The following is a 72,089-nucleotide window of genomic DNA, read 5'->3' on the forward strand; positions in this document are numbered from 1 at the left end:
GGGTGTTACATACGTTACTTATTCTAAATCACATCGAACACACTACGCAATACTTTAAACGCTAACCGTTACCGCATGTTATACATGACTTCATGAATGCTTGTTTGTTATGTTTACACATGGAATGTTGTCTACCTGCCTTAGCAACGATAGTACTATTAGTTTGGACTCAGCACCTGTTCACTCAGGGGTTGTTAAGGACAATTAAATACATTGATCACAGTGGTGATCATGCATTACGAACTGCCTTGGGCAGTCAACCCACAGTCATTGGTATCGATAGGTTCATGTAGATAACTAACATGCCTCATTTTACACTGTGTACGTGCTGGTTGTGCGTAACGATTTCGAACTCTATTATATCTATTAAACTTGTATGCTCACCTTTACACTATGTGTATTGACTTATACTTTAACGTATGTGACAGGTGCTTAGGATGCTTATATACTTTGCTTGCTGTGAAATCGAGGCTAGGAAAGGTCTAGAAACAAATAAACAATTGTTTGTATTATGAAATCTGAGTTGTTGGAACAGGACAATTCGACTAGATTTTGTCTGTAATAACTATGTTATCTTTTATGACATGGTATGGGACGTGTTGCTTTAAATAATTGGTAATTATAGTTGTTATGGAAACTTCTGGACAATCTGTTTCGCTCAGTGCCACGTTCCAATGATTCCGCCATCGGTTGGGGTGTGACATATTAATATACAATAGTTTCTCAATTACAACAACACAATGATAACATAAATATAATAGATAATCTTATATTTTAATTTAACATATGTCAAAACTCAAAATAACAATGTAATCAAAATAAAGTTGTCAATTACAATGCTAAAAAAGTAATGAAAACCTCATACTCGTCTCTAGCATTCTAAACAAAGTACTCGATATGTAGCCTTTTCACAATATTGGGAATTGTAGCCTCAAGTTTTGCTGGCTATCAAAATCGATAGGTATAGTTCAACTTTTTTTCCTTTGATGGTCCTCTTCAATTTCTTTTTGCATTTCAACTTCAAGGCTTGCTTTGAATAATTATACAATACCAATTGAAGTCATGTATGGTTCTTCACCACCATTCGTTTTTTTCATATCTTTTTAGTAACAACTATGTCATAAAGTCAAAGGTAGCCATCGTGCTCCTTGTTCATTACAAGCATAAAAGGATCGATCAAAGTACTTCTATCTTCTGGAATTTTGTGGTTCTTCACTTGTTCCTTCAAACAAGAATTAGAAAATATTATAAAGAAATAGCAGCCAATAGACCAGTAATACATGTTACTTATTGAAAGTCAACACAAAAACAAGAATAAGCAATTGACCTTTAAAAAGTCATCACATGCAGGATTCTTCATACAAAATTCTTAAAACACAAAGAAAACCTAGAAAGAACTTACAATTTCCTTTGAGTGTCATCATATGTATCAAGATGTGCATGTCCTTTGGTCCCTTTATGTGTACGTTCAAATATTTTGGTTAAACTAGGTTTTTCCTTGTTTGAGGCGTCATTTCTCTGTTTTCATGAAACATTCTAGCAAGACGTTTTTGTGACAACTGGCACAAAACCGGTAATTTTCGTACAACTTAATTAATACTTGATGACTGCAATTATGTGCTTAAATGTCAACATTGTCTGATTACATACTATACAAGTGAATTCATGCACGTTTGATACTACAAGAATTACTTTATGCATTAATGAACAGCGTTGCGTCAGAAATACTAGTAAACTCACCGGTAAGACACATTATGTCAACAATTCTGCATAAAGCAGTTAGACAATAGAATTGGAGCCTAGGTGTAGGTCCAACGACAAGAATACATTAAAACCCAATAGTACATACAAGGGTTTATATATAGACTTTCCGGAAGCTAAAATACGCACTAAAAAGCACCCGAAATACACTTTAAAAGCTGAATTTTATATAATTCAGCAATATAGCAAGATATTACCACACAAAAACATGACTAAATGGTCCAGAATATTTCCCTAAGTGTCGGGAATTGAAAGGATTACAAAAGGATACTTAAAGGACACTAAATGGTGAAATTTAGCACTTTAACAAACCGGTATCTAACCGAACAACCGGACATTACCCGGAACATCAAAATATTACTAGAAGCATTGTTTTAATATTTCTGAGCTAGTTATGGTCCCCGAACACCATAACACCTCCTATAACATAATAACACAACAAGTCCTTAAAAATTACACATGAAAGCTAACTTGTTTATATAATTAGTAAATTGAAGTTACACTTTGCCCCCCATCTTGTTCATGGTTATAAAGGGGTGGCCCCCACCAAAATATTGCCAAGATATCATGTGATCTTGCTTAGATTCACTTGGATTTATTTTGATATTATTTGGATATTGTAAGATCACATAAGATATGGTAAGATCACATAAGATATGGAAGATCTTGAGTGCACTATAAATATAACCACTCACTTTATCTTCTTCACAACACAACCACCTCTTCCCTTGCCTCCCCACTCACGGCCTCCATCCACCATCATACTACCACCATTTTCATCCAACATCCTTCCATTCCAAGGTGCACACAAGGTGTTAGGAGCTAAGTTAAGAGGTGTGGAGCTTGCGGATCTTGAAGGACCTTCTTCATTTGCTATTATCCTTCATTTTTGTCATCTTCAAGTTCTAGTAATCTTCCCTAGCCTTGTTGCTAGTGGTGAGCCCTCATAGTCTCTTATTACTTCATATCTTGATGGTTAAAAGATGGTATATATTGTTAAACACAAAAACACTAAAGAATATGAACATGAATCTTCAACATAAGCTTAAAAATATAAGAATACATGTTGAATATGTTGATTTGTTTTTGTTAATTGATTATTAGTGTTAGTGATGCTAGACATCATATGGAAACTACTAGATTGTGATTAAACACATGATCTAGTAAGTTAAAGTGGTGATCTTGTGAAAGACCAAGATCATCATATTTTATGTCTCCATGAACTTGAATAATGAAAGTGATCTTCATATGTAAAAATGATTCAAACAAAATACAAATCTTGTAAATAAATGATTTCAAAAATAATTTTTCCAAGAAACCAAGTTTATTTATGAGATTTACAAAGTTGTGATTTCTAAATAAACTAGTCATATCTTTAGTGTTTAAAGAAGACTAGAAACATATTTTAACAAGAAAAATACAAGAGAAATATTTTTAGAAAAATCATCTTACAAGTTGTAAATGACTAAATCTTTAAGTAAAGTGATTTACAAACAAATAACTATGTTTTTAAGGGTAACTAAACCTACTAAATAACATGGTAAGTTACTATAAGTTTTTACAAAGCTCCAAGTTCATGATGTAGTGAAATTTACTTGATTTTGACACTCAATAAGCGTTGAATGAGTTGTTGATGCTTGATGATGATTTAAAAGAAAATAAACACATGTTTGAAAAACATGGCAAACCTCCATTTTTAGGGGAAACCATGTCAAAATTTTTATAAATTTTGACACTTAGAAAAATATAAGTTTTTGAGAAACTTATTCCCTAAAAATGTATCTAAAAACATTTACCAAGGTTTCCCAAATTTTTTTTATAAGAAATGATGATTTCTTCAAGATTAAAATTGATATTAAGTATGTATATATTTTGGAGAAAATATATATATATATTGATCACCAAATTTTGTGCTAGGTGTATGTAGTATATATTATACGTGATAGTGTATTAGGACTTGAAAATATACTAAGTACTCCCAAGGAGTAGAAATACAAAAAAAATACACATACAACGCACTTAGACAAATACAAGAGAATATATTTATGAAAATATATTACTTGATAGAATAAATAACTTGGACAAGTTATGAACATGAAATGAAGTTTTGGACAAAATACATAACTCGGGTGAAAAATACAAGATACTTATATTTATTTTTGAGAAAATAATATAAGTAAGATACATAGTTAAAATATAAATTATTTTTAACACAAGAACAAATATACAAAAGATAGTGACTTGTACTTGTGCGATACAAGTCTAGTGACTAACGTTAATAAAACACGTTTAGGTCACGACGCTAAATAAGCAAATCCGGTGAAGTTTACGACGCAGGAACGCAAAGTTGTGAGTTCATGCTCCCCCTTTTCTTTTAACTGTTTTCAGTTTTATAACTTCGGGGGTGAAATACATGTTACAAATATTACAATGTTTACAAATGGTATGATGGATACAAAAACAAGAAGCACTCTTGGTGATAACTAGTACCAAGTATGATGCGTTTAAGGAATGATGCGAGATATGATACGAGATATGATATGAGAAATCGTGTCACGAATATGGTACCATAAGCACCATTAATCAACAATATACCTACACCGCAAAACAAAAGGTTAGATCTAACGGGTTTTCGGGTAGCCACACTCTTGGTGAGAACGAGTACCGAGTAGTGCTTTTGTGTCTCAGTCGTGAATCGACAACTAGAAAAATGCCTATGGTTTGGTTGCTTCCTATGTCGTGTCATATGTTAATGGCCTTGCAACCCATTAACAGCCTAGATACATACAAAAATACTTGATTTATACGAGATACATACATAAATACTTGATTTATACGAGATACATACCATGTTTTTCATACAAAGTATACAAACGTTCAATACAAGAGTTGCATGAATTCACACCAACATTATGTTGATGTTTTTCCAAAACTCACATGTATTTCAGGTAACTAAAGTGGATGTGCGAATGGTCTTACTCTTGCTCGCGGATGTCGTCTATGTTTATCTTGGAATAAAGTTGTAGACTTTTCAGACAATATGTCGTTCTGTGTAAAACTATGATTTCAGTTATGTAATGTTTGACATTTGAAGTTATTTTTACGAGCATGTAGTATGTTTACCTTTCGTATGCAATGAGAACCTTTCATGATCACACCTCGTGCTTCTGCCTAAGAAAGGGGTGTGACAGATTGGTATCAGAGCTGCGATTGTAGTGAACCAGGATCCCTTCTCGAGTCTAGACTACAATCTCTAGGATCCTATCACGAAAACAATTTTTCAAAAAGTTTTCATTACATAAAACTTCCCGCGACATCCACTACCTGAAACTGTTTACAAGAGTCAAGAAAAGACACTACGAGACTTAGGGTGCACTGGAGTAGCACTTGTTTGTGATTAAGAATTACTTTCAATTATGTGTCATAATTGACATATACATAAACTATAAGTAGAATGTCACAGGTATACGTGACTTCGTCTGAAAACAATGGCCTATCTGAAGGAAGAGATACGAGGATGAAACAAACTGTGCGAACTGTTCAAGGAGTTACATAATTATAGATGCATACATAATTATGGAATTCAGTGCACAGAAACCACAACAAGTCTTGTCACGTATAGATTCCCTCAGTACAAGAAAAGGGCAAATGTGAACACCCTTCCTATTAAATACTCTTTTGGAGTAATAACTTAGGGTATAACAAAAAGAACCGCCAATGTGAATATATTATGACACAACAGTATTTATCTATTTATGCATGCTTGTTGCTGTATGAATTGATACGTATGGCGGATTGTTTGATGTCACTTATGTGGTATATGCCTGTGTATATATACTACTACTGTCTCGTATGACGATATCAAACAATTGTCTAACCCTGTTGTGTTGTGTTCTGTCAGAACATGGCACCCAGAAGAGCTGTGAACGTTCGTGATCAACCTCCTCCTCCCCCACTGCCAAGGACTGCTGAAGAGCTAAACGCCCTACTGGAAGAAAGGATCTCCGCAGCTATCGCCCAGTACGAGGCGAACCGTACTGAAGACAGTGGAGGACTAAGCAATGCAAGGCGCAATGGGAATGGAGATTCATCTGGAGGAAACGCAGCTCAGGGCTGCACTTTCAAGCAGTTTCTCGACTACAAACCGCTGAACTACGACGGCACTGGAGGTGCAGTGGCGTTTGTACGCTGGACGGAGAAGACTGAGGCTACTATCCGTATGAGCAAGTGTACCGTGGATCAGCAAGTCACTTTTGCTACTGGGTTGTTTGTTGATGAAGCTCTGACTTGGTGGAACTTGCAAGTCCAAACTCTGGATGACGATGCCGCGTATGGCATGTCTTGGGATGAGCTGAAGGAGAAAATGAGAGAGAAGTATTGCTCTCGTGCTGAACTCCAAAGGTTGGAGACTGAATTCTGGCATTTGACCATGGAAGGTGCTGACATTACTGGGTATACTCGAAGGTTCCACGATCTGTCGAGAGTGATCCCCTACATGGTGACTCCCGAATTTAAGCGCGTTGAATGCTACATTTGGGGATTGGCCTCAGAATTTCGCAGCATGGTAACCTCGGCCAAACCTCAAACGATCACTGAGGCTGTGACTCTGGCTGTCAGCCTTACTGAAGATGCTGTCCGAATGAAGAAGCTATCACTGAACCCAACAGAAAAGACCGAGACGCATGCTGAGTCGTCCGGTGATAAGAAAAGGAAACATGCAAACCTGAATCAAGCAACTCGTAACAACAAAGGTTCAAACAACAAGAAGCGTGACACTAACCCACCTAAGGAGGCAAGAACCTTTGCAGCGGCAAATGATACTGCAGCCAAAGGATATCAAGGCACCCTGCCTAAATGCCAAAAATGTAAGTATCATCATGAAGGAGCTTGTCGCATTCCAAGATGCGACAAATGTGGTAGGTTGGGTCATCAAACAGAAGACTGTTGGGGAAAAGGAAGGAACGGAAATGGAAATCGCAACGGTGCTGGTGATAGAAACAATGGTGGAAATGGAAATGGCAATGGTAACAGGAATGGCAATGGAGCTGGGCAGAACCAAGGATGCTTCAGTTGTGGAAGCAAGGATCATTTCATAAAAGATTGCCCAAAGGGGAACAACGCTCAGGCTCGAGCATTCGTGATTGGAGCAAGGAACGCACGCGGGGACCCTAACATGGTCACCGGTACGTTTCTCGTTAACAATCACTTTGCATCCATATTATTTGACACTGGTGCCGACTATAGTTTCATGTCTGTGGAATTTAAATGTAAGCTTGGAATAGAATCTAGTAGATTAGATATTCCTTATTCCATAGAACTAGCCAATGGTAAACTTGTTGAATCGAGCAAAGTCGTTAGAGGTTGCACATTAGAACTTGGTGAACGAAGATTTAGCATCGACCTCTTACCTATTCAATTGGGTAGCTTTGACGTGGTGGTCAGAATGGACTGGTTGTCCAAGAACAAAGCTGAAGTTATTTGTCATGAGAAAATCATTCGCATCCCTTTGGAGAATGATGAAACTCTCATCGTGCATGGAGAAAAACGAGACGCGCCTCTGCGAATCATCAGTTGTATGAAGGCACAGAAGTGCTTAAGGAAAGGATGTGTTGCTTTCCTAGCGCACGTTGTAGATAAGAAGGCTGAGGAGCCGAAACTCGAAGACATTCCTGTGGTGAAGGAATTCCCTGATGTTTTTCCCAAAGATCTGCCAGGACTACCTCCGCAACGACAAGTCGAATTCCGTATAGACTGGGTTCCAGGAGTCGCTCCTGTAGCCAAGGCTCCCTATCGGCTTGCACCATCCGAGATGCAAGAATTATCTACACAACTCCAGGAGTTGTTGGATAAAGGATTTATAAGGCCAAGCTTGTTCAATCTTGTGACATTTGACTCGTATCACTACTGTTCGTACTCCACTAAACGGCGTCACTATGTCATTGTTGCGTAAACTTGTTAAACTTTTTTAATTGACATCGAATCACTATGACTACATAGTTGTGAGTTGTCGTGTGTAAATTGTTAAACGTGTTAAATGCCTAGATTAGTTGAACGTCCGCTCTAGTCGCCTAATGTAACCACACTAGTAATGATATGCACCCTTGGCCCAAAACTTCTACTAATTGAGTTATGTTTCTTGGCCCAAAAAGAAGCCCAACATGGCCCAATAGCTTCCTGCCCATATTTACGCAAGGAATATGTTTCACATATTAACTATTTAGCAAACACTACACAAAAGAAAAACCCTAATCTCTCTCTCGCTCCTCCTTCGAATTCGGCGGCTGCACACCCACAATCTCCACATCTCGGTTGGTAAGCTTACTTGTGATTGGTTTAGATTTCAAATATGTTGACTTGTGAGTTTGGCTGCCATGTACGTTGCACTATATCATGTTACTTGTGATTGGATTAGATTTCCAATGTGTTGACTTGTGAGTTTGGCTGCCATGTGCGTGCATGATATCATGTTATGTTTCTTGATTTTTGTTATTAGTGCATGCTAGTATCATCATCGAATCTCCACATCTTGGTTAGCAAGTTTATGTGATTTTTGTTAAAAGTGGTTTCGATAGGCAACATGTTGGGTAAATCAATTGGGAAAAAAATCTTGATGGTTATTATAAATTGTAATAGAATTGACTGGTTCAGTTAATATGTACGTATGGGATAAGGGTAATCACAATGTGTGCGATTGGTGTATGTACGGATTGTACAGATGGACTAACCTATTTTAATATCATGCATGGATTGAATGTGTTGAAGGTGTATAGATAGAAAAATTGTTGATACGGACGAGTTGCAAAGATTAGTAATGCATGATCACGTTGTTGATTTGTTTGTTATGTTAATTCCTAACTGGTGATCTTGTTTATGTATAATGTTGTTTAGCGACTTCTACGTGTATGTCGATGTTGTGATCTTGTATAATTAATGTTGCATAAACTGAACTGTTATATGATACCTAGGGTGCATGTGCATGAAAGTATTTGATGGATCGATGAGATCAGTAACTGATTAATCTAGGTTGAGCCATTATAGGTATTTTGTTAATTGATTTGGATTATAATGGCTGCTCATATGTGGGTACTAGGGATCGAGTATATAAGGTAAAACATGGGTTCGGGTAGGGAGGTTGGTTAATCATGACATGTGAGTGGGGTGTTAATTGTTGAATGAGAAACTTGACATAATGGGCCGCATGTAACACTTGAACAAGCACGGGCTGGGCCATCAAGGTTTGGGCCGAATAGTCAGGTAAGCTCGCGTTAGTTAACAGATGGGTTGTAATGTGGACTGGGCCGGTACCTCGGGGAATCAGTAGAATGATGTGGTATGTTAACTTGTGTAATGAAACGGCTTAAACTTGTGAATTAATATGGTACATGAAGTCACCCCTTGTTCATATGTTTCAGATGAGGCGTTATTTGAATACTTGAAACGTGAGGTATAACTCTATATGTGTAGCACCTAGTATGAGAACGTACTTTAATGATGGAATTCGTGTTTGGTTAATTGATATACCATGCCTAGTGATGAATGTTAACACTTGTATTCGTGTGCACTAGCTGATGATTAAACATGAAATAATACGTGTTGTGCTTGTATGCAAACTGACTGTTATGTGCAACTATCATAGGGCTTGGTAAATCACTGTTGTTAAACGAGTAATTAATTCTACCGAGCAGACCAAAGGTGAGTTCATTACTTTTGAGCATGCGTCCCGGTGGTTTGGGACAGTCAGTGGGTATCCCGGGGAGGGATAAATCTTTTGGGTAAAACTGGGATGTTGGATAATATTCTCACTCTCTATCTCTTAAGTCCCATCTTTTGCTATCGTGGGTGGTAGCGGGGTATTAGTTGGTAGCGCTACTTAGGTTTGACACCCTCACCCCGTTCCTGAGAGAGGGCGGGTGTGAACTAATGACCCAGTCGGGCCCAGTGCTTTGATAGGAGCACTGGGGAACGGGAAAAACATACATCAGGAGCCGTCTTGTTCAGTATCGAGATATTATCAACATTACTTTCGGGTTTAAATTCAATGGATTAACTAAACACTTGGTAACCAACGTTTTTGTAAAACTACGAACTCCCCAGCGTTGTCTGATACACTTATTGCATGCTCGCATGTCGTTAGATATCTTGGATTTGGAACTTGCTGTCTGAGGTAGCTGGAGTGGTCATGTGTCGAGCTGATTGGATACTCACGATGTGGTTGTTGATACTACATACTTACTTTGAAACAATTAAACTTGATTTACTTATTGCTTCTGCTGAACTGGTTGGATTTTAATAAACCCGTTGTTGGTACTTTTCATTATTAATTGGCAAATTCATTTTTAAACTTGTTATGGGTTCAACATGATTAGTGGCTCGTTATTGGTTTGTCACACGCCTAGTAGGGTTTTTCCATGGGTGGTATTTTGGGGGTGTGACAGTTTGGTATCAGAGCCTGGTTATAGTGAACTTGGTTTTAAAACGTTTTTATAAAACCAGACTATAACCGAACAAGTTCTGAATACGACCATGACACTCAGCTCCAGACTGCAAGGTTCGTCTCTCGTTTACACATTATACTGCATAACTAGTGAACACTTTCATATGATATTGCATGTGATTGCACGTTTAGCCCGACAATATGAATTCATGTATTACTTGCATGTGTTTTGTGATTGATAGTGTGGTGTTACCCTAGAGATTCGTGACCCCTGTTTTGTGATATTCTTTGTTTAACATTTGAGTTTGAGGAACCATTTGACATGAGTTAGGATGAACTGAGATGAGCATGCAAATCACAATATTATTGTGGGTGCACACATAATAATAATGTGGGGTGCATGCGAGTCCCAGTAAGCCTTAACAAGTGGAAAAAGGGGTTCTGTTCTGTTATTTGATCATGAGAAACGTAACAAGTCCATAGGAGTCACAGCAGTGGTTGTCTCATACTTGAACACGATCTCTTCACTCCACTCTGAATCCTTCCGAATCTCGATGCTATTGAGTATTGCCTGAACACCCATCTGAACGCCTAGCGAACTGTGTAGAATGTTAGGTGCTTGTACGAACGTCCCTGAGTGGATGTTGCAGCGTCAATGATTGGTCTATACCTTTCTCACTTTTCTTCGTTTGCTTGAACTTAACGTATTGACGTCTTAAATCCCGAAGTGAGATCACTTCTGCAACGCTCCCGCGACATACCGTGTATTACTCAGCCAACTTGCAAGAACGAAGGACAAGAGGGTAAACGTAGTACCTTACCAACTTCAGCATTTGAACGACCCTAGTTACCAGCAACGAACAACAACGATTTGACTCCAATCGAATCCTTAACCCCAGCCAGCGACTCATGGGAGTCGACTCTTACGAACCAATCGGGACAAAATCGATGACGATTGATTGTAGAGCGTAATGTGTAACCGCCCGCACCATGAGTATTGCCTTAGGACGTGGCACGGAATGTGAAAAGATGGACCTTGTTGGTGAAAGGATGCAGGACACCGTTACAGGCAACAATATTAGAGGCAACAGTCACGGCAACATCAAGGTACTCGTGATCGTAGCTTACAGTATGGAAATGAAGGTGCCTACGGCATGGATCGGCCGTTGTTGAATCAAGACGACAACAACCAAGGGAACGACGACAGTACTGGAAATCCTCGTAACAATAACAACGACACTGGGAATGATGCTCGTGGAGGGGCATTTAGGATTGGCGTGGGCGACGCCAGGATTATAACAACATGGTGGCCAACATGTTCTTGGTAACGAATCACTTCGTCTCTATTCTGTTTAACCCTGATGCTTCTTGAACCCGAACCTGTTGTGGAATCGACTGACGGCAGGACATGGAAACCTCACATGCTTATTAGGATGCAAATGTGACCTTTTGAGACAAGTGTTCGACATCGACCTTTTTATGCTATTCCTGGTGGTTTTGGAGCAGTGGTTAGTGTAGAATGGTTATCCAGAGATCACGTAGATATATCTTACGAGAAGAAAAATTTTGCGTATTTTTTTCTTTCCTAGTGGAGAACCGTTATCTGTTCTAAAGCGTCAGAGTGGTGCAAGGGTTAGCGCCATTTCAGCTATGAAAGCCCAGAAGCGTCCACGAAAGGACTACCCCGCTTTGTTAGCACTCGTTACTAATGTAAAGGCCAAGGAAAAAAAGGATCGAGGGTCCACCAATTGTTTGAGATTTCTCCCTATGTGCTACCAGAAGAACTATCCGGTTTACCTTCACATCGTCAGGTGGAGTAGCAGACTGATAACATGTCAGAAGCAACCCTTATTACTAGTTCTCCTTATTTTCTCACAACCGGAAGGTTGTAGGAACTGCCTAATCAGCTTCAGGAACTGTCGGACAAGAGTCTTAGCGGACCTAGCTTTTCGCTTTGGGAGCCTCAATAATATCCGTGAAGATAAGCCTTTCCGTATGTATTATCGAGAACTTAACAGGGTGACGGTCAAGAACCGTTTGCCTCGACCGTGTATTGACAACCTGTCGACTAGTTGCAAGGGACGAGCTTTCATTCGAGGATTGATTTGCGAGCGAACCATTATCGGGAGGAAGTCCAAGGGGAGAATGTTCTTAAAGCGGCTTATCAGACGCAATACGGCCATACAACTTTGTATTCCATGACCTTTGGGGGTAATCATCACACCAGCAGTTGTATGGATCATGTGAACGAACCATGCTATTGGATGACGTATAGAATCCTTTCTAGGAGAAAGGAACATCATGGACGGCATTCGTATCTTATTTTAGAGCTCCTAAGGGAGGAGCCACTACGTGCGGAGTCATGTTAAAGGTAACTTCTGGATTCGAGAGGTACATTTTTTGCCATGAAATCAATGAAGAGGAATACATGTGGGTCTCGCTAAGATCCATTCTGTTAGAAACCGATTGGCACCAAAGATTCTTTCAGGGACATAACAATTTCTTGGTCTCGTCAGATACTATCGCAGCTTCATCGTGGGATTTTCGAAGATCGTGCAGCTTTAACCTCTTTAACACAGCAAGGAGCTGTGTTCGTGGAAGACAAAACGAGAGAACGTCTTTTCAGTTTTCGAAACCCAACACTTCAATGCACTGAGCATCGTCTTTACCCGAGGGTGTGGGTGATTCAGTGGTATATCATCTTGGTTCGAATCAGAGTCCCAGTTACACGTCGACGCAACATGAAAGAGTGATGACTTACGTAATGGAGTTACAAAGAGGAACTACACGCACCCAACCGGTGGTGGAAACCGTGGTCTTTGAATTTACTTGGAGGCATTACTTGGACGGCACTGAATGCGTTACTTGACCAATCACAAGGGCCTCCCATGTACCCTGGTTACGAAAGAGCTAAATCAGTTAATGGCATCATTGGATGGGACTTTTGGATGATTACGACTGTGAAACTTGAACGTGCACGAGCCCTGTGACACCCTATCGACTCTAACCTACCTGGTCAGACTCGCTTTGTTCAAACTATAGAACTGAAGAAAGGGAATTATCAATTTGAACTCATGCGGGGCATGGAAAAGCAACCTTTGGCAGGTCGGACGATATTTGCTACCTCATGGAACGAATATGGACCTCACTGTACAACAACCTAAGGGAACTCGTGCAGGCAAAGCACACGGGTCTCGATATCCTATTCATCTGAGTTTTGATAGGATGTATTAAAAAACCTGAAGACCATGTACGAGTGACCGGGCCTGAAGGCCCACATACCCACGCATGGGAACGAAGTTTGACATGTGGGAAAGTCAAGGTGGGATATTGACAACCAGAAACACATGTATGGAAATGAGAACAGACTGGCATAGATTTTGTCACTAGTCTACTTACAACTAGAAACGGAAACATTATCACCTGGGTGATCATTGATGGACTCAAGTTACCAGCACACTTCTTGCAATCAAGAAAACTGACGAGTCTTCACAGTTGTGAATGTTCCTCTGAGAGAGGCGGCTTTTAGGCATGAGGTGCCAACTCCTATTACTTCTGAATTTGATCTATGCATGATTTATGTCAGGCAATACACAACACCCTTGGCTCACGTCAAGACCAGAGCATTGCTTATCGGCGTTGGGCAACCGGTCTAAGTAAACGAACCATCCCGACACTCGAAGGCATGCTGAGAGCATGTGTGTGATTAACTTTAGTAAAACAGGAAGGACACTTATCTTTGGACGCGTGACTGTCAGGAAAGCTAATAAGCTTACGAAACACTGGGAGTTCGCTGTAGGCGAACGTGTCATAATCAAAAGTCTCACCCTGGGAGGGTGCGGTACGCTATAGAAAACATGGCAAACTTAGTTTACGATGCGTGGAGACATTCGGATCTCTGGAACGAATCGGTGTCATGGCTCACAAACTCGAGTTAACTGACGAATTGGATGACGTTTGCAGTGATATTTATGTCTCGAATTTAAAGAGGCGCTTTTCCGATGAAACACTTGCAATACCCTTACTAGCGCCTAAGGATAACGACAAGTTGCAGTTGTCGAGAAACCTATTGAAATCATGGATCAGGAAGTTAAGGTCCGTTAACCTAGTCAAATTCCAATCGTGAGAGCTTGTTGGAACTCAAAAGCGGATCAGAGCTCATGTGGGAATGCACTGATCGGAGTAAGCTCTAGTATCCTCAGTTGTTCAAACGGTTGTATCAACTTCTGATATCATTGGCGAATTTCGGGATGAAATTCTCTTTCAAGTTAGGGATGATGTGGTACCCGCGGAAAAATCCACATTCATCCTGAGTTAACGTCTTGTTGTTTTGGATTACTTGACAAATTTCGGGACGAAATTTCTTTCAAGTTGGGGATGATGTGACAATCCGTATTCCCAAGGTTAGCATTGTTGAATCTTGTGACATTTGACTCGTATCACTACTGTTCGTACTCCACTAAACGGCGCACTATGTCATTGTTGCGTAAACTTGTTAAACTTGTTTAATTGACATCGAATCACTATGACTACATAGTTGTGAGTTGTCGTGTGTAAATTGTTAAACGTGTTAAATGCCTAGATTAGTTGAACGTCCGCTCTAGTCGCCTAATGTAACCACACTAGTAATGATATGCACCCTTGGCCCAAAACTTCTATTAATTGAGTTATGTTTCTCGGCACAAAAAGAAGCCCAACATGGCCCGATAGCTTCCTGCCCATATTTACGCAAGGAATATGTTTCACATATTAACTATTTAGCAAACACTACACAAAAGAAAAACCCTAATCTCTCTCTCGCTCCTCCTTCGAATTCGGCGGCTGCACACCCACAATCTCCACATCTCGGTTGGTAAGCTTACTTGTGATTGGTTTAGATTTCAAATATGTTGACTTGTGAGTTTGGCTGCCATGTACGTTGCACTATATCATGTTACTTGTGATTGGATTAGATTTCCAATGTGTTGACTTGTGAGTTTGGCTGCCATGTGCGTGCATGATATCATGTTATGTTTCTTGATTTTTGTTATTAGTGCATGCTAGTATCATCATCGAATCTCCACATCTTGGTTAGCAAGTTTATGTGATTTTTGTTAAAAGTGGTTTCGATAGGCAACATGTTGGGTAAATCAATTGGGAAAAAAATCTTGATGGTTATTATAAATTGTAATAGAATTGACTGGTTCAGTTAATATGTACGTATGGGATAAGGGTAATCACAATGTGTGCGATTGGTGTATGTACGGATTGTACAGATGGACTAACCTATTTTAATATCATGCATGGATTGAATGTGTTGAAGGTGTATAGATAGAAAAATTGTTGATACGGACGAGTTGCAAAGATTAGTAATGCATGATCACGTTGTTGATTTGTTTGTTATGTTAATTCCTAACTGGTGATCTTGTTTATGTATAATGTTGTTTAGCGACTTCTACGTGTATGTCGATGTTGTGATCTTGTATAATTAATGTTGCATAAACTGAACTGTTATATGATACCTAGGGTGCATGTGCATGAAAGTATTTGATGGATCGATGAGATCAGTAACTGATTAATCTAGGTTGAGCCATTATAGGTATTTTGTTAATTGATTTGGATTATAATGGCTGCTCATATGTGGGTACTAGGGATCGAGTATATAAGGTAAAACATGGGTTCGGGTAGGGAGGTTGGTTAATCATGACATGTGAGTGGGGTGTTAATTGTTGAATGAGAAACTTGACATAATGGGCCGCATGTAACACTTGAACAAGCACGGGCTGGGCCATCAAGGTTTGGGCCGAATAGTCAGGTAAGCTCGCGTTAGTTAACAGATGGGTTGTAATGTGGACTGGGCCGGTACCTCGGGGAATCAGTAGAATGATGTGGTATGTTAACTTGTGTAATGAAACGGCTTAAACTTGTGAATTAATATGGTACATGAAGTCACCCCTTGTTCATATGTTTCAGATGAGGCGTTATTTGAATACTTGAAACGTGAGGTATAACTCTATATGTGTAGCACCTAGTATGAGAACGTACTTTAATGATGGAATTCGTGTTTGGTTAATTGATATACCATGCCTAGTGATGAATGTTAACACTTGTATTCGTGTGCACTAGCTGATGATTAAACATGAAATAATACGTGTTGTGCTTGTATGCAAACTGACTGTTATGTGCAACTATCATAGGGCTTGGTAAATCACTGTTGTTAAACGAGTAATTAATTCTACCGAGCAGACCAAAGGTGAGTTCATTACTTTTGAGCATGCGTCCCGGTGGTTTGGGACAGTCAGTGGGTATCCCGGGGAGGGATAAATCTTTTGGGTAAAACTGGGATGTTGGATAATATTCTCACTCTCTATCTCTTAAGTCCCATCTTTTGCTATCGTGGGTGGTAGCGGGGTATTAGTTGGTAGCGCTACTTAGGTTTGACACCCTCACCCCGTTCCTGAGAGAGGGCGGGTGTGAACTAATGACCCAGTCGGGCCCAGTGCTTTGATAGGAGCACTGGGGAACGGGAAAAACATACATCAGGAGCCGTCTTGTTCAGTATCGAGATATTATCAACATTACTTTCGGGTTTAAATTCAATGGATTAACTAAACACTTGGTAACCAACGTTTTTGTAAAACTACGAACTCCCCAGCGTTGTCTGATACACTTATTGCATGCTCGCATGTCGTTAGATATCTTGGATTTGGAACTTGCTGTCTGAGGTAGCTGGAGTGGTCATGTGTCGAGCTGATTGGATACTCACGATGTGGTTGTTGATACTACATACTTACTTTGAAACAATTAAACTTGATTTACTTATTGCTTCTGCTGAACTGGTTGGATTTTAATAAACCCGTTGTTGGTACTTTTCATTATTAATTGGCAAATTCATTTTTAAACTTGTTATGGGTTCAACATGATTAGTGGCTCGTTATTGGTTTGTCACACGCCTAGTAGGGTTTTTCCATGGGTGGTATTTTGGGGGTGTGACAGTTTGGTATCAGAGCCTGGTTATAGTGAACTTGGTTTTAAAACGTTTTTATAAAACCAGACTATAACCGAACAAGTTCTGAATACGACCATGACACTCAGCTCCAGACTGCAAGGTTCGTCTCTCGTTTACACATTATACTGCATAACTAGTGAACACTTTCATATGATATTGCATGTGATTGCACGTTTAGCCCGACAATATGAATTCATGTATTACTTGCATGTGTTTTGTGATTGATAGTGTGGTGTTACCCTAGAGATTCGTGACCCCTGTTTTGTGATATTCTTTGTTTAACATTTGAGTTTGAGGAACCATTTGACATGAGTTAGGATGAACTGAGATGAGCATGCAAATCACAATATTATTGTGGGTGCACACATAATAATAATGTGGGGTGCATGCGAGTCCCAGTAAGCCTTAACAAGTGGAAAAAGGGGTTCTGTTCTGTTATTTGATCATGAGAAACGTAACAAGTCCATAGGAGTCACAGCAGTGGTTGTCTCATACTTGAACACGATCTCTTCACTCCACTCTGAATCCTTCCGAATCTCGATGCTATTGAGTATTACCTGAACACCCATCTGAACGCCTAGCGAACTGTGTAGAATGTTAGGTGCTTGTACGAACGTCCCTGAGTGGATGTTGCAGCGTCAATGATTGGTCTATACCTTTCTCACTTTTCTTCGTTTGCTTGAACTTAACGTATTGACGTCTTAAATCCCGAAGTGAGATCACTTCTGCAACGCTCCCGCGACATACCGTGTATTACTCAGCCAACTTGCAAGAACGAAGGACAAGAGGGTAAACGTAGTACCTTACCAACTTCAGCATTTGAACGACCCTAGTTACCAGCAACGAACAACAACGATTTGACTCCAATCGAATCCTTAACCCCAGCCAGCGACTCATGGGAGTCGACTCTTACGAACCAATCGGGACAAAATCGATGACGATTGATTGTAGAGCGTAATGTGTAACCGCCCGCACCATGAGTATTGCCTTAGGACGTGGCACGGAATGTGAAAAGATGGACCTTGTTGGTGAAAGGATGCAGGACACCGTTACAGGCAACAATATTAGAGGCAACAGTCACGGCAACATCAAGGTACTCGTGATCGTAGCTTACAGTATGGAAATGAAGGTGCCTACGGCATGGATCGGCCGTTGTTGAATCAAGACGACAACAACCAAGGGAACGACGACAGTACTGGAAATCCTCGTAACAATAACAACGACACTGGGAATGATGCTCGTGGAGGGGCATTTAGGATTGGCGTGGGCGACGCCAGGATTATAACAACATGGTGGCCAACATGTTCTTGGTAACGAATCACTTCGTCTCTATTCTGTTTAACCCTGATGCTTCTTGAACCCGAACCTGTTGTGGAATCGACTGACGGCAGGACATGGAAACCTCACATGCTTATTAGGATGCAAATGTGACCTTTTGAGACAAGTGTTCGACATCGACCTTTTTATGCTATTCCTGGTGGTTTTGGAGCAGTGGTTAGTGTAGAATGGTTATCCAGAGATCACGTAGATATATCTTACGAGAAGAAAAATTTTGCGTATTTTTTTCTTTCCTAGTGGAGAACCGTTATCTGTTCTAAAGCGTCAGAGTGGTGCAAGGGTTAGCGCCATTTCAGCTATGAAAGCCCAGAAGCGTCCACGAAAGGACTACCCCGCTTTGTTAGCACTCGTTACTAATGTAAAGGCCAAGGAAAAAAAGGATCGAGGGTCCACCAATTGTTTGAGATTTCTCCCTATGTGCTACCAGAAGAACTATCCGGTTTACCTTCACATCGTCAGGTGGAGTAGCAGACTGATAACATGTCAGAAGCAACCCTTATTACTAGTTCTCCTTATTTTCTCACAACCGGAAGGTTGTAGGAACTGCCTAATCAGCTTCAGGAACTGTCGGACAAGAGTCTTAGCGGACCTAGCTTTTCGCTTTGGGAGCCTCAATAATATCCGTGAAGATAAGCCTTTCCGTATGTATTATCGAGAACTTAACAGGGTGACGGTCAAGAACCGTTTGCCTCGACCGTGTATTGACAACCTGTCGACTAGTTGCAAGGGACGAGCTTTCATTCGAGGATTGATTTGCGAGCGAACCATTATCGGGAGGAAGTCCAAGGGGAGAATGTTCTTAAAGCGGCTTATCAGACGCAATACGGCCATACAACTTTGTATTCCATGACCTTTGGGGGTAATCATCACACCAGCAGTTGTATGGATCATGTGAACGAACCATGCTATTGGATGACGTATAGAATCCTTTCTAGGAGAAAGGAACATCATGGACGGCATTCGTATCTTATTTTAGAGCTCCTAAGGGAGGAGCCACTACGTGCGGAGTCATGTTAAAGGTAACTTCTGGATTCGAGAGGTACATTTTTTGCCATGAAATCAATGAAGAGGAATACATGTGGGTCTCGCTAAGATCCATTCTGTTAGAAACCGATTGGCACCAAAGATTCTTTCAGGGACATAACAATTTCTTGGTCTCGTCAGATACTATCGCAGCTTCATCGTGGGATTTTCGAAGATCGTGCAGCTTTAACCTCTTTAACACAGCAAGGAGCTGTGTTCGTGGAAGACAAAACGAGAGAACGTCTTTTCAGTTTTCGAAACCCAACACTTCAATGCACTGAGCATCGTCTTTACCCGAGGGTGTGGGTGATTCAGTGGTATATCATCTTGGTTCGAATCAGAGTCCCAGTTACACGTCGACGCAACATGAAAGAGTGATGACTTACGTAATGGAGTTACAAAGAGGAACTACACGCACCCAACCGGTGGTGGAAACCGTGGTCTTTGAATTTACTTGGAGGCATTACTTGGACGGCACTGAATGCGTTACTTGACCAATCACAAGGGCCTCCCATGTACCCTGGTTACGAAAGAGCTAAATCAGTTAATGGCATCATTGGATGGGACTTTTGGATGATTACGACTGTGAAACTTGAACGTGCACGAGCCCTGTGACACCCTATCGACTCTAACCTACCTGGTCAGACTCGCTTTGTTCAAACTATAGAACTGAAGAAAGGGAATTATCAATTTGAACTCATGCGGGGCATGGAAAAGCAACCTTTGGCAGGTCGGACGATATTTGCTACCTCATGGAACGAATATGGACCTCACTGTACAACAACCTAAGGGAACTCGTGCAGGCAAAGCACACGGGTCTCGATATCCTATTCATCTGAGTTTTGATAGGATGTATTAAAAAACCTGAAGACCATGTACGAGTGACCGGGCCTGAAGGCCCACATACCCACGCATGGGAACGAAGTTTGACATGTGGGAAAGTCAAGGTGGGATATTGACAACCAGAAACACATGTATGGAAATGAGAACAGACTGGCATAGATTTTGTCACTAGTCTACTTACAACTAGAAACGGAAACATTATCACCTGGGTGATCATTGATGGACTCAAGTTACCAGCACACTTCTTGCAATCAAGAAAACTGACGAGTCTTCACAGTTGTGAATGTTCCTCTGAGAGAGGCGGCTTTTAGGCATGAGGTGCCAACTCCTATTACTTCTGAATTTGATCTATGCATGATTTATGTCAGGCAATACACAACACCCTTGGCTCACGTCAAGACCAGAGCATTGCTTATCGGCGTTGGGCAACCGGTCTAAGTAAACGAACCATCCCGACACTCGAAGGCATGCTGAGAGCATGTGTGTGATTAACTTTAGTAAAACAGGAAGGACACTTATCTTTGGACGCGTGACTGTCAGGAAAGCTAATAAGCTTACGAAACACTGGGAGTTCGCTGTAGGCGAACGTGTCATAATCAAAAGTCTCACTGGGAGGGTGCGGTACGCTATAGAAAACATGGCAAACTTAGTTTACGATGCGTGGAGACATTCGGATCTCTGGAACGAATCGGTGACATGGCTCACAAACTCGAGTTAACTGACGAATTGGATGACGTTTGCAGTGATATTTATGTCTCGAATTTAAAGAGGCGCTTTTCCGATGAAACACTTGCAATACCCTTACTAGCGCCTAAGGATAACGACAAGTTGCAGTTGTCGAGAAACCTATTGAAATCATGGATCAGGAAGTTAAGGTCCGTTAACCTAGTCAAATTCCAATCATGAGAGCTTGTTGGAACTCAAAAGCGGATCAGAGCTCATGTGGGAATGCACTGATCGGAGTAAGCTCTAGTATCCTCAGTTGTTCAAACGGTTGTATCAACTTCTGATATCATTGGCGAATTTCGGGATGAAATTCTCTTTCAAGTTAGGGATGATGTGGTACCCGCGGAAAAATCCACATTCATCCTGAGTTAACGTCTTGTTGTTTTGGATTACTTGACAAATTTCGGGACGAAATTTCTTTCAAGTTGGGGATGATGTGACAATCCGTATTCCCAAGGTTAGCATTGTTGAATCTTGTGACATTTGACTCGTATCACTACTGTTCGTACTCCACTAAACGGCGCACTATGTCATTGTTGCGTAAACTTGTTAAACTTGTTTAATTGACATCGAATCACTATGACTACATAGTTGTGAGTTGTCGTGTGTAAATTGTTAAACGTGTTAAATGCCTAGATTAGTTGAACGTCCGCTCTAGTCGCCTAATGTAACCACACTAGTAATGATATGCACCCTTGGCCCAAAACTTCTATTAATTGAGTTATGTTTCTCGGCACAAAAAGAAGCCCAACATGGCCCGATAGCTTCCTGCCCATATTTACGCAAGGAATATGTTTCACATATTAACTATTTAGCAAACACTACACAAAAGAAAAACCCTAATCTCTCTCTCGCTCCTCCTTCGAATTCGGCGGCTGCACACCCACAATCTCCACATCTCGGTTGGTAAGCTTACTTGTGATTGGTTTAGATTTCAAATATGTTGACTTGTGAGTTTGGCTGCCATGTACGTTGCACTATATCATGTTACTTGTGATTGGATTAGATTTCCAATGTGTTGACTTGTGAGTTTGGCTGCCATGTGCGTGCATGATATCATGTTATGTTTCTTGATTTTTGTTATTAGTGCATGCTAGTATCATCATCGAATCTCCACATCTTGGTTAGCAAGTTTATGTGATTTTTGTTAAAAGTGGTTTCGATAGGCAACATGTTGGGTAAATCAATTGGGAAAAAAATCTTGATGGTTATTATAAATTGTAATAGAATTGACTGGTTCAGTTAATATGTACGTATGGGATAAGGGTAATCACAATGTGTGCGATTGGTGTATGTACGGATTGTACAGATGGACTAACCTATTTTAATATCATGCATGGATTGAATGTGTTGAAGGTGTATAGATAGAAAAATTGTTGATACGGACGAGTTGCAAAGATTAGTAATGCATGATCACGTTGTTGATTTGTTTGTTATGTTAATTCCTAACTGGTGATCTTGTTTATGTATAATGTTGTTTAGCGACTTCTACGTGTATGTCGATGTTGTGATCTTGTATAATTAATGTTGCATAAACTGAACTGTTATATGATACCTAGGGTGCATGTGCATGAAAGTATTTGATGGATCGATGAGATCAGTAACTGATTAATCTAGGTTGAGCCATTATAGGTATTTTGTTAATTGATTTGGATTATAATGGCTGCTCATATGTGGGTACTAGGGATCGAGTATATAAGGTAAAACATGGGTTCGGGTAGGGAGGTTGGTTAATCATGACATGTGAGTGGGGTGTTAATTGTTGAATGAGAAACTTGACATAATGGGCCGCATGTAACACTTGAACAAGCACGGGCTGGGCCATCAAGGTTTGGGCCGAATAGTCAGGTAAGCTCGCGTTAGTTAACAGATGGGTTGTAATGTGGACTGGGCCGGTACCTCGGGGAATCAGTAGAATGATGTGGTATGTTAACTTGTGTAATGAAACGGCTTAAACTTGTGAATTAATATGGTACATGAAGTCACCCCTTGTTCATATGTTTCAGATGAGGCGTTATTTGAATACTTGAAACGTGAGGTATAACTCTATATGTGTAGCACCTAGTATGAGAACGTACTTTAATGATGGAATTCGTGTTTGGTTAATTGATATACCATGCCTAGTGATGAATGTTAACACTTGTATTCGTGTGCACTAGCTGATGATTAAACATGAAATAATACGTGTTGTGCTTGTATGCAAACTGACTGTTATGTGCAACTATCATAGGGCTTGGTAAATCACTGTTGTTAAACGAGTAATTAATTCTACCGAGCAGACCAAAGGTGAGTTCATTACTTTTGAGCATGCGTCCCGGTGGTTTGGGACAGTCAGTGGGTATCCCGGGGAGGGATAAATCTTTTGGGTAAAACTGGGATGTTGGATAATATTCTCACTCTCTATCTCTTAAGTCCCATCTTTTGCTATCGTGGGTGGTAGCGGGGTATTAGTTGGTAGCGCTACTTAGGTTTTGCACCCTCACCCTGTTCCTGAGAGAGGGCAGGTGTGAACTAATGACCCAGTCGGGCCCAGTGCTTTGATAGGAGCACTAGGGAACGGGCAAAACATACATCAGGAGCCATCTTGTTCAGTATCGAGATATTATCAACATTACTTTCGGGTTTAAATTCAATGGATTAACTAAACACTTGGTAACCAATGTTTTCGTAAAACTATGAACTCACCAGCGTTGTCTGATACACTTGTTGCATGCTCTCAGGTCGTTAGATATCTTGGATATGGAACTTGCTGTCTGAGGTAGCTGGAGTGGTCATGTGTCGAGCTGATTGGATACTCACGATATGGTTGTTGATATTACCTATGATGCGTGCTAGCGTGTATATATTTTAGATGTATATTTAAGCCCCTTTTTACACTTTTAGCCAAGTTTTAAATTTATAAAACACGATATTTACTAACACTAAACACACATATGGGCAAGTGCACCCATCGTGGACGTAGTATAGTGTTGGTAAGATACCGAGGTCGTCCAAGGACACAAGAGCTTTTAATAACGGTTTATCCTCAACGTCTAATCAAATCAAAAAGTGAAAAAATGTTTTAAACTAAGAAAAATAAAAAGAGTTAATTACATAGTTAGTCCCTGTGGTTTGCACAAAATAACATACTTAGGTACTAATAGTTTAAAATCACCTTCTAGGGTATTAACTTTACATTTTGTAACGTTTGGAGGTATTAACTTCTCGGGTATTAACATAGTTAGTCCCTGTGGTTTGCAAAAAATAACATATTTAGGTACTAATAGAATGTGATTTTAAGCCTAGAAATAACGTTAATACCTTCAAATGTTACAAAATGAAAAGTTAATACCCTAGAATGTGATTCTAAACTATTAGTACCTAAGTATGTTACTTTGTGCAAACCACAGGGACTAACTATGTAATTAACTCAAATAAAAACTAACTAAATGCTGAAAAATAAGATAAAATAAAAACAGATAGACAAGATGAATCACTTGGATCCGACTCGTGTGTTAGTATAACCTTTGATTATTTTCGCACTTTCGCACTTGTTTAAGAGATTATCTTAGTTATTGTAGTAGGCCCCTCTTTTGGCGTTACCCTCAACCCAGTAGTTTGAGTCAGCAAGGATACAATCCTAAAGGGTCGGATTATTGAAAGATAATGAATTAAGTTATTAATGCAAATTGTGGTAGGCCCCGCTTTTGGCGGTGACGTTACCCTCGGCTAAGTAGTCTGAGTCAGCAGGGATACAGTCCTAAATAGACGGGTTATTGTATTAATAGTAGTTAACTTATGAGGGGGTCAAAGAGTTTGGATCCCCGCCATCCAATACCTATGGGCATTGAGGGAGATCCTACTAAATTTGACCCAGGTCCCAAGCAGGACCTCTAAACGTTGAACAAGGGCAAGACCCTTACCAAACCGTTCCCTTAACCCCCGACCAGGTAGCCAACATACCTCCATATAGACCGTGGAGATATGAATGGTGAAAATCTTTTATTTTATATAGACAGTAAAATAATGCCAAGACACCACGGACAAACGATAAGGAAAGATCACCTTCAACATAAGTAACTAGTTATTAAAGTCATTAATACAAAACCAAATAAAAAGTGCAAAAGATTAAAAATAAAAAGTATTATACTAAACACTTGTCTTCACCAAGTGATTTAAGAGACTTAGGCAAACATGGCCTTGATTGTCAAGAACTCTTACGATCAATCTTGGATCCCGAGACGACTCACACACTCTACGATGGACAATGGATGATGGTGGTGGATGATGGTGTTATGGTGGTGGTGGATGGTGGATGGAGTGTGAGAGAGGTGGTGTGCCAAGGGATGAGATGGAATGAAACCAAGCACCCCTATTTATAGGCTGAACAGAAGGCTGGGCACGGCCCCGTGTCCGCTGGACACGCCCCCGTGCCCGTCTGACATTCTCTCTCTTCATTAATTGTAATTCACAATTACAATTAATGCGCCTGCTGTACTTTCACCACGCCCCCGTGCCCGCTGGACACGGCCCCGTGGTGGGCAATGGAAGCTTCTACTGGTTTGTCTTTTCTGCTGCTTCTTGGGCACGGCCCCGTGTTCGCTGGACACGGGGCGTGTTCAGTCTTCTGTTTTCTCTTCTTTGCTTTGGGAGGTGCCGTTGAGGGTCCGGGCAGTCTACTTTTATTCCTTTTCTTGTATTTATGCTAGAATTAGTTGTCTTTTTGCTTCTTTTGTGATTTTGAGCTCATTTCATCCTGAAAATACAAAAGAAAGACAAAAACACTCTTTTTCCAACATTAGTACTTAAAAAGGGTTAGTTTTATGCCTTAATTGATGTGATTTATATGTTGCATTTTACACACATCAAATACCCCCACACTTGAACTTTTGCTTGTCCTCAAGCAAAACTCTTTAAATGTGGCTTACACTCCCAAATGGAATAGGTAGAAGAGAAAGTTTTTAGCTTGTCCTAGAGTGTCGGGAATACAAGGTCTTTGTAAGTTTTATTTTTATTTATTTACAATCCTATTCGTTATGATTTATTTTGAACGTTTCATAAGATAAATTACTTATTCGGGCATAGCATGCCTTATTAAAATTCCATTTATATACAAGTTCACATACCTCACGGGAGATCACTCAACACTCGGCCGAAGGTGTAATTTTTAGTGAATCACTCGAGAGCGGCATGGAGCTTACGCCTTCCATAGGCTTGCCAAGCAATCAATCCTCCTCCTTTTTAACTTTTTACCTTTGTAAATATCAAGAGGACTTTTTGGGTGAAGGGTTAGGCTTGGGTTAAAGGTGGGTGGTTTGGGTTAGTTGTTAGTAAAAGGGCGAAAATCGTAAAAAGCGTCGGTTTTCGTGACATACCTTGTTTTTAGTGACTTTTTATTTTGAAGTATTTCTCCAAACAAGCTTTTATATAGCTTTTGTTTGTTTTTGACTTCATCAAAAAAAATTTTTTTTTTTCATCACATAAAAAGGCGAGTTTACGAAAAACCGAGCTTGTTACTAAAATAAAGGGTGAAAAAAGAAAAGGTTTTTTTTTTTTTTGGTGGGTAAAAAGGGTTTTGGGGTAATGAAATGAAAGGTTTAGGCTCAAAGGGGCTATCTAGGGGGATTTTGGGTAGGTGGTAAAAAAATTGAAAAATAATGGTTTAGAAAGAAAAATATGGTTAGTCCTAATGCCTCCATCACTTACTTACTTGGGTTTAAGTTGGTAAGGACCGGGAATGTATCGTCGTGGCAAGTTCTAGAGTTGTAAGAACCAAACGGCTATTCACACAAGAAACGAAAAATGAGCATTTAGTCTAAATATGTATATCTTTATGCTCAATAAAGGCTCAAAACTCACTTTTGTGGGAATGGGTTTTTAATGTGATCAAGTATATATAATCGAATTTTTACTAGACTTGTTATGCCGTTTCGTAATTTTCTTATGTTGGTTCTTTGTTATCACGACGCTATCGGTTGTAAATTTGTAAAAATATAACATTTTTAGAACTTGTTATTCCCAGCTTAAACTAAGACAAGTAAATGATAAAAAAAAATGAAAAAGTTTTTGAAAAAAATTTGGGGTGTTTAGCGGTTCCAATAGAGTTTTGTGTAAGGCTTGTATTTAGGATTTGCAAAATTCAAGGTTTTAGCATCCCCCCACACTTAAATTACACATTGTCCTCAATGTGTCCAAAAATAAGGTTTTTGGTTGATTAGAATGTGTAAAAGTAGGTTAAAAAGCAAAGATTTATGTTACTGGCATCCTAGACACGGCCCCGTGGTGACCGAGCACGGCCCCGTGGTCAGGTGCCAGTAACGAAAATTAAAGAATTAAAACAGAAGCCTGGACACGGGGGCGTGTCCGCTGAACATGGCCCGTGTCCAGTTACCTGAACTGGGTGTTTTTCTGCAGGTGGCTCAGCACGGGGTCGTGTTGGTTGGGCACGGCCCGTGTTGAGCCTTCTGTGATGGAGATTTGTGTCGGGTTGCTCTGTTCTTCGTGCATGGGTCCATTTTTCTCGTTCCCCTTTTCATCCATTACCACCATGAGTTTGTTTTATTCGCTAAACAACCATCAATCTTAAAACCATCATAACATTGCAAACATAGAGAGATATTACATAAATTTAGCCAAATAACTAGGCGATACATGAGGTTATTGTTTTGGTCAAAAATCACACAAGGATAATGTAACCAAACTTTATGTAAACGGGGTATGATGCTTGGTTAATTATAAAAGTAAAGGATCACTTTTGTGAGAAATATGCAAAGACACAATGATTTATACGAGGAGAAAGCCCTTGATCAATGTATGATCTCCGGTATAAAAAACCTCGGGTGATGGCAACTACCGATCACCAACTTCAATATAAGAAAAATATAGTTACAACTTCGGATGATAATGAGCTGAGTACAAGGATCACTATAGTTTCGAGTGTCTAAGCGTGTGAGAATTGTGTTGTGTGTTCTTCCGAATGAGGAAGAGTGGTATTTATACAAGTGTAGGTGACCTATTTTAGGTAAAAAGACTAATAATCAGCTCATTACCCCTTTAGAAATAATAGACAATCTAGCCTAAATTGCCGTCCTTAAATCAAGCTAAGTTTCCATATCCTTTGCAACATCTATCTCCGATTAAGCTAATGCCATAATTGTGAAGACGCGTCCCTTGGTTATGATGCTAAGAGCGGATCCTGCTAGTCATTCCTGCAAAACAACATTAAATTCAACGAAAGCAACTGTTAGCATGAGGATCCTATGATGGTCCGTGATCCTGATCCTGGAAGTCTGCTGAGGATCACTATCTGCCAAAGAAACAAGGATCACTGGTTAGGATCACGTGTAAGGATCATGTATAATAAAAATCCAGCCCTAACAATTGCCCCCAAAATATAAGGAGTTTATTGTAAATTAATGAGTTATATTTTGCTCTGATCTTATCTTCAACGGACTACTCGGATAACTAGCCGTTATCAGCGAACTAGCCGTTGTGATCATTACGTCATAGATGTGACAATCCCTGCAAATCATGATTATAAATAGGAGATAGGGTTGGGATCACTCTGCATTTAAATTCAGGATATACTCCCTTTATAATCTCCACCGAAGATTGACCAGGTATTCTCTTCTTCTCTCTTTCCTTTCTTCCTTCTCTTGCTCTGTTTTTTCTGCTTTTACTCTGTTTCTGTTCCACCACGAGTATGTTGCTTCGAAATCCTCCACATTAGGATTCCAAGAAGAGCAGTCCCCTAAAAAGCCAAGGGATCAACAAGGACTCTCCTACGGAGAGATGTTGCTTTACTAATGCTCATGTAGACAGGATTCGTCATTGCTTTCCGGCGAATGCTGTTTTCAAATCCTTCACTCCTACTGCTTTGAGCGACTTTGTTTCAGACGTCTGGGTGGCCTTTCCTGCTACTCCGTTCACCATAGGGTATTCGTATCCTTTTCCAGCCTTCACCCAATCCTTCTTTTCTTTAACCGGCATATCTTATATCCAAGCTATGCCGATGATCTGGAGGGTCCTGTATACCTTCGAGAGGATCATCGAGCAGAAGGGAATTGATTTGGGGATGGCAGAGTTGGCCGCACTTTATGATCTTACCACGTTCGGTTCTTGCCGATATCTGCTAAAACGGAAAGCTGGGGAGGATCACCCTGTCTTCAAGGTTACTAAGAATGACACAAACTGGAAGCGTCGCTTTTTCTTTGTTAGAAGGGATACCATCCTAGATGGGAAGGATCTGCCCAAGGAATGGGCCACTCATGGTAGGGTAGAGGATCCTGGAAGGATCACTATCAGACTTGTCTCATACGATGAGGATCACTAACGTCTTTTTTATTTTTTGTGCAGCTATATCCATTGCTTATCTTAAGTTAACCCCTGCTGCAAGAGAAAGAGTCTTAGCTTTTAAAAAGCTTAATCCTGAGGTCAGAAGTTTCCAAGTCACCGTCCAAGATTCACAGGAAGTATCCTCCGCATCTGCCACTATGTCAAGTAAGTATCCTTGTAAAAAGTAAGTTATATGTGAGATTGTTTGATTAATAAGGGAACTTATCTTGTTTCTGATTGTGTAGGCGCTGGAAAGTCTGCCAAATCTGCCAAGTCTGCCAAGTCTGCTTCCAAGTTTGGGATAAGTGATCTTGCCAATGTCAAGTCTTCGAGGAGGAAGACTTCTGCTGCCAGTCCCTCTACTTCAGCCCTTAAAGCACCCATTCGGGGTAAGGGAAAAAAGAGAAAGACTTCTGAAGATCTCCAGGGATTTCCTCTGCTTCGCCAACAGTTCCTCGACTATGTTAATGAGGTAAGGATCACTGCCCCTGTTGGTTATCCTTCTTAAGTATCCTGCTTGAATATCCTGCTTCCTTTTGGATCGCCTGATCCTGAATCTTCCTTATACCTCTTCTGCAGAAACTTGCTGAGATCGAGACTTATCTTGGCCATGTCGAGGATCAAGAAAGCCAAATTGCCGATCTTCAACAAATGGGCGTATTGAAGGATCTCAAGATAGCAGATCTTGAGAAGGAACTCCGGGCTACGAAGGATGAGGCTGCTCAAAGATTGATTGATATGGATATCGAGAAGCAGGAGATCATCCAGGATGCCAAGGTCTCTGCGGCAAGTGCCATGTACAAGATACAACTTCAGATGGCTGCGGAAGCTCAGGATCCTTCCTTCGATAAGAGCACATGGGGTGTTGAAGATTGGAAGGCAAGGCTGGCGGAACTGGAAGACGAGGATGAAGCTGAGGATATCCCAATGCTGGAGGGTGGTGATGCTAACAAGGATCAGGGCGGAGAAGCTGGTGGTGATGGAGCAGCAAAGGTGTAAGCTGCATGATTGGGCGATGATGGATATTTGTGACTAGGCCGGAGCCCAATTTTTTTTTTTAGTATGGTAGTGGTTTGTGGTAGTGGTATTTGGAACAATTATGGTCTGTAATTTGAACAATAGCTCTTAGGGTTAAGGATCCTGGATCCTTTGGACAATAGGTAGGATTGCAAAAGGTGGAGGGATCCTCTGTTTGGGGGATGAAGCCTTTGTGATCCTGCCGCCTTTAATTTCCTGTACCTGCTGAGACCGCAAAGACAATGGACACCCTTTGCCAACCCATGTGGACGGGCCACGTTTTGCTGGTAGAAATGTGGGTTGGCAATTTTGACAACTTTTGAAGGGTTAATCCTTTCGTTAATAAATAAAATCTTAAACTTTTGTCGCTTATCTTGTGTTATTATCCTTTTTATTTTCAATTGTTTTGACATATGTTTGTTTGAGTAAGAAAAGTTGAGCAAATTATGTTTAGGAAATTTAGGATATGATCCTGGATCAAATATCCTATAATCGAAAATTTTCAAGGTAGTTTATTTTAAGGATCATAGGTTCAGCTGTCAAGGTCTAAAGGTTATTCAAATGAATAATGAAATTAAAAATAGTTAAGGATCATACCTGAGGATCCAAGTTAGGATCCTAACCTTTAACCGAGATAACCATAAGTAAGATTTTAATGGATAATAAGGATTAGGGATCCTTAATTGTTTAACTTCGAAAACCTGAAAAAATGGAATATAACTTGGGACTAAGCCAATATAAAAGATAAGTAACTGGGGACAAGCCCAAAGGATAACTGGGGATGATCCCAAAGGATCACTGGGGACAAGCCCAAAGGATAACTGGGGACAAGCCCAAAGGATCACTGGGGACAAGCCCAAAGGATAACTGGGGACAAGCCCAAAGGATCGTATGTAAACTGGAGTATGGCCCTTACTGGCGACTATCCAAACTTAGTGACATGAAAATGTCAAAACCTTAGCTAATGTGAAAACGTTAGAAACCTTATGAACGGATGTATGGTACGTCTACCATTATACGTAGGATCCTGGGTATAGCCAGTACGATGAGGTTGTCAGCCCCGGAAGTGGGTACTGGTCCCAAAGACGTGAACTATATCAGGATCATCGTGCGCTGCTGGCGGAAACTGGGGATAATCCCAAGGATAACTGGGGTTAGACCCAAGGATCTGCGTTGCTTTTGAAGATCTTTGATGATATGCTGTGGATACCTGAACTATCATAACTCAAATGGTTCGTGAGAAGAGGATGAAGGATACAGGATCCTTATCCTTTGGTAAAAAGTAAGAAAATGTAATAGTTTTAAGATAAGGACATTACCAGAGTAAGGATCACTGACATCACCGGGATCCTTCGAGGATACTTCAATATAAGGATCACATGCTTGAAGGATCATGTTCACATAAAGTATCTCTTTAAGTGAACAGCATTCCAGGCTCTTGGTAACAAGTTTCCTTCCATAGTTAGCAATCTGTATGCCCCCTTTCCTGCTTCAGCTTCAATCAAGTAAGGGCCTTCCCACTTTGGTGCTAATTTCCCGTCAGCAGGATTAATAGTGTTTTGGAATGTTTTTCTCAACACCATATCTCCGACTTGGAACTTCCTTATCCTAACATTTTTGTTGTAAGCACCAGCCATTCTTTGTTGGTAGCTTGCCATCCTTATCCTAGCCAGATCCCTGATTTCCTCAATAGTATCCAAATCCTGAGCCAGGATTGCAGCATTTTCTTCAGGATCACGAGCACTTGTTCTAGCAGTCGGGATCACCATCTCTGTTGGGATCACTGCTTCTGCCCCAAATACTAAAGAAAAAGGTGTTTGACCAGTGGCATTCTTGGGAGTTGTTCTATCAGCCCATAGCACATAAGGTAACTCCTCTGCCCATTTTCCCTTTTTGGATCCTAGCTTCTTCTTCAGATTGTTGATGATGATTTTGTTGGATGATTCTGCTTGGCCATTGGCCTGTGGATGAACTGGTGTTGATGTTATCATCTTGATTCCCCAACTGTCACAAAAGTTAGTAGTTCTGCTTCCAATGAATTGGGAACCATTATCACATACAATTTCAGAGGGAATGCCAAATCTAGTTATAATGTTTCTTTTGATAAAGGATATAACTTCTTTTTCTCTGACTTGAGCAAAAGCTTCAGCCTCTATCCACTTAGAGAAGTAGTCAGTCATGGCAAGCATAAATACTTTTCCACCAGGTGCTTTAGGGAGCTTGCCAACTATATCCATTCCCCATCTCATGAATGGCCAAGAGGATGGTATGGGGTGTAGCAATTCAGCTGGTTGATGAAGGATATTGCTGTGTCTTTGACAAGGATCACATTTCCTAGCATACTCTACAGCATCCCTTTTCATGGTTGGCCAGTAGTATCCTGTTCTAAGGATCCTTGAGAATAATGCCCTGCCCCCAGTGTGGTTTCCACAATCTCCTTCATGGAAGTCTCTTAACACTTCTTCAATTTCAGGATCCTCAATACATCTTAAATATGGTCCTGCAAGGGATCGTTTATATAGCACATTATTTAAGATTGTAAATTGGGATACCTTAATCCTGAAAGCTCTAGGATTTTCTCCCATCGGAATCTCTCCGTGTTGCAAGTATTTCATGATTGGTGAGATCCATGATCCTGCATAAGATCGAGCTTCTTCACTAGGGATTACTGCAGTATCCTCTTCTATTTCCATGGCCACTTGATTTTCAATAGCAGGAGCCAGGATATGGATGATAGGGATACTTATGTCTTCTGGAATTTTTAAGGATGATCCTAAGTTGGCCAATGCATCAGCTTCTGTGTTATCCTCCCTTGGTACCTGTGTTAAGCTGAAAGAAACAAAAGAGAGTGCCAATTCTTTGACTATCTCTAAATATTTGGTTAGTTTTTCACCTTTAACAGCATAGGATCCATTAAAGTGATTGGTGATCAATAATAAGTCTACATATACTTTAAGATATTTTACCCCCATATCCTTAGCAATTTGTAAGCCAGCAATTAAGGCTTCATATTCAGCCTCATTGTTAGTTGCTTGGAACTCACAGGCTATGGAGTGGGGTATTATGTCCCCCTGTGGCGATTTTAGTAGTATTCCGAGCCCTGTGCCCTTGACATTTGAGGATCCATCAGTGTGTAGTATCCAAGGATCCTTGGTCTCATCCAGCTGTTGGACCTCCAATTCTGCTTCTTTTTGTAGATCACTACTGAAATCAGCCACAAAGTCAGCTAGTGCTTGGGATTTAATGGCTGTTCTTGGCTCATATCTTATATCATGGGCACTAAGTTTTACTGCCCACTTAGCCATTCTTCCTGACATCTCTGGTTTCCTGAGGACATTCTTAATTGGAAAGTTAGTTCTAACAACGATAATATGGGTTTCAAAATAATGCCTTAACTTTGTTGATGCCATGATTAATGCAAGAATAAGTTTTTCGAGGTGTGAGTACCTGGATTCGGCATCAAGTAAACTCTTACTTACGTAGTAGATAGGATATTGTGTACCTTCATGATCCTTAACAAGGATAGCACTTACAGCGGTTGAGGATACCGCCAAATATAAGGATAACACATCTCCTTTTTCAGGCTTTGTTAATGCTGGTGCTGAGGACATATATTCTTTAAGGGCTTGTAAAGCATTCTCATGTTTCTCAGTCCATTCAAACTTCTTGTTCTTCCTTAGGATATCGTAAAATTCTTTACATTTTTCTGAGGATTTTGATATGAACCTGTTCAGAGCTGCTATCCTGCCTGTTAGCCTTTGCACATCCTTAGCATTGGCAGGGGACTTGATGTTTATTAGTGCTTTAATTTGCTCCGGACTTGCCTCAATGACCCTCTGAGTTACCATATATCCTAGGAATTTACCTGCCTTAACGCCGAAGTGGCACTTCGAAGGATTAAGCTTCATGTTATAATTATCAAGGATATCAAATGCTTCCTCCAAATCCCTTAGGTGATCCTCAGCTTTCTTTGATTTGACTACCATATCATCTATGTATACTTCCATAGTTTGTCCAATTTGATCTTTGAACATCATATTCACCAGCCTTTGATACGTTGCACCTGCATTTCTTAATCCAAAAGGCATGGCAATATAACAATATAAACCTGTTGGGGTCATAAAGGCTGTATCCTCTTGGTCAGATGGTTCCATCTGAATTTGTTGGAATCCAGATGATGCATCCATAAAGGTTAACAGTTCATGCCCCGCTGTTGCATCCACCATGGAGTCAATGTGGGGTAATGGGAAAGGATCCTTGGGACATGCCTTATTTAAATCAGTGAAATCGACACATACCCTCCACTTTCCGTTTTTCTTTTGGACAACGACCACATTGGCTAACCATTTTGGATACTTTACCTCTCTGATCATACCTGCTCGAAGTAGTCTCTCTACTTCTTCTTGGATAATGGCATTCCTTTCCGGTGCAAACTTCCTCCTTTTTTGATGGATTGGTTTGATAGACCTGTCAATGCCAAGTTTGTGAGTAATAATATCCTTAGATATACCTGTCATATCTTCATGTTTCCAAGCAAAGGTAGATTTTCTTCTTTTGAGGAAGGATATTAAGTCTTCTTTCATCTTGCCGAGGATCCCTGATCCGATATAGATTTTCGATTCAGGATCACTAGGATCCAAGAGGATTTCGTCCACATCTTGTTCCCTTGCCTCCAAGACATTCCTCGGAGGATACTGTAATTGCTATTGCTCCCTTGGCTTCGAGGTTGGCTTCATGGATGAGGTATAACAATCCTTAGCCTCCTGCTGATCACTGTCGATCTTGATTATCCCCCATGGGCTAGGGAGTTTCACACATTGATGATAGGTGGATGGGACTGCTTTCATATCATGTATCCAGGGCCTGCCAAGGATAACATTGCAACAAGATAAACAGTCAATAACACAAAATTTTTGATAATTATGTAATCCTTCCACGTAGATTGGGAGTTTGATGTCCCCCAGAGTTTTCTTCGTTTCCCCACTGAATCCTACAAGCACGGAGGATCTTGGTGTGATGTCTGATTCTGGAATACCCATTTTCTTCATAACATCAAGCTGGATAATGTTCACTGAGCTTCCTCCCTCGATAAGGATCCTGCGGACAAAGTGGTTAGAGATAAAGAGAGTAATAACCAAACTATCATGATGAGGATCCTGAATGTTAATGCGATCATCCTCATCAAACGTTATCATCTTCCCCTCTGAGACACTTGATGTTCTAATAGGTCTTTCTCCATTATCCATTTTTGACTCCTTTGCATGCCTTTTGGCCGCCGAGAAGGATGTACCACAGATGTCTGATCCTCCGGAAATAAAGTTGATCACTTGTGCATTTGCCGGAGGTGCTGGAGCCTTTTCAGGGATCCTTTCAGGATCCTGAGTCCTTTGCTTTTTTCTTCCCAACAGTTCTTTTAGGTGCCCCTTGCTTAACAGATATCCAATCTCTTTTCTTAAAGCTATGCATTCTTCAGTTAGATTCCCGAAATCCTCATGGTATGCACACCATTTTGACTTGTCTTTAGTCCCGGATGGTTTATCATTCTTCCTGGGCCACCTAGCTTTTTCACCTAGATTCTGCATTGCAAGGATTAGTTCATGATTATCAACGGAAAAACAATATTCTGAGATTGGAGGATAATCCTCATCATCCTCTTCTTGGTCAACAGCATGCACATTCTGGTTGTCGTTTCTATGGTAGGATTTGAATTTGTTGTTCTTGAAGGAGGATCCTTGCTTCTCCTGTTTTGAGGATCCTACTTGTCTCTCCTGGATCCTCTTGTCATCCTCTAGCCGGATGAACCTGAGTGCCCGAGTTCTTACTTCATCTAAATTCCTGCATGGTGTCATAACAAGATCATCATAGAATAATGAATCCTTAAGCAGTCCCATTTTGAAGGCTTCAACAGCCGTAGCCATATCCAGGTTGGGAATGTCCAAGGATTCTTTACTAAATTTAGTTATGTAATCCCTTAATGATTCGTTATGACCTTGGGTTACCCTATATAAATCACTGGTTAATCTTTCAAATTTTCTACTACAAGAGAATTGGTTATTGAATAAATTAACTAAATTAGCAAATGAAGTAATAGAGTAAGGGGGAAGACTTAGCAGCCATTTAAGAGCTGATCCAGTAAGAGTAGATCCAAATCCTTTACATAGGCATGCTTCCTTTAACTTTTCTGGGATAGGATTGATCTCCATCCTCTCCCTGTATTGTGCTACGTGTTCCTCTGGATCCGTTGTACCATCATATAGCTTCATAGTAGGGATATGGAACCTTTTGGGTACCTCTGCATCACAAATTGGTGGTGCAAAGCGAGATACCTTATGGCTTCCATCTGCAATCTCTGGGATAGGCTTGACTACCCCTGGGACACTTGAGATCATATCTTTTAGCTTCTGCAACTCCCTGGCCATAGCATGATTGATACCTGTATCCTGCATGAATCCATGGTTAGTGGTAAGATAATTATTTAGAGTGTTACCTCCCATTGGGTTCAAGTTAGTGAATCCATATTGCTGGGATTCTGGAATAACGGATGGACCAGTGGAAGCAATGGTCTGCATTGGAATGAAGTCCCCTTGATGGACATCTAGACTTCCTGTTTGCAAACTTTTTAGGGATCCTGGCATCTGGGAGGATCCTGGTATCTGGTAGGATCCTGGTATCTGGTAGGATCCTGGTATCTGGGATGATCCTGGAACGAAGGAGGATCCTTGAACCTGGAATGATCCTGGAGCAAAGGAGGATCCTTGACCCTGGGATGATCCTGGAACAAAGTAGGATCCTTGAAACTGCTGTGCTCCCGGATAGGCTCCCGAATTCATGAAGGATCCCATATGCTGGGGATAGGATCCTGCCGGCTGAAAGTGTGAGCCTGATGCCTGAGTCATTGCTGTCGAACCGAGGTGCAATCCTCTTGATTCTCCCATAATTTGCACGTCTGGAATTCCCGATGGCTGAGAAGTGATCATTGGAGTATCAAAGCTCAAGGATTTGGGCATCAGTGGGGAATGATCCTCTGCCATTCTCTTTTGTCTTTTGAGATCTCCAATTTCCCTGAGGATCCTATCATTAGTTTCATCCTGCCGCTGCATACGATCCTTCATCTGCAAAATCAAAGTAAATACATCACTAGTACTGGGAATATAAGAATTCATAGCAGAAGAAGATGGAGGTTTAGAGTTAGTAGGAGTTTGTCTCTTCTCAACATTCTTCTGGGATCCTGCCGGTGGGGGAGGCAGAGTGTTCTGAGATGAGGTGACTGCAGACATCGTCGTGGACATGTTTTTCAATGATGAAGCCATGTAATTCTCTGAAATGATTTCAAACAACAGGTTTTCTTATGAATGAAGCACCAATTGCCCCACGGTGGGCGCCAAACTGTTTTGGTCAAAAATCACACAAGGATAATGTAACCAAACTTTATGTAAACGGGGTATGATGCTTGGTTAATTATAAAAGTAAAGGATCACTTTTGTGAGAAATATGCAAAGACACAATGATCTATACGAGGAAAAAGCCCTTGATCAATGTATGATCTCCGGCATAAAAAACCTCGGGTGATGGCAACTACCGATCACCAACTTCAATATAAGAAAAATATAGTTACAACTTCGGATGATAATGAGCTGAGTACAAGGATCACTATAGTTTCGAGTGTCTAAGCGTGTGAGAATTGTGTTGTGTGTTCTTCCGAATGAGGAAGAGTGGTATTTATACAAGTGTAGGTGACCTATTTTAGGTAAAAAGACTAATAATCAGCTCATTACCCCTTTAGAAATAATAGACAATCTAGCCTAAATTGCCGTCCTTAAATCAAGCTAAGTTTCCATATCCTTTGCAACGTCTATCTCCGATTAAGCTAATGCCATAATTGTGAAGACGCGTCCCTTGGTTATGATGCTAAGAGCGGATCCTGCTAGTCATTCCTGCAAAACAACATTAAATTCAACGAAAGCAACTGTTAGCATGAGGATCCTATGATGGTCCGTGATCCTGATCCTGGAAGTCTGCTGAGGATCACTATCTGCCAAAGAAACAAGGATCACTGGTTAGGATCACGTGTAAGGATCATGTATAATAAAAATCCAGCCCTAACAGTTATCATAAGGGTTCTACTTATTTAGGAAAATTTCGGGAATAGCTTCCTGATGTAGTAACACTCTCTAGCCGACGGCTCCTCGGTTTTTGTTCAAAGCCATTCTTCTATCTCCCTTGGGAGGTAGAAGGTAGCTTCATTCTCTTCGGTGTCTTGAGGCGGAACGCTCACCGGGATTCCTTGCACCACCCTTGGTTGAGGCATTTGGTGCATGGTGTGCCATTCGGCCGGAATGATGACCTCGGGTACTACATTCCACGCTCTTTGGGTTATCACGGGAACCAAAGGCGGGGAAGCGAGAAGGTTTAACCTCTGGTGCAGGAGGTTTACTTCTCGAAGACAGCCCTCCAATTCTACCGTCAGATGATTAATACGGTCCACTAATGCTTCTTCTACTCCCGTCATTTCGTCTATGGCTTCCCTCAAAGCGTAAACATAGTTTACTAGGGAATCTTCTGCCGTGGATGACCTTCTTCCATTTCGGTTATTTCGTGAAGATGATCCGCTATTCCTGCTGGCCATTTTCTGTGAAAGGAACCGAAGATAACTAAACTTTTGCAGAACAGTACCTTGAACACGGCCCCGTGCTAGTGGTCTGCAGGATTTTTGTCTAACGATTCTTGGGTTTTAAATTATTTTAACATTCTTTTACTGTGGTTTAAGCTTAGATAATTTAAAACAAAGTTATGGAACTAACTTTAAACAAGAATCCGTAGCCAAAAATCCTACAAACCTTACATAGAAGATTGGAATCATGGGGTTTCCAAGCTTCTATGGAGGAGATGTTTGAAAAATTTTGGAAGAAGGAGAAATGAACAAAAGTGGAAAAGACAAGATGGTCCTTAGGAACCTTCTTTTAGCACTTACCTAGGATGGTATATGTGAAGATCCCAGGAATCTCTGCTTAGTGAAGTGGTCAAAAATGAGCAGGAATCAGGCTGCATTTAAAGAAAACGACAACACACTGGACACGGCCCCGTGTCCGCTGGACACGGCCCCGTGTCCGCTGGACACGGCCCCGTGTGCAGAGAAAATCCTGACACATTTTGTCCGTATTCTGACAAAATCAGCAGAGAATCTTCTGAGTGAACACGGGGGCGTGTTGACCGGGCACGGCCCCGTGTTGGGAGGCTGTTTGTTGCTACTAAGGAGCTTATTTATATCGGGTGGTTCTTGATTTGTGGGAACAACCCCAAAGTGCCTAAGATACCTTAATTGTCCTATACTAAGGCGAGAACGCAAGAGGTTATCGGTGAGGGTAATTCCTATTTTCATTCTAGGTGGACAAGTCCAACCCTTTTCCGGGCTCTCGTTAAAGAAGGTGTATGCCGAATCGCTCAGGTCTATGTATGCATCGAACGAAGTCGATGGGGAGTCCTTCACGGCACAATCGACACAGGGACGACTATCGTCCAAGTCCTTTCTAGGTATGAAGGTATTTTCGGGAGCAACGAGGTTGTCGGAATGCGGTTCCAACATTTCCTCATGGTCATCATCTTGGGATGGATCTATAAAATCCTTCCTAAGTTCTTTTGACCAATTGAGAATTAGCTCTTCTAGTTGAAATAACTCGTCAAGGAGCATTTCTCCTAGAATATCTGGCTGGGCGCATTCGAGGGAGAGATAGTGCTTATTTTTACTTTCGCCCCTCTTAAGGTTACAAGGAATCGGTGGGTCTATATAGTGGGGCCTATAATTGAGAAAATAACATTTTAATTCCTCATGTTCGCCTCCACATAATCGACACCACATACCATAAGAGTGCCGAAAGTAAAAAGAATTACTATCACTCATGTTTGTGTCAGAAATTACCAACCGCCGGGATCTAACGGTTCTGTTTTCAGTAAGAGAATCTTGGGCACGGGGGCGTGTTGAGTGGACACGGCCCCGTGTTCAGCTTACTGTCTGACTTAAAACAGGATTGCCAGTTCCAATGATTGAGCACGGGGGCGTGTTCAGCAGGCACGGCCCCGTGTTGAGCTCTGCAGAAGCTGAAAATCTAAGAAAAATCCTAAAAATCAAAGAAAATAATAAAAATATGATTAGGCCGTTGATTCCTAACTTTCTTAAAATCCTTGTGTCCCCGGCAACGGCGCCAAAAACTTGATGCGTGCTAGCGTGTATATATTTTAGATGTATATTTAAGCCCCTTTTTACACTTTTAGCCAAGTTTTAAATTTATAAAACACGATATTTACTAACACTAAACACACATATGGGCAAGTGCACCCATCGTGGACGTAGTATAGTGTTGGTAAGATACCGAGGTCGTCCAAGGACACAAGAGCTTTTAATACCGGTTTATCCTCAACGTCTAATCAAATCAAAAAGTGAAAAAATGTTTTAAACTAAGAAAAATAAAAACTAACTAAATGCTGAAAAATAAGATAAAATAAAAACAGATAGACAAGATGAATCACTTGGATCCGACTCGTGTGTTAGTATAACCTTTGATTATTTTCGCACTTTTGCACTTGTTTAAGAGATTATCTTAGTTATTGTAGTAGGCCCCTCTTTTGAAGGCGACGTTACCCTCAACCCAGTAGTTTGAGTCAGCAAGGATACAATCCTAAAGGGTCGGATTATTGAAAGATAATGAATTAAGTTATTAATGCAAATTGTGGTAGGCCCCGCTTTTGGCGGTGACGTTACCCTCGGCTAAGTAGTCTGAGTCAGCAGGGATACAGTCCTAAATAGCCGGGTTATAGTATTAATAGTAGTTAACTTATGAGGGGGTCAAAGAGTTTGGATCCCCGCCATCCAATACCTATGGGCATTGAAGGAGATCCTACTAAATTTGACCCAGGTCCCAAGCAGGACCTCTAAACGCTGAACAAGGGCAAGACCCTTACCAAACCGTTCCCTTAACCCCCGACCAGGTAGCCAACATACCTCCATATAGACCGTGGAGATATGAATGGTGAAAATCTTTTATTTTATATAGACAGTAAAATAATGCCAAGACACCACGGACAAACGATAAGGAAAGATCACCTTCAACATAAGTAACTAGTTATTAAAGTCATTAATACAAAACCAAATAAAAAGTGCAAAAGATTAAAAATAAAAAGTATTATACTAAACACTTGTCTTCACCAAGTGATGTAAGAGACTTAGGCAAACATGGCCTTGATTGTCAAGAACTCTTACGATCAATCTTGGATCCCGAGACGACTCACACACTCTACGATGGACAATGGATGATGGTGGTGGATGATGGTGTTATGGTGGTGGTGGGTGGTGGATGGAGTGTGAGAGAGGTGGTGTGCCAAGGGATGAGATGGAATGAAACCAAGCACCCCTATTTATAGGCTGAACAGAAGGCTGGGCACGGCCCCGTGTCCGCTGGACATATTTATAGGCTGAACAGAAGGCTGGGCACGGCCCCGTGTCCGCTGGACACGCCCCCGTGCCCGTCTGACATTCTCTCTCTTCATTAATTGTAATTCGCAATTACAATTAATGCGCCTGCTGTACTTTCACCACGCCCCCGTGCCCGCTGGACACGGCCCCGTGGTGGGCAATGGAAGCTTCTACTGGTTTGTCTTTTCTGCTGCTTCTTGGGCACGGCCCCGTGTTCGCTGGACACGGGGCGTGTTCAGTCTTCTGTTTTCTCTTCTTTGCTTTGGGAGGTGCCGTTGAGGGTCCGGGCAGCCTACTTTTATTCCTTTTCTTGTATTTATGCTAGAATTAGTTGTCTTTTTGCTTCTTTTGTGATTTTGAGCTCATTTCATCCTGAAAATACAAAAGAAAGACAAAAACACTCTTTTTCCAACATTAGTACTTAAAAAGGGTTAGTTTTATGCCTTAATTGATGTGATTTATATGTTGCATTTTACACCCACGTCAACCTACTTACTTTGAAACAATTAAACTTGATTTACTTATTGCTTCCACCGAACTGGTTGGATTTTATTAAACCCGTTGTTGGTACTTTTCATTATTAATTGGAAAATTCATTTTTAAACTGGTTATGGGTTCAACATGATTAGTGGCTCGTTATTGGTTTGTCAAACGCCTAGTAGGGTTTTTCCATGGGTGGTATTTTGGGGGTGTGACAAGGCTTCTCGCCTTGGGGAGCTCCAGTATTGTTCGTGAAAAAGAAGGATGGAACACTGCAGATTTGTATCGATTATAGAGAACTGAACAAGCTCACAATCAAGAATCGGTACCCACTACCGAGGATTGATGACTTATTTGATCAGTTGCAAGGATCACGCTACTATTCCAAGATCGATCTTCGATCTGGATACCATCAATTAAGGATTCAAGAGGAAAGCCTACCAAAGACTGCATTCAGAACACGCTATGGGCATTACAAGTTCCTTGTGATGCCATTCGGACTGATGAACGCGCCAGCGGTATTTATGGATCTGATGAACCGCGTATGCAAACCATATCTCGATAAATTCGTGATTGTATTTATCAATGATATCCTGATTTACTCGCAACGAAAGAAGAGCACGAGCAACACCTCAGAACCGTTTTGGAACTACTGAAGAAAGAGAAACTTTATGCGAAATTCTCCAAGTGCGAATTTTGGATTCGCGAAGTACAGTTTCTTGGTCACGTTGTGAATGAGAAGGGCATTCATGTAGACCCATCCAAGATTGAAGCAATAAAGAATTAGGAAGCCCCCAAAACCCCAACTGAAGTTCGACAATTTTTGGGCTTAGCAGGCTATTATCGACGATTCATTGAGAATTTCTCCAAGATAGCTCAATCGCTGACTACCCTTACGCAGAAAGACAAGAAGTACGACTGGGGTGACAAGCAGGAAGAAGCCTTCCAACTGCTCAAAAATAAGTTATGCAATGCACCGATACTATCCTTACCCGAAGGCACTGAAGACTTCATGGTATACTACGACGCTTCTGTAACACTCTTGTTATTATTTTAAAGGTTTTCGTATAAATAACGAAAACAAACATGTAATTACGATTAAGTATCCTCAGAAAAATACGAGTAATTTAAAACTTTTACAACTTAAAAGTTTTCAACATAACATAAATAAGTTCGTCGTTTAAAAGTTACGACGTAATGCCGTGCGGAAGCTTTAATCTCATGTGTTCGGTTCTTCTTCTTCGAGCTTGATCTTCATCCAGGCACTCTTGGTGATCACCTATGATCAAAACCAACTTACAAGTTAGTTTTGATAGTTAAATAATAAGTTTAAACAAGTTCCATGGGTCAAACAACAAAAAAATAACATTTTTCCGGAATTAGGGGGCGTCGCGTGACGCCTAGCCCCCTTTTCAGCAGAATGCTGCTTAACAGTTGCTGTACATTCCCAGCATAACCCGATTTCACGAAAACGAGCATAACTCTCTCGTCTTTAATCCATTTTACCCGATTCTTTTTCCTACGCGTCCGTAATTTATTTCTCCATCTTATGGAGTTAAAATCCGACATCCGGATTAATATAATTTCAGACTTTTAAGTCTTCGGCTTACTACCCTTTTTACCATATATTGACCCATTCATGATTTTATCACACCAACATGTTTATTTGACTTTTAAACTCATGAAATTCATTATTTCAATATCTTCTATCATATTAATCTCAAATCACGGGTTTCTTACATAATAAAATTCCGTTTACGCTTAAATGCTTGTTTTGACCCGTTAAGGGTATTTATGTACTTTTAAGCTTAATTTTACGCTCGTCCCTTGTATGCAACATAAGTCCACCCATTTTTATTGAATAGTCTTCCACCACAATTATAATTGTGGTGGATTTAACGTACTTAAATACTTATTCCAAATTTTATCCCTCGGATATGTCATTTTACGGCAAGACTCACTTTAAGGCGTTTAACCCTAGAAAGTTTATTCCTACTACTTTTATGCGCACCCAAGGGTTGCATGGTCATAATATAAGTTTTTAAACAACCTCTAAGGGTCGTTTGCCCGGTTGACCCATCAATGGCTTTTTGGTCGATTTTAGTCCTTCAACTTGCGATGAAGGACTTTCACTAAATACTTGACCAATCATTGCACTTTTAATTATAAGACTTTATATGCGTACCTGGCCCGGGTCAACAAATAGACCCGACTTATACCTTGCTTTAATTAACCAATATTCTATGGCGTCGCGATTATCCAAATTGCTAATCGCTCCTGATAACACACGACTTAACAATCACATTAGTCGATATTGTCAAATGGTGTTATCATCACCATTTGACCCGTTTAGACTATAAGACCAAAGATAAAAGCATGATTATAAATTTCCAAATTCACTCAATTGCCCCATTTACCATAAACCATGGTTTTTATCATTTACACTTGTTCCGACTTGTGTCAATCGTGTCGGAACCCTTATTTTGGATATTACATCATTCGCATTTATAGTTTATAAAATATACACGTATCCTACAAAAGGGTGTAAGTTTTACTTACCTCGTATCCAGCTACACTTTTCTTTTCCTTCTTGATCTGTTTGACCCGCTTTCTCCCCAAGCTTCACCTAGCTTGTTAAGCGCCAACTATTATTCGTCATTCGCAAGGTGGTTAGTTTAATCATGACTTAATACGATTATTCCACCTTACGCATTTCTATATCTAATTATCATTCATCACATCGTAAGTCAGTTTGACTTTTAAAAGTCAAATGCCCATTAGTATACTAGATGCATATTCGAGTTCATCAACTAGTTTTTGCATTCTTTAATTACCCGGTAGGCGTTATCTTTAGGCCACTGTTTTAACCAAAGTTCTAACCACGTTTGTCACATTTCAATCACTTTAATTAGTTCAAGCGATTATCAAAAACTAATTTATTCATTCATTTCACAAGAACAAAGGGTTCTCATCTATAAGTGAGACCCTTTCATCATATCACTAGGATTCATCCCAACACCTTATATAATCAAGTTCTTCATATGAACTAATATACTACACGATTTCATACACCAATTTATATGAACGAAATTACCAATTTCATCATAACATACAAAAACCCACTTCAAGTCATGCTTGAGCTTTCACTCAAACTTATAATTTGTTCAAGTATCTTGCATCAACTATCACTTATGATGATTTCTAACACAAACATATCATCATCTTCATTATTAAGTCAAAACCCACTTAGCACATAATAGGGTAATTATTAAATCCCTAGTTTTGACAACTTTTCATCAAGTTTTCTAATAGGGTTTGTTTCTAAACCAAGATATAATCACAATAACACTCATAGATTCAACATTCATTCCAGAATTTCGATTATGATTGTTCATCATAATCTCAAAGTATCACCAAATCATTCAAGTCATATCATCATATGTATGATTTTCACTTAGGGTTTAGTTCCTAAGCATGTGTACATCACTAACTTAGCCATAGCTCCTCTAATCCTTACATAATTCACGAATTATGATGCTAACTCAAATTTTGCAACTTCACGAATCATCAAATTTTTACATACCTTATGATCCCCACGACTAGGTGATCACGAATTTGTAATCATGCAGACGATTCGGGCTTGATTTGAGCTTCAATTTGGAGGATTTGTTGAACCAGGGTTTTTAACCCCTTTCTTTCTTCTCCTGGCGATTACACGCACACACACCAAGTGTGTTGTGTTTTTTTTGTCTTAATAAAACAAGTTTCCCACTTGTCCATATTAGTCCCTCATGTTTTATTTTGATCAAATGAAGCTATATCTCCCATTAGTTACTTAATCACATGTTACTAACTCGGTTAATTACTCCTAGTTACTTTAACAGGTTCGGGAAGTTATAACCCGTTATGTTTTAAGTCCCGTTAATTTGGCCTTTTTATATATATACTTTGTTTTCTCAAAGTATTTATTCCCCCTTTTAATTAATATTAAGTTTATTTATTTGAGTCCTAATATTTACCGGGTTAATTTTTACCACTAACGGCATTTTACTCGTCTTTACTATTAACGTGGTTTGATTACCAAACCCGTTTTTGGGATGTTACAAGTCTACCCCCTTAAAGAGGTTTCGTCCCCGAAACCTTATTTACGTAGTTCATTGGTTTAATCAAACGCACCTAGTTTCGTTTTCAAGGCTCCCGTTTCCTTTGGCCAAAAGCTTTCATGTATACTGACGTGTACGTCTTTCATGTGTAAGGCCTCACGGGCCGTTACTTACAGCTTATAACCCTTTTATCTTTATTGACTGAGTTGTCACTTGACCATTAAGTCTCGTTAGTCTTTTAACAGGTCTATCCCGCGCTTGTGTTATATTAACATGCGCTTGTATTTGTTATGATGCTTTCTTAACTTTGAATAGTTTTACCGGCTAGACTAATTAGTCGCCGTCACTTCGTACCTTATACCCCTTCGCTTGGGTGTATCCATTTTGCCTTCTCGAGGCTTACAAACTTTTATTATTCTCATTTCATCGTTCGCACTATAACTTGGTTATATTTCGTATTACTTTTCCTTGACCATACCCCTTTTTATTTATTCGACCCGTTTAGTTTTGCATCATACTTTCTTACTACTTGCAATTTATGGCTTCTAGACATACCTACCCATTCCCTGGGTTTGTGGATTCGGCCCTATCATTACCATTCCATGGTTTTACGCCCTCATGATCCATAATCATCAAGTGACGTTCAAGTCACTTCTGTATTACCAAGACAACCTTTGTTTGACCCATTTGGTTGTCTAATGGTATCCACCATTTAAACGACAACCAAACATGCCTTAACGAATCTTCTGGCCCGTATTGATTATCTAGTGAACTTCGTCGCTTCTACAACACACTACATTTTCTCATAACACTATTTCGAGTTACTAATCTACATTCAATATCTAAGCATAATGTAACGGAACCAAAGTTACGTACTTGCATAATTCATCAGCATTGGTTTTAATCCATAATTACCCATTCCCGGGCTTGTTTGTTTTTAGTGTATCACTTCCATTTTATGTCTTACGCTTTTATATCTCAAGTTTAATGAGCGACTTTCATGTCACGTCATGTTTAAGTTTATATAACCTTTCATTATCGAGAATCTTCTTTTCAAACATTTCGTTTTTTACACCTATCAGTGTTAAGACCGAAATCCTTTAATATTAATCCTTTTCTAATTTCTCTCATAATACCCGTATTTATTAAAACGTTGTTTCTTACTAAAACTGAATTTTAGTTTAACGTTTTCCTCTTTAACTTACGTCAATTACTCATATTAAGGAAATTGACAACTAATAATTTATTCTTTTCCGTTCTCGTTTTACGTGGGGGTTCGTAACAAGTTCCCTCACCTTACACTATGGACCCATAGGTTCCTTCACTTAACCTCGTAGGCTATTTCCTTAAGCTTTCACCTCTTTAAGGCGAGTCCCTTATGATCCCTATGCTTCAATTCATGTCCCGTGGGTCATTTTGGCCCCGTAGACCTTAACACTAATTAATATCCCGTAGGTTATGATGATCCCGTAAATCATCTTTTATTCGAGTCTTTATTCAAATGTGTATGTGTTTATATACACGTATGGCATTAAGGCACCCCTTTTTATGTTTAGAATTATTCACCTTTACTTTTGGATTTCGTTTGACCTTGACCGTAGTCTAAGGCTACATTGTTTTCTTTCAAATTATCTTTCCGACTTCTTGACTTCTAACGTCAATTACTCGTCGGTTTACCCTACACTTACCGTTACTCGGTTCTTACCTATACTTCTTTACGTCCCATTACCCGGGTTCTTTTATTTTAATGTGTTTAATGCCTATAACCCCTTTACATAGGTTTATTAATATTTCGCACTTTTATTTATTCGATCCGCGCTTACTTACTTTAGCAAGTGTCATCCTTTATTAAATATGTTTGACTTGTTTGTGTGAGAATTCATCACTTATGAATGTCAAACTTCGTTCTTTATTCGACCCGTTCGACATTAAAATAGTTGAACATAGTTATCAAAATTTCTATTTGCATATTCTCATCGTCTTTTAGTCATAACTCATATTCCGAGTCTTTTGACTTTCTATTTCGCGTTCCCGTCTCTTGGTTTACGCATTCGTCCACAATCCTACCCATACATCGGGTATCTTTACCGAAATCATTATCAAGTAACCATTCTCATATGGTTTTAGACGTCATTTTAATTTACTTGGTCGTCTTAGCGAAATCCGTCGCTTTTGTTCGACCATGTCTTTTATTCTTTAAGTGACCACCATTGGCGGCCTTATTAATTATGAGTGACGATTATCATCGTTATCCTAGCTTTACTACGACTAAAGTTAACAACCTTGATTATCTTTTTCGTGTGGGCAACACCTTTGTTTTTATGACCCGACGGATCATCTATACTTTAGTTTTACTTGCCCATTTTGTTCACCATGGCCCTTTCGTCCAAGATGACTTATTTTCGTGAATTTTTCTTTTGATCATTCATTTGTATCATCATTTACATTAATCTTTGTCCCTTCTCTCGGGCTCATTATCCTAATGTAATACGCTTCCGTCACCCGGCTGTGCGTTTACATTATTATCAACTATTTTGTTCATTTGTTTCATTTGGGTACTTTTTAATTTGTCCCATTCACCCCATCCCTACTACATAGAATGTAAGTATGTCCATCATAAAAAGTTCATGACATCATGTGTTCACTACTTACTTGGCCAGAGTAAGCGATCAACACAAGACACACATGACCTTTTCATAATTTCCGCACTACACCCCATGTTAGTGACGCCTCTAATCTTTCTATATTCTTGACTTTCACTGGCAACCATTTATTCAGTTACTATTTAACAGTTATTTGATTTACATGTTTCATTCATGAACATATACAATGTTTTTCCTTTTTATCAAACTAATATATAATCACATTTGTTAATGTGATTGCTACTTTTCTCAATAGCATTAAATTGAGAGTTTACCACTTGGATAATTATCCCAATCCAAGTTTCCATATGAACAAATCTTGTTATTCATTTGTTATTCATCATCGTGAATAACACATTTTCTATTAAATTTCTCTTGGAAATCAGGTTTTCTAAGTTCTATCATATATGTATGCAACCGTCATTACTTACATGTTTGTTGCATATTACTACTTGTGCAATTAAATTTAAAAGTGTGCACCTGATAATGCTTGCCCTAACGGGCTTTCTTGCCATTACTTATTTGCGATCGTTACGCGATTTAGGTCCTTGATGAGTATGCTCATCTTGTCATATCTCGGACCGTTCCATCATCAAATCCATAATTCGTTCAACTCTCGCCGTCTTCAAACGCGAGTGTCCTTCAATTAAAACATTCACAAAAGTTAGTAATGTCAACTTCAATAATTGCCCGTATTATAATACAAGGCTTTTTCTACTATACGCGTCAACGCGCGTATTTTCGTTGACTATATCTATTCTATATCGTTTTTATTGGTGTAACGTGTATTACACGATAACCATATGTGTTGTTCTCAACACTTTAATCATACTAAACCATTTATATACATGTACTTACCGGATTTGCGATCAAGTCTCGAACTGAACACTTTATTCTTTTAACCTTGAGCTCTGATACCAACTTGTAACACTCTTGTTATTATTTTAAAGGTTTTCGTATAAATAACGAAAACAAACATGTAATTACGATTAAGTATCCTCAGAAAAATACGAGTAATTTAAAACTTTTACAACTTAAAAGTTTTCAACATAACATAAATAAGTTCGTCGTTTAAAAGTTACGACGTAATGCCGTGCGGAAGCTTTAATCTCATGTGTTCGGTTCTTCTTCTTCGAGCTTGATCTTCATCCGGGCACTCTTGGCGATCACCTATGATCAAAACCAACTTACAAGTTAGTTTTGATAGTTAAATAATAAGTTTAAACAAGTTCCATGGGTCAAACAACAAAAAAATAACATTTTTCCGGAATTAGGGGGCGTCGCGTGATGCCAAGGGGCGTCGCGTGACGCCTAGCCCCCTTTTCAGCAGAATGCTGCTTAACAGTTGCTGCACATTCCCAGCATAACGCGATTTCACGAAAACAAGCATAACTCTCTCGTTTTTAATCCGTTTTACCCGATTCTTTTTCCTACGCATCTGTAATTTATTTCTCCATCTTATGGAGTTAAAATCCGACATCCGGATTAACATAATTTCAGACTTTTAAGTCTTCGGCTTACTACCCTGTTTACCATATATTGACCCGTTCATGATTTTATCACACCTGTTTATTTGACTTTTAAACTCATGAAATTCATTATTTCAATATCTTCTATCATATTAATCTCAAATCACGGGTTTCTTACATAATAAAATCTCGTTTACGCATAAATGCTTGTTTTGACCCGTTAAGGGTATTTATGTACTTTTAAGCTTAATTTACGCTCGTCCCTTGTATGCAACATAAGTCCACCCATTTATATTGAATAGTCTTCCACCACAATTATAATTGTGGTGGATTTAACGTACTTAAATACTTATTCCAAATTTTATCCCTCGGATATGTCATTTTACGGCAAGACGCACTTTAAGGCGTTTAACCCTAGAAAGTTTATTCCTGCTACTTTTATGCGCACCCAAGGGTTGCATGGTCATAATATAAGTTTTTAAACAACCTCTAAGGGTCGTTTGCCCGGTTGACCCATCAATGGCTTTTTGGTCGATTTTAGTCCTTCAACTTGCGATGAAGGACTTTCACTAAATACTTGACCAATCATTGCACTTTTAACTATAAGACTTTATATGCGTACCTGGCCCGGGTCAACAAATAGACCCGACTTATACCTTGCTTTAATTAACCAATATTCTATGGCATCGCGATTATCCAAATTGCTAATCGCTCCTGATAACACACGACTTAACAATCACATTAGTCGATATTGTCAAATGGTGTTATCATCACCATTTGACCCGTTTGGACTATAAGACCAAAGATAAAAGCATGATTTTAAATTTCCAAATTCACTCAATTGCCCCATTTACCATAAACCATGGTTTTTATCATTTACACTTGTTCCGACTTGTGTCAATCGTGTCGGAACCCTTATTTTGGATATTACATCATTCGCATTTATAGTTTATAGAATATACATGTGTCCTACAAAAGGGTGTAAGTTTTACTTACCTTGTATCCAGCTACACTTTTTGTAACACCTCGAAAATTTGTGTCCAATAAATAAACGACACGTGTCAAATACGACAAAAGCATTATAAACCCGGATTTAGTTAAAGATGTATGGCAGGATTTTTAAACACATCAACATGTTAGTTTATACCTCTGAACGACTTCATTATAAATCCCAAGACCCTAACATGATTAATAAACATCTGTTATACCTTTAATCCGGTGATTACAAATAATTATGGAGGTCCAAGTTTACTAGTATGGATCCTATGAAATAATGCTCAATAAATCTTTTGTGTATACTTTTCCATCATAATGCAAACCAATTATACATTGAGATAGGTAGACACAACTGATCAAGCATGGGTAAAAAGGTCTCATACTGACATTTTCCAGGCTCAAAATCATGCATTTACAAGTTGTCCGTTCAAAGCATGAAAGGTTATTTTTTTTTTTTGCTTCTGGCAAGAGCTTATGGACCGTAAAGGTCCTGCCTTACGGTCCGTAACATGCGAAAGGTTAAAACTTTTCCTCTGTCAAAGGCTTACGGACCGTAAAGGTCCTCCCTTACGGTCCGTAAGGAGCGCCCAGCGACAGCAACTTGGCTGTTGGCTGTTATAACAGTTTAACCGACCTTGTAAGATATTTTCAGCAACATGGGCGACCCCTAACCTCTCCTAGACACTAGGAAACACTTGTTGATGATCTGGGATCCATTGTAGGCTTAGTTGTCATGATCTGATGCATCTAAGAACACTATATAAGGCCATTGTGTGCAACCCTTGTAAACACACCTTCAATCTGCATTCCTGATCATCTCTGGAGCTCAAGATTCTTCTCTAAGCATCTCTGGTCGTTCATTAGACTAAGTGTGCTTAACCTTTCTTAGTTAAGTTTTTGCTTAGTTTTAGCTTAAAAGTCAAACCGTCGTAATTAACGGTTGACTTAACGATTAATCACTAATGGTCCAGTGATTAGTCGAAACAAAGGTAGTTATATGTTGGTAATTATGTGGGCATTAAACCCTAAAAAGGGCACCCTCTGATTCCCACTCTAACTAGTTCAAATGTCGGGTCAAAGTTGATTAGAAAAAGTCAACAGAATGCTAATTTTCAATTTTAACGCATAATTAACAATGTAGATGGCATGTAACCTGTTTTATCACTCATGTAACTTGATAACAAGTTTAAGAACTGGTCTAAGCTTGTTTGATCCGACAATTTACTGTTTTGACCCGGTTCGGGACCGAAAGTCGCAAAACTTTGACTTCAGTTCTGACCCGATTTAGTATGATTTAGGTATGCCTTAGGACTCCCTTAGGACCAGGGTACATAATGGTATGACCCTCTGTGACTGGTTCGTTGTTTGCCCGAGTCTTTTGCACCTTTCCGTTAAATGCTTAAATGTTGACCATAATGCCCTTTTGACCTTAAAACGAGAATTTTGTTCATGTGAAAGGACAATAACCTTAGTTACTGATTTCTAAACATGTCCCTAAAATTTCATGTCAATTAGCGCAATTAAGAAAACTTTTGTAATTAAACGGCGCACTTAGCATAAAGCCTATCTAAACCCAAATTTCGACACCAAACCTTTTACACACAGATGTAATATAATATTTTGGGATTTTTAAAGATTTTTAATTATTTTTAACCTGCTCATAACCTACGGTTATGACCTGGATTCGGTAAATACCGAATATACCCTTTTCGGACATAAAATGAGTTCTATATAGTATTTTGACACGAATCCAGTTGATACTGATTTTAAATAATAAATAAAGTATTTTGAACTATATAACCTGATCAGAAAACTCAGATTTCCTATATAACCCGGAAATCGCTTAAAACGACTTTATACGCGTATTAAACGCATAGTTTGGGTTTAAAACCATTTTTATCATAAAGACTTATTACCTACTGATGTAACTTGTTAAAATGAGTGGTTTTACTGATTACTTCAGACCCGAACCTCAGAAGTATAAATAATCTCTTTTATAATCTTTAAAATGACCAAAATACCCCTACGGGGCGTATTATGGGATTAAACTCGTTATGGGCATAATGGAAGGTATCCTACTGATATCACAACATATTTAGAGCATATTGACTTAGGAAACCTGTATAAGACTCCTACGGTTACCCGTTACGCTAATTACGCGTTCGGTTCGGTTTATGTAACTAATTTACATAAATTAGCCGAAACGGGTCAAACCTTATCGTTTTTATCTCAAAATCTATAAGGTGTTTAGTTTACCCATATTATGCAAGTATTTAAACTTGTCGGGACTAAAACACATTCTATTCCGGTCTTCGCTTAATCGTGCGTTCGAACCGTATCTTTCGTTAAAACTAACCGGTCTAAGCTTAGGCTTAATTAAAGACCCGTTAGGATTCTAATAGGTTATTCTAAACCTTCGTTCCAGAATAGGAGACTTGGTAAAAGCTACTTGCAATTTCTGTTTGTGAATTATACTTTGCAAAGGTAAATACTTTTAACTTATTTCCCTATACGGGCTTGGGGTACGGTATATAAAATACCGCTTGGTCCAGCATTGAATCTTTAATCGAATAGAGGTTAAATCATTGATATGCTTTGTTTTAAAATGTTTTGTTTGCTTAAAGCCTTTGGGGGGTTAATGACCATGTCCCGGATATCCCTGGCATCATCTTACGAGATGGCCACGACCTGAGCGCGGGGTGTAGGCGTACACCCGTCAGTGCATAAATGAATACATAAATAATGTGGTGTCTCTATTGATCTTTAACCCGAACTGCGGATCGGGCTACTGAACGCATAAGAAACATGTAATTCGTTTACAAGTATTATATTAAAATAATGATCCCAAGTTATAAAAGTTTGTGCCACGTGCATTCAAATCAATTTTATTAAACCTTTTTCAAAAGTGTCGGTTGAATGTATTTACCAGTGTAAACTGACGTATTTTCCCAAAAAGGTTAAGTGCAGGTACTTAGCGAACTAGGCTGGCTTTCTCCTAGCATCCTCAATAAGTCCCGCAAGCTTGGATGTTAAACTGTTGAACAATATTTCCTATTTTATTTTGGATCCCCTGTGGATTAATTTCGACTGTTGTGATACTTGATATTACAATTTATTAAAGTTGAAATATATCTATCTTTTGCTTCCGCTGTGCATTTAAATATTGTGTTGTTTGACTGTAATGTTACCAACTACGTCACGATACTCCCCCACAGGGCCCACCGGTGAGACGTGTGAAAATTCGGGTGTGACAAGTTGGTATCAGAGCCAACGTTGAGTGAATTAAACACTAGCCTTTTGTGTTTAATCTCAATGACACAATTGCACATACTCGAGTCTAGACAAGAACTTAGGACGAATTCGAATTGTTGTTCTAGTTTGTCCTTTATTGCCTGTTATTTTATTTTCATTTGTTTAAGCAGGAAATATGCCACCGGCAATCAGAAGAGGAGGAAGAGGCAAAGGGCCAATAACTACCCACAACGATCACGAGGCCGGGCCTTCACACATGCGAGCTCCTGCCAACACAATGAGTGTCGATCCTCAGAGAAACAGAAGGAACCTTTTCGAGCCCGCTAGACGGTCTATCTCTCATAGTTCAACACCTTCTTACCGTCACTCTTTTGGGCCAAACTCGGAAAACGAGCCCGATAACCCTCAACCATCATTCATACCTCTCCAGCGTTCCGTTTCGCACCGTTCCTTTGGCGACCCTACTCCTGTCTTTCATGGCCGATTCAATCCGGCGAACTTTATCCAAGAACCAGTAGGTTTTAACCCATTAGGACCAGAGGACCATTTCTCCGAAGACAATGCGATGGACATGAACGAGGACACGGATCCCGTCGAGCCTGCAAGAGGTACCCCAAACCATCCCATCGAGATCTCTGATGGATCATCCTTCCATGGAACACCCTATCAGGGTCCAGACAGTTACCAAGCAAGGTTCAACCAATGTGAGTGGTACTTTACACCCTCTCACCATTTATCGCCTCATGAGCAACAACAACAGCAGTAGCAGGATCCCCCGAGGATTCGCGTTTCGTGGCAGTCACGCCACCGCCTAAACCGCCACCAGTTCATCAAGCACCTCTGGATCCTCCAAGACGTAGGAGAACAGGCGCGCGGATATCCGCGCGAAGAGGGGATTTTCACTTCAGCACCCCTCGACACTCCAATGGCAGTCATTGTCCGCCACTGCATGAAGACCCACAAATGGGTGGACCTTCTAACCCAGCTGCAGAGGTGAATTCTGCACCAGTTGCACCACCTTCGCCACCATTTGGTTATGATAACCCGATACCTACATACGCCGGTTCCACGACGTACAACACGTTTGAGCAGCCAGCTCACACTCACTACAACTATATTGGTGTCGACCCATACGTAGAAGCGGCGGCAAACTACCACGCCCTTCACCCTGAAGTACCTTATGAAACACCTTGGGGAATGGGATACTCAACTCATGGGTATCCAATACCTGCTAGACCTCCGGCTCAGCACTTATCGCAGCAGCCACGCTTTTCCCCACCGGAACAGGAAGAAATCCTTCTAAACAGGGTGGAGCGAGATTTTGAGCAAGAACGTAAGAACAACCGTGGATTCCTCAAAGGCCTAGCAAACCTGCTAAAAGGAAAGAAGAAGCGAGATCATTAGTCTCTGTATGTACTATTGTATTTCCTATTTCAATCAAGTCCCTACGTGGACATTTATTTGTGTATTCAGTCCCTGCATGGACTTGTCTTTCAGTCCCTGCGTGGACTTGCTTTTTCAGTCCCTGCGAGGACATCTATCCTAGTATTTAGTCCCTGCGAGGACTTGCTTTCCGTTTAACCTCTGCGTAGGTGATTCGTCTATTAAAAGTCCCGTTTAGGGCAGTGTCTAATCCTTTTTACGTTTAATGGAATGTTAAGTTTATGAAATTCATTTTTTGTCATTATGTACATTATATATGAAATAGATAAATCAAAATCATTCCTTTTAAAATAATCTGCCTATCATATAAAGAATCTTAACGGTATAACCTAGCCTTCGTGTCACTATAAGACCCGGCCAAGATGGTAAGACCTGATTAAAGGATTCAAATTCCTGTTAACCTTTGTAAACATGTTAACACTCTTGGCAGACGTGATTCGTTAAAATCACACGCGTCATTCTTATACAAGGATCCTTCAAGGGATTCCAAACCTAAATTAATGATCTATAAATCATGGGTTTAAATCATCAATTAAGATGATCACTTATCAAGCATCCATTAGTAATGTAGTGCCTACAGGCCATACTCATTGTCACATAAGACAAAAGATAGTAGTAGTCTATGACTCCCTGTCAGAAGAGGTAAGAGAACTATGTTCAAACCTCCATGCCATGATTCTCTGAAATCATGGCTTATAAATTAAAACGTCCCTGTGACTAGACTTTTGTGCCACTAACAATATTGTTCATAATTAGGATAAGTTATATTAAAATCCTAAATAAATGTGAGTAACAAATTAACCAAATATGGCCTATGTTTACCATGGTTAATAAATTGCCAAAAAGGGCAATTCCATAATAAACTCCCAAATAAATTTTTGTCATTTTCTTATGTAGCAGTTCAAGATAAAATGGCTGACTCGGATGAAATAAATAGTCATCCAAAGGAGAATGAGAATGAAGTTCGTATTAATATAGCGGGTGCGGAACTCCAAGCATTAATTGACAATGTTGTTACGAAAGCCTTGGATAGGCAGTATAGCGAGTCGAGCGGGACTCGGAGTAGGACCCGATCCGCACCGCATTCAAAGCCCAAGACTCATTCCGAGGCACATAGCAAGCCTCCCTCCAAGAAGGAAGAACCAAAGAAAAATGATGACGATCGTCACTCTTCAAACCTTCATAGTGTCCCGTCTCAAAAAGTTGTGCTGAATCAAGGACCCCGTGATAAGGGTTGCTCCTACAAGTACTTCGTTTCATGCAAGCCCTGGGATTTTACGGGGGAGAAAGGATCAATAGACTGCATGACATGGTTGGATGAGATGGACACGGTGGTTGATATCAGCGGTGCGCTGAAAAGGATATAGTGAAGTTTGTATCACAATCGTTCAAAGGTGAGGCCTTGGCCTGGTGGAGATCATTGATTCAGGCTACTGGGAAGGTTCCACTGTACAGTATGTCATAGGAACAATTTGTTGCCCTCATTCGGGAGAACCACTGCCCTCAGCATGAGGTGGAAAAGATTGAGTCGGATTTTCTGTCGTTAGTGATGAAGAATCTGGATTGCCAAGCTTACCTTACGAACTTTAATACAATGTCAAGATTGGTTCCTTATCTGGTGACCCCGGAACCAAAAAGAATAACTCGTTTCATAGGGGGCTTAGCTCCGGAAATAAAGGCAAGTGTAAAAGTCTCTCGGCCAGCTACATTCAGGTCAGTAGTTGATATATCCTTATCCCTCGCACTGGATGCGGTCAGGCAGAGATCGCTGAGGAACAAGGATGCCGAGAAGAGGAAGCATGATGATGATGACAACTCTCGTCGATCAAACAAGAAGCACCAAGGAAACAATGACCACAGGAAGGGATCTGGTTCAAGGAAAGATGGGCATCAGTCTGGAGATAAGCCCAAGTGTAAGACTTGTCAGAAATACCATTTTGGGAAATGCAGACTTGACACAAAATCCCAATCTCAGACAAGGCCTTGTGGGATTTGTAAATCCACGGAACATAAAACCCTCGAGTGCAAGAAACTGAAAGACGCGACATGCTATAGTTGCAACGAGAAGGGGCACATTAAGACAAACTGCCCAAAGTATGCAAAGAAGGCTGATGAAGGGAAAAAGACCAATGCTAGAGTCTTCAGAATGGATGCAAAGGAAGCTATGCAGGATGACAATGTGATCACAGGTACCTTCCTTATAAATGATGTCTATGCCCGAGTGCTATTTGATTCAGGAGCTGATAAATCTTTTGTAGACAATAAGTTTTGCAAATTGCTGAATATACCTGTCAAAACTTTAAGTGTGAAATATGAGGTGGAACTAGCTGATGGCACCTTAGAAACCACCTCAACCATATTAGAGGGATGTATTATATTCATTAAGGACCACTCTTTTCCGTTGTCCCTACTTCCTTTGAAGTTAGCCGGTTTCGACATAGTTTTGGGTATGGACTGATTATCTCATAACCAGGCCCAGATTGTTTGTAATAAGAAACAAGTGGTGATCAAGACTCCATTTGGTGAATCACCTACTATTCAGGGAGATACCCAGTATGGATTGCCTGAGCAAGTGACTATGCTCAAGGCCTCTAGGTGTTTGAAAAAAGGTTGTGTCATTTACATGGCACAAGTGACTATTGATGAGCCGAAACCCAAGATCGAAGATATCCCCGTCATTTCTGAATATCCGGAAGTTTTTCCTGAAGAACTACCTGGTTTACCCCCAGATAGGCAAGTGGAGTTCAGGATTGACATTATCCCTGGGGCAGCACCTGTTGCTAGAGCACCCTACAGATTGGCACCAACAGAGATGAAGGAATTGAGAACACAATTGGACGAATTGCTAGCCAAAGGTTTCATTAGACCTAGTTCGTCTCCTTGGGGAGCACCAATCTTATTTGTCAAGAAGAAGGATGGATCGATGCGTCTGTGTATCGATTACCGTGAGCTTAACAAGGTCACTATCAAGAATAGGTATCCATTACCCAGGATCGACGATCTGTTCGATCAACTTCAAGGGGCCAGCTACTTCTCTAAGATCGATCTGAGGTCAGGTTATCACCAACTGAAGGTTAGAGATGAAGACGTACACAAGACTGCATTTAGGACTCGTTATGGTCATTACGAGTTCCTAGTGATGCCTTTTGGGCTCACTAATGCACCAGCGGCATTCATGGATCTCATGAACCGTGTCTGCAAACCATACTTGGATAAATTTGTCATTGTCTTCATTGATGACATCCTCATCTACTCAAAGAACCAAGCTGATCATGAGAAGCATCTCCGATGCATTCTTTCACTACTTCAACAGGAAAAGCTTTACGCCAAGTTTTCGAAGTGTGAATTCTGGCTTCGAGAAGTCCAATTCCTTGGACATATGGTTAGTGAGCTTGGTATTCAAGTGGATCTCGCTAAGGTGAAAGCTGTCATGAATTGGCAAGAACCGAAGATGCCCACAGAGATTCGCAGCTTCTTGGGATTAGCAGGTTATTACAGGCGCTTTATTGAAAATTTTTCAAGGATTGCTGCACCCCTAACTTCTTTGACTAGAAAGAATATTAAGTTTAACTGGGTCCCTAAGCAGCAAGAAGCTTTTGATATCCTTAAGCAGAAACTAAGCAATGCGCCTGTGTTGACATTGCCTGATGGAATAGAAGAGTTTGTGGTATATTGCGATGCATCACACACCGGGATAGGATGTGTGCTTATGCAGAAAGGCAAGGTTATTGCCTATGCTTCACGTCAGTTAAAGGTGCATGAAAAGAATTACACCACCCATGACTTGGAGTTGGGTGTCGTTGTATTCGCACTGAAGCTATGGAGGCACTATTTGTATGGCATCAAGTGTGTGATCTATTCTGATCACAAGAGCCTCCAGCATCTGTTCAACCAAAAGGATTTGAACATGAGGCAGCGGCGATGGATGGAGACTTTGAATGATTATGATTGTGAGATAAGATACCATCCTGGCAAGGCGAATATAGTCGCTGATGCCTTGAGTCGAAAGGAAAGGGTAAAGCCTATTAGAATCAATGCCAAGAGCATTGAGATAAAGAATAGTTTAAATGAAAGGTTGTTAGCTGCACAAAAGGAAGCTGTGCTGGAAGCTAACTATCCTAACGAAAAGCTAGGAGTAACTGAAGAACAGTTATCCTACGGAAAGGACGGAATTCTGAGGTTAAATGGACGAATATGGGTTCCAGTTTATGGGGGACTGCGAGATGTTATCCTCCAGGAAGCCCACAGTTCCAAATACTCCGTTCATCCTGGAGCTGACAAGATGTACCAGGATTTGAAAGCAAACTTCTGGTGGATAGGCTTGAAGAAGTCTATAGCCACCTTTGTCGCTAAATGTTTGACTTGTGCGCAAGTCAAAGCTGAACATCAAAAGCCGTCAGGTTTGCTACAATAACCTGAACTTCCCGAGTGGAAGTGGGAAATGGTGACGATGGATTTCATCACTAAGCTCCCAAAGACAAGGAAAGGAAACGATACGATATCGGTAATAGTTGATAGACTGACTAAGTCAGCACATTTCCTGCCCATTAAGGAGACTTATAGCTCCGACATGCTAGCCCAATTGTACGTAGATAAGATTGTATCTCTACATGGCGTGCCTGTGTCTATTATCTCTGATAGAGATACCAGATACACGTCACACTTTTGGAAAAGTTTCCAACAATCTTTGGGCACGCGCTTAAATTTCAGTACGGCTTACCACCCTCAGACAGACGGACAGAGTGAGCGTACAATCCAAACTTTGGAAGACATGCTTCGTGCATGTGTGATCGATTTAGGTGGTAATTGGGATAACCACCTGCCATTAATCGAGTTCTCGTACAATAATAGCTACCATACCAGCATTAAGGCTGCGCCTTTCGAAGCCTTGTATGGTAGAAAGTGCAGAACACCCGTTTGTTGGGCGGAATTGGAGATGTCTAGTTGACAGGACCAGAAATAATATTTGAAACGACGGACAAGATTGTCCAGATTCGTGACCCTCTGAAAGCTGCCCGTGATAGGCAAAAAAGCTACGCAGACTTGAAGCGTAAACCTTTTAACTTCGAGGTAGGTGACAAGGTACTGCTTAAAGTATCACCCTGGAAGGGAGTGATGCGATTTGGAAAGAAAGGCAAGTTAAGCCCGAGATACATTGGACCCTTCGAGATCATCGAACGTGTCGGATCAGTTGCCTATAAGTTAAACTTACCGGAAGAGCTCAGTAGTATTCATAATGTTTTCCACATCTGCAATCTGAAGAAGTGTTTCGCTGATGAATCACTAGTTATACCGCATACAGATGTGCACATAGAAGAGAGCATGAAGTTTTTTGAAAAACCTGTGTTGATCGAGGATCGACAGGTTAAGAAGCTTCGAAGGAAGCATGTACCGATTGTAAAGGTTAAATGGGATGCCCGTAGAGGTCCCGAGTACACGTGGGAGGTAGAGTCCACAATGAAAGAAAAGTACCCTCATTTGTTTCAGTAAATCTCGAGGTCGAGATTTCTTTTAAGGGGGTGAGGATGTAACACCTCGAAAATTTGTGTCCAATAAATAAACGACACGTGTCACATACGACAAAAGCATTATAAACCCGGATTTAGTTAAAGATGTATGGCAAGATTTTTAAACACGTCGACATGTTAATTTATACCTCTGAACGACTTCATTATAAATCCTAAGACCCTAACATGATTAATAAACATCTATTATACCTTTAATCCGGTGATTACAAATAATAATGGAGGTCCAAGTTTACTAGTATGGATCCTATGAAATAATGCTCAATAAATCTTTTGTGTATACTTTTCCATCATAATGCAAACCAATTATACATTGAGATAGGTAGACACAACTGACCAAGCATGGGTAAAAAGGTCTCATACTGACATTTTCCAGGCTCAAAATCATGCATTTACAAGTTGTCCGTTCAAAGCATGAAAGGTTATTTTTTTTTTGCTTCTGGCAAGAGCTTACGGACCGTAAAGGTCCTGCCTTACGGTCCGTAACATGCGAAAGGTTAAAACTTTTCCTCTGTCAAAGGCTTACGGACCGTAAAGGTCCTGCCTTACGGTCCGTAAGGAGCGTCCAGCGACAGCAACTTGGCTGTTGGCTGTTATAACAGTTTAACCGACCTTGTAAGATATTTTCAGCAACATGGGCGACCCCTAACCTTTCCTAGACACTAGGAAACACTTGTTGATGATCTGGGATCCATTGTAGGCTTAGTTGTCATGATCTTATGCATCTAAGAACACTATATAAGGCCATTGTGTGCAACCCTTGTAAACACACCTTCAATCTGCATTCTTGATCATCTCTGGAGCTCAAGAGTCTTCTCTAAGCATCTCTGGTCGTTCATTAGACTTCGGTAAGTGTGCTTAACCTTTCTTAGTTAAGTTTTTGCTTAGTTTTAGCTTAAAAGTCAAACCGTCGTAATTAACGGTTGACTTAACGATTAATCACTAATGGTCCAGTGATTAGTCGAAACAAAGGTAGGTATATGTTGGTAATTATGTGGGCATTAAACCCTAAAAAGGGCACCCTCTGATTCCCACTCTAACTAGTTCAAATGTCGGGTCAAAGTTGATTAGAAAAAGTCAACAGAATGCTAATTTTCAATTTTAACGCATAATTAACAATGTAGATGGCATGTAACCTGTTTATCACTCATATGACTTGATAACAAGTTTAAGAACTGGTCTAAGCTTGTTTGATCCGACAATTTACTGTTTTGACCCGGTTCGGGACCGAAAGTCGCAAAACTTTGACTTTTGCTTTGACTTCAGTTCTGACCCGATTTAGTATGATTTAGGTATGCCTTAGGACTCCCTTAGGACCAGGCTACATAATGGTATGACCCTCTGTGACTGGTTCGTTGTTTGTCCGAGTCTTTTGCACCTTTCCGTTAAATGCTTAAATGTTGACCATAATGCCCTTTTGACCTTAAAACGAGAATTTTGGACATGTGAAAGGACAATAACCTTAGTTACTGATTTCTAAACATGTCCCTAAAATTTCATGTCAATTAGAGGTCTAGAATAGGAGTTATGCTAAATAGCGCAATTAAGAAAACTTTTGTAATTAAACGGCGCACTTAGCATAAAGCTATCTAAACCCAAATTTCGACACCAAACCTTTTACACACTGACGTAATATAATATTTTGGGATTTTTAAAGATTTTTAATTATTTTTAACCTGCTCATAACCTACGGTTATGACCTGGATTCGGTAAATACCGAATATACCCTTTTCGGACATAAAATGAGTTCTATATAGTATTTTGACACGAATCCAGTTGCTACTGATTTTAAATAATAAATAAAGTATTTTGAACTATATAACCTGATCAGAAAACTCAGATTTCCTATATAACCCGGAAATCGCTTAAAACGACTTTATACGCGTATTAAACGCATAGTTTGGGTTTAAAACCATTTTTATCATAAAGACTTATTACCTACTGATGTAACTTGTTAAAATGAGTGGTTTTACTGATTACTTCAGACCCGAACCTCAGAAGTATAAATAATCTCTTTTATAATCTTTAAAATGACCAAAATACCCCTACGGGGGTATTATGGGATTAAACTCGTTATGGGCATAATGGAAGGTATCCTACTGATATCACAACATATTTAGAGCATATTGACTTAGGAAACCTGTATAAGACTCTTACAGTTACCCGTTACGCTAGTTACGCGTTCGGTTCGGTTTATGTAACTAGTTTACATAAATTAGCCGAAACGGGTCAAACCTTGTCGTTTTTATCTCAAAATCCAGAAGGTGTTTAGTTTACCCATATTATGCAAGTATTTAAACTTGTCGGGACTAAAACACATTCTATTCTGGTCTTCGCTTAATCGTGCGTTCGAACCGTATCTTTCGTTAAAACTAACCGGTCTAAGCTTAGGCTTAATTAAAGACCCGTTAGGATTCTAATAGGTTATTATAAACCTTCGTTCCAGAATAGGAGACTCAGTAAAAGCTACTTGCAATTGCTGTTTGTGAATTATACTTTTCAAAGGTAAATACTTTTAACTTATTTCCCTAACGGGCTTGGGGTACGGTATATAAAATACCGCTTGGTCCAGCATTGAATCTTTAATCGAATAGAGGTTAAATCATTGATATGCTTTGTTTTAAATGTTTTGTTTGCTTAAAGCCTTTGGGGGGTTAATGACCATGTCCCGGATATCCCTGGCATCATCTTACGAGATGGCCACGACCTGAGCGCGGGGTGTAGGCGTACACCCGTCAGTGCATAAATGAATACATAAATAATGTGGTGTATCTATTGATCTTTAACCCGAACTGCGGATCGGGCTACTGAACGCATAAGAAACATGTAATTCGTTTACAAGTATTATATTAAAATAATGATCCCAAGTTATAAAAGTTTGTGCCACGTGCATTCAAATCAATTTTATTAAACCTTTTTCAAAAGTGTCGGTTGAATGTATTTACCAGTGTAAACTGACGTATTTTCCCAAAAAAGGTTAAGTGCAGGTACAAAGCGAACTAGGTTGGCTTTCTCCTAGCATCCTCAATAAGTCCCGCAAGCTTGGATGTTAAACTGTTGAACAATATTTCCTATTTTATTTTGGATCCCCTGTGGATTAATTTGGACTGTTGTGATACTTGATATTACAATTTATTAAAGTTGAAATATATCTATCTTTTGCTTCCGCTGTGCATTTAAATATTGTGTTGTTTGACTGTAATGTTACCAACTACGTCACGATACTCCCCCACCGGGCCCACCGGTGAGACGTGTGAAAATCGGGGTGTGACACTTTTCTTTTCCTTCTTGATCCGCTTGACCCGCTTTCTCCCCAAGCTTCACCTAGCTTGTTAAGCGCCAACTATTATTCGTCATTCGCAAGGTGGTTAGTTTAATTATGACTTAATACGATTATTCCACCTTACGCATTTCTATATCTGATTATCATTCATCACATCGTAAGTCAGTTTGACTTTTAAAATTCAAATGCCCATTAGTATACTAGATGCATATTCGAGTTCATCAACTAGTTTTTGCATTCTTTAATTACCCGGTAGGCGTTATCTTTAGGCCACCGTTTTAACCAAAGTTCTAACCACGTTTATCACATTTCAATCACTTTAATTAGTTCAAGCGATTATCAAAAACTAATTTATTCATTCATTTCACAAGAATAAAGGGTTCTCATCTATAAGTGAGACCCATTCATCATATCACTAGGATTCATCCCAACACCTTATATAATCAAGTTCTTCATATGAACTAATATACTACACGATTTCATACACCAATTTATATGAACGAAATTACCAATTTCATCATAACATACAAAAACCCACTTCAAGTCATGCTTGAGCTTTCACTCAAACTTATAATTTGTTCAAGTATCTTGCATCAACTATCACTTATGATGATTTCTAACACAAACATATCATCATCTTCATTATTAAGTCAAAACCCACTTAGCACATAATAGGGTAATTATTAAATCCCTAGTTTTGACAACAATTCATCAAGTTTTCTAATAGGGTTTGTTTCTAAACCAATATATAATCACAATAACACTCATAGATTCAACATTCATTCCGGAATTTCGATTATGATTGTTCATCATAATCTCAAAGTATCTCCAAATCATTCAAGTCATATCATCGTATGTATGATTTTCACTTAGGTTTAGTTCCCAAGCATGTGTACATCACTAACTTAGCCATAGCTCCTCTAATCCTTACATAATTCACAAATTATGATGCTAACTCAAATTTTGCAACTTCACGAATCATCAAATTTTTACATACCTTATGATCCCCACGACTAGGTGATCACGAATTTGTAATAATGCAGACGATTCGGGCTTGACTTGAGCTTCAATTTGGAGGATTTGTTGAACTAGGGTTTTTAACCCCTTTCTTTCTTCTCCTGGCGATTACACGCACACACACCAAGTGTGTTGTGTTTTTTTTTTGTTTTAATAAAACAAATTTCCCACTTGTCCATATTAGTCCCTCATGTTTTATTTTGATCAAATGAAGCTATATCTCCCATTAGTTACTTAATCACATGCTACTAACTAGGTTAATTACTCCTAGTTACTTTAACGGGTTCGGGAAGTTATAACCCGTTATGTTTTAAGTCCCGTTAATTTGGCCTTTTTATATATATACTTTGTTTTCTCAAAGTTTTTATTCCCCCTTTTAATTAATATTAAGTTTATTTATTTGAGTGCTAATATTTACCGGGTTAATTTTTACCATTAACGGCATTTTACCCGTCTTTACTATTAACGTGGTTTGATTACCAAACCCGTTTTTGGGATGTTACAGCTTCGCATCAAGGTCTGGGCTGCGTGCTCATACAACGCCAGAAAGTCATCGCTTACGCTTCAAGACAATTGAAGGTACACGAAAGGAATTATACCACGCACGACTTGGAACTAGGCGCGGTGATATTCGCCTTGAAGATCTGGCGACATTATTTATATGGTACTCGTTGTACAATCTTCACAGATCACAAAAGCCTACAACACATATTTGATCAGAAGGAATTAAATATGCATCAACAACGTTGGGTCGAGTTGCTGAACGATTATGACTGTGAGATTAAGTACCATCCTGGAAAGGCAAACGTTGTAGCAGGCGCATTAAGCCGAAAAGAAAGGGTTAAGACCCTAAGGGTTCGAGCATTGGAAATGACTATTCAAACGAACCTCACTGCACGCATTCGTGACGCACAACAAGAAGCCCTTAAGAAGAAGAATGTTAGAGCTGAATATCTCTGAGGTGTAGAGAAGAAATTGGAGCCAAACAAAGAGGGAGCCTTATACTTTATGGGGCGTATTTGGGTTCCGCTCTATGGCGGTATTCGAGAAATCATCCTTGATGAAGCACACAAGTCAAGATACTCGATCCATCCAGGATCGGACAAAATGTATCAAGACTTAAAGGATTACTATTGGTGGCCGAGGCTTAAGAGTGATGTTGCTATATATGTTGGAAAGTGCCTAACTTGTGCTAAGGTTAAGGCTGAATATCAGAAACCGTCTGGCCTACTGCAACAACCAGAAATTCCCATATGGAAGTGGGAGCAGATCTCAATGGACTTCATAACAAAATTACCCAAGACCCCAATAGGGCATGATATGATATGGGTAATAGTCGATCGATTAACGAAGTCTGAGCACTTCCTACCGATCCGAGAAAAAGATAGCACTGAAAAGCTCGCTCAGCTATACCTGAAGGAAGTTATGGCACGTCATGGAGTGCCTATCTCAATTATTTCAGACAGAGATGGATGATTTGTCTCGAGGATCTGGCAATCCTTCCAGGAAGCCTTTGGATCTCAGCTAGATCTAAGCACCGCCTTCGATCCACAAACAGACGGCCAGAGCGAACGGACTATACAAACGCTAGAAGATATGCTTCGCGCATGTGTCATGGACCTAGGCGGCAGCTGGGATACTCATCTACCTTTAGTTGAGTTTTCCTACAATAACAGTTATCATACAAGCATAAAAGCCGCACCGTTCGAAGCTCTGTATGGCCGCAAGTGCCGCTCGCCCTTATGTTGGGCAGACGCTGGAGATAAACGTATGGTTGGTCCTGAACTGGTACAAGAGACAACCGACAAGATTATGCAGATCCGAGAGCGCATTAAGGCGGCTCGATATCGACAAAAGAGTTACGCTGATCTAAGACGAAAACCATTAGAATTCGAGGTGGGAGACAAAGTGTTGTTAAAGGTCTCACCTTGGAAGGGCGTAGTAAGATTTGGGAAACGTGGGAAGCTGAATCCACGATACATCGGACCATTCAAAATCTTAGAAAGAATTGGTACCGTGGCATACAAGTTGGAATTACCGGAAGAACTTAATGGAGTACATGGTACGTTCCATGTATCCAACCTCAAGAAGAGTCCAACGCAAGAAAACGTGATCAACCCTGCGGATGAAGTGCATATTGATGACGCCCTCCGATTTACAGAACAACCCGTTGAGGCTACAGACTGGAAAGTCAACAAGACCAGGAGGAGCACTATCAAACTTGTCAAAGTACGTTGGAACTCTAAGCACGGACCCGAGTACACGTGGGAACGTGAGGACCAGTTTAAAGAAAAGTACCCCCACCTGTTCAAGAAAACTCCTGCGGGAGATAGATAAGCCTGAATTTCGGGACGAAATTCTTTTAACGGGGGGAGACTGTGACAACTGGCACAAAACTGGTAATTTCCGTACAACTTAATTAATACTTGATGACTGCAATTATGTGCTTAAATGTCAACATTGTCTGATTACATACTATACAAGTGAATTCATGCACGTTTGATACTACATGAATTACTTTATGCATTAATGAACAGCGTTGCGTCATAAATACTAGTAAACTCACCGGTAAGACACATTGTGTCAACAATTCTGCAGAAAGCAGTTAGACAATGGAATTGGAGCCTAGGTGTAGGTCCAACGACAAGAATACATTAAAACCCAAGAGTACATACAAGGGTTTATATATAGACTTTCCGAAAGCTAAAATACGCACTAAAAAGCACCCGAAATACACTTTAAAAGCTGAATTTTATATAATTCAGCAAAATTCAGCAATATAGCAAGATATTACCATACAAAAACATGACTAAATGGTCCAGAATATTTCCCTAAGTGTCGGGAATTGAAAGGATTACAAAAGGATACTTAAAGGACACTAAATGGTGAAATTTAGCACTTTAACGAACCGGTATCTAACCGAACAACCGGACATTATCCGTAACATCAAAATATTACTAGAAGCATTGTTTTAATATTTCTAAGCTAGTTATGGTCCCCGAACACCATAACACCTCCTATAACATAATAACACAACAAGTCCTTAAAAATTACACATGAAAGCTAACTTGTTTATATAATTAGTAAATTGAAGTTACACTTTGCCCCCCATCTTGTTCACGGTTATAAAGGGGTGGCCCCCACCAAAATATTGCCAAGATATCATATGATCTTGCTTAGATTCACTTGGATTTATTTTGATATTATTTGGATATTGTAAGATCACATAAGATATGGTAAGATCACATAAGATATGGAAGATCTTGAGTGCACTATAAATATAACCACTCACTTCATCTTCTTCACAACACAACCACCTCTTCCCTTGCCTCCCCACTCACGGCCTCCATCCACCATCATACTACCACCATTTTCATCCAACATCCTTCCATTCCAAGGTGCACACAAGGTGTTAGGAGCTAAGTTAAGAGGTGTGGAGCTTGCGGATCTTGAAGGACCTTCTTTATTTGCTATTATCCTTCATTTTTGTCATCTTCAAGTTCTAGTAATCTTCCCTAGCCTTGTTGCTAGTGGTGAGCCCTCATAGTCTCTTATTACTTCATATCTTGATGGTTAAAAGATGGTATATATTGTTAAACACAAGAACACTAAAGAATATGAACATGAATCTTCAACATAAGCTTAAAAATATAAGAATACATGTTGAATATGTTGATTTGTTTTTGTTAATTGATTATTAGTGTTAGTGATGCTAGACATCATATGGAAACTACTAGATTGTGGCTAAACACATGATCTAGTAAGTTAAAGTGGTGATCTTGTGAAAGACCAAGATCATCATATTTTATGTCTCCATGAACTTGAATAATGAAAGTGATCTTTCTATGTAAAAGTGATTCAAACAAAATACAAATCTTGTAAATAAATGATTTCAAAAATAATTTTTCCAAGAAACCAAGTTTATTTATGAGATTTACAAAGTTGTGATTTCCAAATAAACTAGTCATATCTTTAGTGTTTAAACAAGACTAGAAACATATTTTAACAAGAAAAATACAAGAGAAATATTTTTAGAAAAATCATCTTACAAGTTGTAAATGACTAAATCTTTTAGTAAAGTGATTTACAAACAAATAACCATATTTTTAAGGGTAACTAAACCTACTAAATAACATGGTAAGTTACTATAAGTTTTTACAAAGCTCCAAGTTCATGATGTAGTGAAATTTACTTGATTTTGACACTCAATAAGCGTTGAATGAGTTGTTGATGCTTGATGATGATTTAAAAGAAAATAAACACATGTTTGAAAAACATGGCAAACCTCCATTTTTAGGGGAAACCATGTCAAAATTTTTATAAATTTTGACACTTAGAAAAATATAAGTTTTTGAGAAACTTATTCTCTAAAAATGTATCTTAAAACATTTACCAAGGTTTCCCAAATTTTTTTTTATAAGAAATGATGATTTCTTCAAGATTAAAATTGATATTAAGTATGTATATTTTTGGAGAAAATATATATATTTATTGATCACCAAATTTTGTGCTAGGTGTATGTAGTATGTATTATACATGATAGTGTATTAGGACTTGAAAATACACTAAGTACTCCCAAGGAGTAGAAATACAAAAAAATACACATATAACGCACTTAGACAAATACAAGAGAATATATTTATGAAAATATATTACTTGATAGAATAAATAACTTGGACAAGTTATGAACATGAAATGAAGTTTTGGACAAAATACATAACTCGGGTGAAAAATACAAGTTACTTATATTTATTTTTGAGAAAATAATATAAGTAAGATACATAGTTAAAAATATAAATTATTTTTAACACAAGAACAAATATACAAAAGATAGTGACTTGTACTTATGCGATACAAGTCTAGTGACTAATGTTAATAAAACACGTTTAGGTCACGACGCTAGATAAGCAAATCCGATGAAGTTTACGACGCAAGAACGCAAAGTTGTGAGTTCATGCTCCCCCTTTTCTTTTAAATCTTTTCAGTTTTATAACTTCGGGGGTGAAATACATGTTACAAATATTACAATGTTTACAAATGGTATGATGGATACAAAAACAAGCACTCTTGGTGATAACTAGTATGAAGTATGATGCGTTTTAAGGAATGATACGAGATATGATACGAGAAATCGTGTCACGAATAGGGTACCATAAGCACCATTAATCAACAATATACCTAGACCGCAGAACAAAAGGTTAGATCTAACGGGTTTTCGGGCAGCCACACTCTTGGTGAGAATGAGTACCAAGTAGTGCTTTTGTGTCTCAGTCGTGAATCGACAACTAGAAAAATGCATATGGTTTGGTTGCTTCCTATGTCGTGTCACATGTTAATGGCCTTGCAACCCATTAACAGCCTAGATACATACAAAAATACTTGATTTATATGAGATACATGCATAAATACTTGATTTATACGAGATACATACCATGTTTCTCATACAAAGTATACAAACGTTCAATACAAGAACTGCATGAATTCACACCAACATTATGTTGACGTTTTTCCAAAACTCACATGTATTTCAGGTAACTAAAGTGGATGTGCGAATGGTCTTACTCTTGCTCGCGGATGTCGTCTATGTTTATCTTGGAATAAAGTTGTAGACTTTTCAGACAATATGCCGTTCTGTGTAAAACTATGATTTCAGTTATGTAATGTTTGACATTTGAAGTTATTTTTACTAGCATGTAGTATGTTTACCTTTCGTATGCAATGAGAACCTTTCATGATCACACCTCGTGCTTCCGCCTAAGAAAGGGGTGTGACAGTTTTGGACTGGCTATGTACAAAATTCTTTTGAGATTAAAACCAATTGTCAAATTTCTTATAGGTTCAGCTTTCTTCAGTGGTCAAATTTCTCATTATCAAATGTTTGAATTTAGGTCAGGTTGGGAAACATAATAACCTTACAGTTATCATTATATACCCTACAAATTACAAGGGCTTGAACAATGTATATACCT

This window comes from Helianthus annuus, chromosome 4 (assembly GCF_002127325.2).
Source record: "Helianthus annuus cultivar XRQ/B chromosome 4, HanXRQr2.0-SUNRISE, whole genome shotgun sequence".
NCBI classification, from domain to species: Eukaryota; Viridiplantae; Streptophyta; class Magnoliopsida; order Asterales; family Asteraceae; genus Helianthus; species Helianthus annuus.